Source organism: Procambarus clarkii, chromosome 70 (genome assembly GCF_040958095.1).
Source record: "Procambarus clarkii isolate CNS0578487 chromosome 70, FALCON_Pclarkii_2.0, whole genome shotgun sequence".
NCBI lineage: Eukaryota > Metazoa > Arthropoda > Malacostraca > Decapoda > Cambaridae > Procambarus > Procambarus clarkii.
Window position 1 is genome coordinate 25,846,047 of NC_091219.1, and position 72,089 is coordinate 25,918,135.

General features: G+C 42.6%; 2 protein-coding genes across 2 annotated transcripts; both read left to right on the forward strand.

Annotated features, from left to right (window-relative positions):
• Window positions 1-13,477: 13,477 nt before the first annotated feature.
• LOC138356010 (uncharacterized) lies at window positions 13,478-14,134 on the forward strand. Its single transcript, XM_069311559.1, has one exon. It carries the CDS (start codon window positions 13,478-13,480, stop codon window positions 14,132-14,134), a length of 657 nt encoding a protein of 218 aa, XP_069167660.1.
• Window positions 14,135-17,054: 2,920 nt separating this feature from the next.
• On the forward strand, window positions 17,055-46,915 carry LOC123744873 (protein-associating with the carboxyl-terminal domain of ezrin). The gene is made up of 11 exons (XM_045725077.2): window positions 17,055-17,239; window positions 19,476-19,592; window positions 20,410-20,598; window positions 24,007-24,098; window positions 26,957-27,126; window positions 28,575-28,761; window positions 31,694-31,833; window positions 33,186-33,355; window positions 33,806-33,955; window positions 34,414-34,546; window positions 34,675-46,915. The coding sequence occupies exons 1-11, from the start codon at window positions 17,183-17,185 to the stop codon at window positions 35,733-35,735; spliced, it is 2,466 nt and encodes an 821-aa protein (XP_045581033.1). The 5' UTR covers window positions 17,055-17,182; the 3' UTR covers window positions 35,736-46,915.
• Window positions 46,916-72,089: the final 25,174 nt, after the last annotated feature.

A 72,089-nucleotide genomic window follows, 5' to 3' on the forward strand; every position in this document is an offset into this window, starting at 1 on the left:
ACACACACACACAATGTGTGTGTGGATGACCGTGTACAGGGACCACTTGCGTGCACGTGGGTGCGCCCCCGCCCCCCCACTTTAATCCACGGTCGTGTCCCCCAGTGCCAGAAGCTCCCAGTTATTGGCGTCGCTGGCCTTGCTAAGCCTATTGATTAGAGCTCCAAATCTGCTGTGATATTGGTGTTCTATTGCCAGGAATGTGTCGAAGGAAACTCCGCCTCGGTGGCACTAACATATCACGGCCTTCATCTCCTGGCACAGTGCCACAACCTATCTACACTTAAAAGTGTTTTTTTTTTCATTCTCAAGGCCACTTGCGGGATCGAAACCTTTGGACCATGATTCAGAAGCATTAACAAGATCCACGTTAACACGATCCACGATAACATTAACCACGTGCAAGATCTGAAGTTCTTTTTCTCCATCATGGCGGCTTTTATTTGCATTCATTAAATTGATTCCGAGCTTCTTAACTCAGAATGCAAGGTTATTGCTGATATAAACAACCTCGTAGTGCCTCGGAGCTCGTAAACTGTTTATTAAACAAACACAGCTGCAATGAATGAGGAAAGATGTAGAGGTTTCGCAAGTGAATGCATAAATGTTTAATGAATAGTGGCCAAAGCCTCGACCCCTACGACCTACTTACTCTCAGTTCTCTTGTACTCTTCCCATTAAGGCGAAGATACCTTTCACAATGCCCTTAACCCTTTCACTGCTAAGGACATCATTAACGGTTATTAAGGAACTCTGGACCACGTACACAACATGGCTCATGATTCTGCAATTTGAAGTCAATCCTTCCATGCAGGTTTTAACGGGATGATGAAGCCTTCACGGAAGCCTTCACCTCCGACCAGAGGGCTTCTTGTACCGTCTAGTACGGTGTACCTGGCATGGCTGAGTCGTAGTTGTTGTTGTTGTTAAAGATGCGCTACCTAGAACAAAAAGTTCCAAGTAGCACGGGCTATGGTGAGCCCGTAGTGAATCTTAGTGACGGGATTAACTTAAGGTCCTTGCGGGATTCTTGCTTAAGTTAGCACATGTCAGTAGGACAAGCACACGACGAAAGTACGACGTCGCTACAACGTTTGAACAAGTGTTAACACCTTCTAACAATTGTAACAACCGATACAGCAAGTTGTAGCAACATTCTAATACGTCCTAAAAACGATATAACGAAATGTAACAACATTATTACAAGTTGTAACAATGGAATCATACGGACCGTTACGCAATGTGTTTGTAGCGCCACAAACACTCCCCTTTGCCAAAGATTACTTTTGGTAAAACAACGACACACACACACCAGGAAGCAGCCCGTGACAGCTGACCAACTCCCAGGTACCTATGAGTATCTTACGAGTTCCGAGGGTAGTTCGATAGGCCTGATGACGCCCACTACCATACCCCTGGTCCTCCTGTCCCCCCTCGACGCGGCTTCGCTGACTACTGCATATTTTGCACAACCGGCCTAAGCCCCATATTAGCGCGGGTAATGATCGGCTATAACTCAACCCCACGTCAAGGACAAGCAGCATTAAGCCGCTTGACTCCGGAGGATTAACTACTGTGCACCTGGGTCATCAGGGAGGATTAAGCCCTCTGTAACCCTCGGAGTGACTGGCGCCATTGAGGCACGGCATCTCTATAAGGGAGACGGTATATATATGTGTGATTTGACGTGTGTGTGTGTGTGTGTGTGTGTGTGTGTGTGTGTGCGTGTATTCACCTAGTTGTGTTTGCGGGGGTTGAGCTCTGGTTCTTTGGTCCCGCCTCTCAACCGTCAATCAACTGGTGTACAGGTTCCTGAGCCTACTGGGCTCTATCGCCTCTACATTTGAAACTGTGTATGGAGTCAGCCTCCACCACATCACTGCCTAATGCATTCCATCCGTTAACTACTCTGACACTGAAAAAGTTCCTTCTAACGTCCCTGTGGCTCATGTGGGTACTCAGTTTCCACCTGTGTCCCCTTGTTCGTGTACCACCAGTGTTGAATAGTTTTTTTTTTTTTTTTTTTTTTTTGTGTGTGTGTGTGTGTGTGTGTGTGTGTGTGTGTGTGTGTGTGTGTGTGTGTAATCACCTAAGTGTAGTTACAGAATGAGAACTACGCTCGTGGTGTCCCGTCTTCCCAGCACTCTTTGTCAAATAACGCTTTGAAACAACCGACGGTTTTGGCTTCCACCACCTCCTCACACAGGGCTACCAACCACAGAGAAACACACACACACACACACACACACACACACACACACACACACACACACACACACACACACACACACACACACATTTCCAGTCCACCGGACACCCCATGACCTACAATATACATCAAACGGACGTGTAAATCTTGCATTCGGAATAGTTTGTGAAGCAGATACACATAAGACCGGTTCCAACACCTGAGGCAATAAGTCAGGTGTGAAGAGTACCACTGGAAGCATCTTTAATAGTACATCGCATTTTGACGTATTTTGGCCGTAAAATACGTCATTCATTAAAATAAGTAAAATTCTTATTTTGGCCTAATATTTTCGTCTTAGTGGCCTTATATTTTGGCGTTAGGGGGCCTTATATTTTCGCGTTAACAGCCAAAAAATAATGTTTTAAAAATCCTAGCAACTCGCAAAATTGCCGTGATGTCCCCGTTTTTCTATCCGTGGGTCCTCGGTAAGGTTAGGTTAGGGCAATTTAATACATCAGTTTAGTGACGTTGACAACGCTCGTCGAGGACAGGCTGACAGACAGGTGGAGGGGGGGGGGGGGGGTACTGTATTACTTTCATTGTTGTATTAAAATTAAAATACAATAGGTGTTTTAGAGCAGCTGCATATATTGGCCTTTCAGATACAAGGATAATGCCACTAATCGTCTTTTTATGTTCATTAAAAGCACACAGAAAATGGGATTTGTCATCATGGCGATGGTATATAAAAGTTCTGAGGCTTCGATAATTTCAAAAATGCATTTGCACTATTCAGCGCGATTCATTTCCTGATTAAATAAAACCAAATTTTTTTTTCTTCTCTGAATTGGGTCATTATGTGAGCTCTTTGTGTTTGAAAAATATATTAACTTCTTTTTAGTTTTTGATTTGGAATTTTAAGTGGGAATTAGCGGTCGGCCAATATTGTGACCTGACTGTTAGGGGGTACTGTGATCTACCTGACTGTTAGTGGGGGGGGCCTCCAGCACTGTGATCTCTCTAGCTATGACAACGGGGAGTCTTCTATGGCAGGGACGCTCCGTCCCCTCCAGACGCCATAACTGTGGAAACAGTGGACATACACAGTCAAGGGATTTTCCATTGAAACTGACGTGTGTCAGAGCTTATGAAACGGTATGGCAATGTTTGGCGGGCTGTTGTGTTTAGTGTGTGTGCGTGTGTGTGTAATATTTGGCGTGCTTGTTTGCGTGCGTCTTAAGGCATGTATGTGTGTGTGTGTTTACGCGTGTTTGAGCATGTGATACACTTCAATACGAGGCAGAAGCCAGCGGGAGGGGGGGACTGACCTGTGTGTGTGTGTGTGTGTGTGTGTGTGTGTGTGTGTGTGTGTGTGTGTGTGTGTGTGTGTGTGTGTGTGACCGTGACGATGCTCCTTGACCTCTTCCTCGTGTTGACTCTGATTGTTACCTCTGCTGAATGGCCCTGTGTGTCACCCACTGAGTGTTTGTTGTACACGGCAGTCATGTGTGTGTGTGTGTGTGTGTGTGTGTGTGTGTGTGTGTGTGTGTGTGTCCTAAGGCATCTGGTCACAAGCCCCGTCTTTCGACCTTCCTTCAGTGCAGTCACTTTTTCTTGAGAAAAAGGTCGTTCCAGAGTTAAGGGGACTGAGCTATGAAGAAAGACCTGAGGGAACTGAACTTTTTCTTGAGAAAAAGTGACTCTTTTTTTTTTCTTTTCTTGGCTTCGACAACTTGCTCATCTAGTCCGTTCCACTTATTTACGATTCTCATTGACTGAAAAAGCTATTTTTCACATCCCTGTTACTTATCTGTGTTTCCAGTTTCCAATTATGTCCTCTTGTGCTACTGTTCCTTAATTTGAACGATACTTCTATCTATTTTGTCAATTGCTTAGTATGTTGTACGTCGTTATCATGTCTGCCTGTCCCTTCTTTCCTCAAGTGCAGTTAGGTCTTAGTCTTTCTTCATAGCTCAATCCCCTTAACTCTGGAACGACCTTTTGTTACATATTTTTGGACCTTTTCTAGTTTTGTTTCGTGCTTCTTTAGGTATGGGTTCCATGCCGGGGCAGCATACTTAACAACAGGTCACTAAAAAAAATGTATAGAGAGCTCTGAAGGAATCCTTGTCCAAGTTGGTGAAGGATAACCGGAGGTTTGCTAGTATGGCGTCTGCTGCTTTCGTTATCCTGCTGCTATGTGCCTCTGGTGATAGATCCTCAGTTAAATGAACAAATCCACAAGGGCCGTGACGAGGATTCGAACCTGCGTCCGGGAGCATCCCAAACACTGCCTTAATCGACTTAATCCCCAGTTATTTACACCCCACTTTTCACTCCAATTTTCCAGCAATGTTGTCTTTGAACCTATCCTAAAGCCTACACGGATGTTTTATAAAGTACAAGTAAAGTATGAAGTAAAGTACAACATGTGCCTAACTGTGTTAAATAAAACAAAAATCGTAATTCCTAGGCATCGTAACTCAAACCCACCGTAACTACTATGCATCGTAACTCCTACGGATCATAACTCTGACGCATCGTAACTCTTCTACCTTCATTTCCGACCTATAACTGAAATTCCCTCTTCCAAAATTCTGTCTCCACCTTCCATATCTCCGTTTCTCAGTCACTTCACAAGCTCCTCGACAATATAATCCTCCGTCGCCAATGTTGTCATCGAGAAAACTTAATCGAATCTTGAAAACTTAAAATTATGTTTATACAATCCCTCTCACTTCGCCTCCAGCGTAAAAGTTCCCATAAGTGTGAGACAGACATACTGACGGAATGACAAGTTGTGTGTGTGTCGCTTTGGGTGTATTTTGGGTGTGTGGCTTTTGGGTGTTGGGCGTGTGGTGGTGGTGGTTTAGTGGGTGTTGATCGAGTAATGTGGGTGTGTGCCCCTATTTTACTGCACCTGTAATAGTGTGAACAAGTTATGATACCTGGTTGATACCTGGTTGATGGGGTTCTGGGAGTTGTTCTACTCCCCAAGCCCGGCCCGAGGCCAGACTTGACTTGTGAGACTTTGGTCCACCAGGCTGTTGCTTGGAGCGGCCCGCAGGCCCACATACTGTGGGTATGTATGTTTATTCTAGCGTAATTAAAGGAGGATTTGGGTTGCTTCGGGTAGTTCTATAGTCCCATCATACTCATTCTAGAGTGAGAGTGAGAGTTGATAGAGTATGTTGATAGATCAGAGATTCTTTAAGATTTGAGAGAGAGATTTGAAATATAAATTAACTTCAATAGAGCGTGCAGGTTTTCTTTTATTAGCGCTGTAGTGAGGATGTTGTAGTATCTATATATAATTATTCGTTTTGCTGGGGACAGGTAGCTTGTGTGTGTATGTTTATACGTTAGACCTTTGTCGAGTTCCCCCCAAAGTCAAACTTAGGTGAACAGGTTCATTAGGTGAGAGGAAATGCGTCCAACCATTTCTGTCCCGTCTGAGACAATCTCTCTCTCTCTCTCTCTCTCTCTCTCTCTCTCTCTCTCTCTCTCTCTCTCTCTCTCTCTCTCTCTCTCTAGCATAAACCCAATCCTTCTTCAGAAGTATTTCTGAGTGTCCCCTGTGCACATTATCAGATAAGGACTTCTGCTGCAAGTTTAGAAGGTGGCGGATAAGGACATGGCCTAAAAGAAGTTGTCGGAGGAGGAGGAGGAGCAACAGAAGGAAGACGAGAGAGAGAGTGGGAAGAGAAGAGGCAGGAGGAGGAGGAAGAAGTCAAAGAACACTGAAATAAAACAAAAGACAATTAGGGGGAATAATTCTGATAAAGATGAGAAGGAGGATTAAGAAGAAGAAGGTTTCAGATGTGATTGTCTTTCCGACTAATATATATGACTCAAATGCCTTAGTCACATGTCCAATGCCATTCCACCAGTTGTGGGAAGGGGTAAGGGAAGGGAACCGTCAGAGGAAGCCCCAAGTCATTACGACTATATAGCACTGGGAAGGGGGTCTGGATAAGGATTTGGGATGGGACGGGGGGGAAATGAATGGTGCTCAACCACATGTGGACAGTCGGGGATTGAACGCCGACCTGCATGAAGCGAAACAGTCGCTCTATCGTCCACCTTAAGGATAGGGGTAAGCCTTGTACGACTATGTAGCACTATAGGAAGCGATATAGCGCTATAGGAAGCGATATCATGTCAAGGGTATAAGACTGGATGGAGGGGAAAAAGGAATGTTGCCCAACCACTTGGACCCAAGCTGCGAAACAGACTTTTGCATCAGACATGTGGCTCAGATATACGAGTCACATATGTGAATCAGACATGAACCTCATACATATTACATCATAAGTCTCAAGTCTTCTTCCTCATCTATCTCAGTATATTCTTAATTATTTTCTTTCTCTTATTACAGACGCTCTATCTGAAAATACAATTTCCAGAATTTATTTTAGAAAGCAAATACACGGAAACAAAAAGTAATAGCATAAATTCAATTATTTCTAAAAGTAAAAAAAATGAACCGAAGAAAATAATCACGAAATAGCAACCCAAACAGAAAACGGAGAAAACGCCGAGAATAATTCATATATATATATTTGACGAAACCGCGAATACAAGTCAAGAACTCAAGACAGGACGATAAACAAGACGTCAGGCGATGCACGAACGCTTCACCACCACCACCGCATTAATAATCAAGAGAGTTAAACAATGCGAACAAACTCTCCCTGTCTGAGAGTTGGTTGACAAAGGAGGGAGGGGAAACTCCTTTAAACTTCCCCGAGCGAGCAGACACAAGGATGAATGTTGGCCAAAGTTGATTGGAAGGCTTCGTCAGGTGCGACGCGGTGGGCAGAATAAGTGTTCAATAAAGTATTCTACACTGGAGCCTCCCAGTCCATTTGTTTCGTGGTGGAAAAAAAAGATTTGTGTGCTCAAAGGATTGTGTTGTGCCGCTGGAGGGGTATTGTGTTTCCGTATTGCTGATGGGCTCTCTTTTGTTTTTCCTGTTAATAGGGAATGTTTGTTTTCCCTGGCGGTATTAACAATGAGATGCGCGAATCTTTTAAGTGTGTGTATTTAGTATTTATGTCTGCTGAGTCGAGCTATTAGCTCTTGGATCCCGCCTTTCCAAACAATCTGTTTTTTTTTCTATTATGTCTACTACATATATTTCTCTTACACACGCGCACACGCGCACACATCCCTAGGAAGCAGCCGTCAAACTCACCCAGAGACCTATTTACTGCTAGGTGAACAGGGGCGCCAGGGTAAAAGAAACTCGGCCTATTTTGTGTGTGTGTGTGGGTGTGTACTCACCTAGTTGTGTTTGCGGGGGTTGAGCTCTGGCTCTTTGGTCCCGCCTCTCAACCGTCAATCAACAGGTGTACAGGTTCCTGAGCCTATTGGGCTCTATCATATCTACATTTGAAACTGTGTGTGTGTGTGTGTGTGTGTGTGTGTGTGTGTGTGTGTGTGTGTGTTGCAGGAGACAGTATAGCTATTGTCACCAGGTATAGTTACAAGGATCACCGCCTCTTGTCACCCGCCATGTTTGGTCACCCCGTCATACCTCCAACTAACAGCACCATCGCCTGCGGACATATATGTAAATATCCGCTGCTGCTCCTCACTAATACACAACCCATTGAGGGTCGTGCGAGAGCGCTCCATGTATGTGTTGCCCCGTCACGATGTGCAGTAAAGCGCCTCGATGGTCGCACGGAACTTTAAGGATACAGTTCCCAAGGGACCAGTTATTGCTGAGGCATAAGGAGCAGACGAAGAGGTGTGAGAGAGGGACTATATGCAGCAGAGACTACAAGTAAAAGGAGTTTAATTACAGCAGAACACTGATAGACTGTGGTAAATGGGGAGGTGTGAGGGGGGGTTGTTTGACAAGTTGCCGGCTTTCTGTCTCCTTCCAGGTCACTAGAGAGATAGTGACCTCGAAGGAGACTTTCAGGTAAATACCAGGAAACCTGAAGGCTTGAACGTTATTCAGTAGACGTCTGCAAGTCTCGCCTTGGCTCTGTGAGAGAGACAATTCTCCAAAACAGATTTGTGAGTGAATATAATTGCAACCATAAACACCGGAGGCACACATTGGCCGGGTAACATCAGCAGCATGTGGGACGCTGGCAAACATTTAGAACGGCATTTAAAAATGTAAATCAACTCTTTTTTTTCAAGAGAATCTATACATCCCATGATCGATACTTAGAATTTGCAGCACCGGTCTGGAACCTGCTCCTTGTGAACCATAAACCCAACGAAGTCAAGTTAATGGAACTACATCTCACAAGCAGGCGATGAGTCACAATAACGTGGCTGGAGTATGTTGACCAGACCATACACTAGAAGGTGAAGGGACGACGACGTTTCGGTCCGTCCTGGACCATTCTCAAGTCGTCCTGGATCATTCTCAAGTCATCCTGGACCATTCTCAAGTCATCCTGGACCATTCTCAAGTCGTCCTGGACCATTCTCAAGTCGTCCTGGACCATTCTCAAGTCATCCTGGACCATTCTCAAGTCGTCCTGGACCATTCTCAAGTCGTCCTGGACCATTCTCAAGTCGTCCTGGATCATTCTCAAGTCATCCTGGACCATTCTCAAGTCATCCTGGACCATTCTCAAGTCGTCCTGGACCATTCTCAAGTCGTCCTGGACCATTCTCAAGTCATCCTGGACCATTCTCAAGTCGTCCTGGACCATTCTCAAGTCGTCCTGGACCATTCTCAAGTCGTCCTGGACCATTCTCAAGTCGTCCTGGACCATTCTCAAGTCATCCTGGACCATTCTCAAGTCGTCCTGGACCATTCTCAAGTCATCCTGGACCATTCTCAAGTCGTCCTGGACCATTCTCAAGTCGTCCTGGACCATTCTCAAGTCGTCCTGGACCATTCTCAAGTCGTCCTGGACCATTCTCAAGTCGATACATCTCACAACTTAAGAGGAGAGTATAGGGGAAATAGACAAGTTTCACATAGACAGCATCTTTAAATCTAGATGAAAGTAAGCCACAGTTGGAAGCTGGAAAGTCAAATGAATTAAAGAAATGTAAGAAAATACTGTTTCCCTGTACTGGTAGTCAGCTAGGGAAAGGCAGGGAAAGATGATACGTTCCCTTTCATCTGATGCCGCTGTTCACCCCCTAGCTAGCTAGTATTAAATACTGTACGTAACCCAGGAGTTATAGGCTCTTGTTGAAGGTTAATCACTTCCTAGGGAAGGTCAGTAGGCCTAGGGGGGACTTCGACAACTCTTTGGTGTGCCCCATCTGGCCTATTGAAAAATAATTTGCTTTATCTGGGACAGGAAGCCTGTGAATATATATATCTATATAGTTCAGACTTGTAGCGAGGTCCCTCAAGGTCGAACCCCACAGGATATAACCCCACAACAGTTGGCTAACTCTCGGACATCTGTTTACTGCTAGGTGAACAGAGGCATCAGGTGAAAAGAACCGTGTCTGATTCAGGTATCAAGCCCCAGATTCTCAGTTGTGAGTCGAGAATGTAGCTACTGTGCTACAGAGACCTCACCTTAATAACAAGCACATATCTACAAACCAGACATGACAAGGCTGATCTCAGTACTAAACAGTTTGGAAGTTAATCCACACCACTACTTAAAAAGGTCAAATGTAACCCATACAAGGGGCACGGGCCTCAAGCTCAATGAGCCACGATGTAGGACAGATCGGGAGATACTTTTTTAATCAGGGTTATGAGTCCATGGAACCTCCTACCCGCCAGAGGCGTAAATACCAAAACATTACTTCAGTTTAAAATCCAGATAGAAAACATCCTCAGGAGCAATTATCTGCTTTTGACAAGCCGCCGGCTTCTGGTTCCCATCGAGGCCACGTGGGAAATAGTAGAGCGCAGATAAACTCAGGTAAAAGCTATGGACACACTCGGTCTCGTAGTGCAGTTGGTTTCGTTCTCGACTCATAATTTGTAATGCTGGGTTCGATTCCAGGGTAGGACAAATTGTTAGAATCGTTTTTCCTTTTACCTAATACCTCTATTCATCTTGCAGTAAGTAGGTACCCACAAATAAGTCATCTATTGTACTCACCTAACTGTGCTTGCGGGGGTTGAGCTCTGGCTCTTTGGTCCCGCCTCTAAACTGTCAATTAACTGATGTACAGATTTCTGAGCCTACTGGGCTCTGTCTGCGGGCTGACAGCTGAATGTGGGCCTGCATCCTTGGTATGAGCAATAGTCTGACTTTGAGGGGGAAGGGGGGGGAAGGGTACCTCGATACAGGTACCCTTCAAGTACCGATACAGGCTAACGTGTATATATATATATAAACAGGCTTCCTGCCCTGACGAAACGAATTATTCTATAAACATAGTCTCCGTGGTGCAGTGGTAAGACAATCGCCCGGCGCTTCGCAAGCTCTTTAGCCTGGGATCGTATTCTGGCCGGGAAGGATTGACTGGGTGCCAATCCTTAACTGTAGCCTCTGTTCACATAATTCTTGTGCGCAGAAATGACCAGGAGTTCAAATTCTTCGCTATTAGCACATTGATGACATTTTAATTAAGTTTACACTAAAGAGACGCATTTTCTCTGCCTCAGCAATGTACGTTTTCTATTAATAAGATTATGGGGGTCCCTTATATTTGTGTCCTCTTCTAAACATAATACTGTACATTGATATACAGTAGATAACATAATACATTGATATATAGTAGATAACAATACATTGATATATAGTAGATAACCTAATACATTGATATGCAATAGATAACATAATACATTGATATACATTAGAGCAGTAGATACGCAGGCCTAGAAAATAGGCCTGATATTTCTATGATATATATATATATATATATATATATATATATATATATATATATATATATATATATATATATATATATATATATATATATATATATTTCTATGATATAATGTATACTAAAATATTCATAAAAATATAGTGGTCTATTTATAGATGCAGAAGTTGCGTTTAAAAAAAAAAACTAATATCCAAAGCGTTTCGGTCATATCATTAAAAAAATTAGTTAAAATATTTACAATCCTAATGGGTAAACACAATACTAAACGAGAAGTGAACTAACATACGGATTATTCAAGAAATTTAACAAATGATAAACAATATAACGGTAAACCATAATATAAGATTTATAATTTTAGTCACGCTTGTAAAGTATTTAACATTAACAATAACAGCAAAAACACAAAGTTGACATTTTGAATGAGGAAATGTAAGCGAATCTTGCTACATGATGTTAATTAGATAGTTCCTAATTTATCTTTTAAACTGGTTGAGAGAAGGACAGTTTTTAATCTGATTGGGAAGTCATTCCACAATTTGGGACCCAAATTCCCCCTATCAACATTGGTGTTCCTCAGGGCAGCATACTTGGCCCTCTCCTCTTTCTCATCTACATTAATGACTTTCCAAATGCCTCCCAACACCTCAAACCAGTTCTATTTGCTGACGACACAACCTTCATTTACATATTTGCTGACGACACAACCTTCATTTACACATTTGCTGACGACACAACCTTCATTTACACATTTGCTGACGACACAACCTTCATTTACACATTTGCTGACGACACAACCTTCATTTACACCTTTGCTGACGACACAACCTTCATTTACACATTTGCTGACGACACAACCTTCATTTACATATTTGCTGACGACACAACCTTCATTTACACATTTGCTGACGACACAACCTTCATTTACACATTTGCTGACGACACAACCTTCATTTACACATTTGCTGACGACACAACCTTCATTTACACAACACAGCAAACCAGACATGACGGGGCTGATCTCATTGAAACTTAAAATACTGAACAACATGGTGGGTATATTCACCAAACAATTTCTTCAAAAGATCAGATGTAACACAAGCAATGGTTACAAGGATAAGCCACATTGGACAGAAAATAGGAGGGAGAGGGAGGGAATTTTCAGAGGAAAATGTCAATTAAGCCATTACGACTATATAGCACTTCGAAGGGGTCAGGATAAGGATTTGGGATGGGACGAGGGGGAAGGAATGGTGCCCAACCACTTGTGGACGGTCGGGGATTGAACGCCGACCTGCAAGAAGCGAGACCGTCGCTCTACTGTCCAGCCCAAGTGGTTGGGACATTCTGTAACCTGGAACTTCTGAAATATTGCTGAATTTCAAAATCCAGCTCGATATTTTGGACAAATGGAGGGACATTTGACGAATTGCCGGCTTGGAGTTTGTCACTCTTCTAATTGATGATTTATGTTGAGTAAATTGGGGTCGAATATAATTTGTTGCTAGGTGAACAGAGGCGTCAGATGTAAGGAAACGTCATTATTTGACTATTTCCTGATTTCTTAGACATGCAGTTATATATTAATGGTTTAGGTCTGTAAGGTATAACATACATTTTAACGCAGGCTAAACTGATTAGCAATACTGTAGTGTTTCTTGGTTGATGATGTCACGCAAAAATTTATTTATTTATTTATTTATGCATATACAAGAAGGTACATTGGGAATGTGAGGATACATAATATGGTAATTACAGTCTTGTAAAGCCACTAGTACGCGCAGCGTTTCGGCCAGAGTATTGTGCTTGTATGTTCACTACTGAGGTGTTGCTCCTGTGTAAATCAGAAGCTAGGTCACGCAGTGTCAGTATACTGCCCGACTAACTCACTGTCATCTTCACTGTCAGAATCATCTTCACTGCTATAGCTACCAACCATATCATAATTCTCCTCCTCGTTTAACAGCCAATTTAACTACTGAAATCATTGCCAGCGTCATTTAAAAATGATCTTCGTGGCTAAAACTGTCATAATCCCCATTTCAAAACACATCTTCACAGCCTAATGAGATAGTTCTGATTCTGTCTTATGATCGGCTTTATAACTGCCAGAAATCTAACCTTACTATAAATCAGACCTTTACTAGATTTGCTAGTTAACTGTTATATTTAATTTTGCTCAGATTTGCTCATTTTAATTTCAAGTGAAATTTAGAGCCCTAACAAAACGTGATGGCTGGAGTAGGGTGCTCGATGAAGGATGCCCAATGGGCAAGTCTTACCGGGTTCGCCATAGCCTTGAACGCTCTGATAATTATGTAATACGTTGGCTGGGCCTTGAGGCTGTATGCGGTGCCTAGAATTCCCGCCAGATCTGGCGTTTATAGTTCATGGTTTATCTTCATCGTCATTCTCCTGGCGGGGGCGGGAGGCATTTTATATTTGGTCGATGCTACCCAGACACGCACCAGTCTTGTCACGTGTGAACCGTGGGCTGGCTGGATGCCGTGGACGACCTACACTATCTCGGTCTTTTTCCTCCTGAGATTATGTCTAGTATGGCTCTCCACCTACCGAATAGCGGTTCTACCCTGCCTGGTGGATGTGTGGCTCTTCACCCAAGGCACCTTCACGCTCTTCATGGGTAGGGGAGTCTCAACCCACGCGTTTGCCTTCCTCGCCCTCCTCAGGTTCGTGTACTGGGAATGGAAGAATTTTACGAGGCCTCTGAGTGCGCTGAAGGTGTTACTGTGCTTTGCGGTGTTTACGGTGGTGGTGTCGGCGGCGCTGCAGACGGCTGAGGAATGGAACACAACCCTAGGCTTGCACCTGAACGCCCACGGGGAGCTCACGCCCATGCGTAGCTTATTCGAATATACTTATATGACGATGGTCACCGCCTCCACCATAGGTTACGGCGAAATGACGCCCACCACCACCCCTGGACGCATCCTGGTGGTGTGCTCCCAAATGGTGTTTTTGATGGTGTTCGCAACGCAGTCGGCGGTAGTGGCCAATTGGGTGAGGAACTCTATCAAGAACTGGCTGAGACTGCCGCCCCAGACTAGTCAACCCAGGAGAGTCATACTCATCAACCAAGGCAACACAACACATAACGAGTTGTCCGCGATACTCAAGATGACTTACGGTGACAGATAGTGTCAGCTGCTGCTGCTAGCTGACACGACTCGCAATCCCTAGCCAAGAACTCTGTACAATGACGAGATGCAAGCGGTCCCCAGTTCAGACATGGAAAAGGACTTAAAATATCTATTTAATAAACCCTCGGCTGGGGACTCTGTAATAGTTATGAGTGATCGTGAGGTAGCCAGTCACTTGGACGAGGACAAGGCCATCTTTGCGCTGGTCTGCCGGGTCAAGGAAGCTGTGCCGCACGTGAGGCTGGTAGTCGGGTTATTGCTGGAGGAGAGCATGGAGGCCGTTAAGAGCATGGCAAGCTGGGGGCCCGAGGACACTGTCGTCTGCCTCGAAGAGCTCTGTGTCGGCCTCCTGGTGCAGGAAACTGTGGCTCCCGGCTCCGCCACCATATTGGCCAATATGGCCGCTCCCCGAAACGTCAGGTAAAGCTTCTTGGAAGACACTAACAAGAGCACCCTCCAGCCGACGGAGTACCTCCGTCATATGTATCTGGAGGGTGAGAGATTTACGCTGGCCGATGTAGAAGGGTAGAAGATGTCCCTGGGGTTCATTAATGAGGCCATAAACCTCTACTTTGCGTAGGGAAACCTCCTGCTTGGGTGGTTCTCTCCCAACGGCAGGAGCGCTGGCCTCTTCCAGTTGAAAGGTGGAACTCGAAATGTTATTTTGACCAGTGGAGCCCCAGAACAGATTACGCAAGTAACAAAACCAATCAAACAACCCTCAGAACAGATCAAACAACCTTCAGAACAGATCAAACAACCCTCAGAACAGATCAAACAACCCTCAGAACAGATCAAACAAAGCTCAGAGCCGACCACAGAATATATCACACAAACCACTGAAAAGACATCAGAACGAACCACAAAACAGTCGGAGAACCCCAAGACACAGGATGACACTGTCACAAGGACTGAACACCAACTTTTTACGGAATTCACGATGGTAGATAGTCGTCCTAACATGATGGTAGGTACTCTCCCCAGCGCGATGCTCAGTAGTCTCCCCAGCACGACATTAAGTAGTCTCCTCAGCATGGGGTTTTCTTTTGATGACGTACTTTATACAGGAATCAACAAGGAGTTGAAGGTTTATGTGTGGAATGGTTTAAACCAATGGTTCTCTCCGCGTGACCACACCTTCATCAGTCTCTTTTCCGATATTGGACAGGTTCCCTGCATTAAAATGACCGACTCCATAGACGTTTCTAACCACAAGTCTCTGGAAGTTGCTCTTCAGCGCTACCCCAACGTTTTTCTGGTGCTCCCGAAGGACTGGAAGTCAGCTTCCATAGCGTTGATAACACCGCGGTCAGGACCAACAGCTGTCCTCGAAGTCTATCAAGCCAAGAGCCACATAACACCTATAATGCCACGGATGCGGCTTGTGACAAGTGTACCACTTCTGAAGGAGGCGGTGATCGGTCATCCTTACTCTGCTCCGAACTGTATCAATTCCTCCATCTTTGTCTCCGCCATCATAATGGCAGCTTTTGCCAACACCGGTTACAACATGTGGAGGCGGCTGGTGAAGGCGAAGGTGGCGTCGGTGAAGATGACCGGGAAGGTCAGGTACGGGGAAATATTTCAAAGGCTTTTGCTTGCTGAGAAATTGTTGCCGGTGGGAGTGGTGGTTAGTGTTGAGAGAAAGCGCTGGCCCATAACTAACCCTCCTCCCTACCACCAGTTGAATGAGGGAGATAGGGTTATTGCCTTCCGCCTCACTTGATCTCTTTCATCCCCTCCCTCTGTCAACAAGTGTAATTTTTAGTGCTTTCACTTGAAAATGACCTGATTAACCACTAGGAGTGCACGGTCGAGCTAAGGCAAGAAGCCACAGTGATGGTTTCGCTTCTTGCATTAGTACTGTTGCCTAACAATTTCCTTGCTTCGTTTCTTGCAAGTTGACGTTCAATCCTTCATTCCGTCCATCCTTATCTTCATCCCTTCCAAATGCTATATAGTCGTAATGGCTTAGTGCTGAGGTATTGATAATTACTTTCTGATAAATACGGCTGAGGTTAGCACGGCTGAAACGCTGAGGTTAGCACTGCCGTAGTGCTGTAAGGACATGACGGCTGAGTGGACAGCGCTCGGGATTCGTAGTCCCAGAGGTACGGGGGATCGAGACCCGGCGGAGGCGAAGACAAATGGGCAGAGTTTCTTTCATCCTAATGCATCTGTTCACCTAGCAGTAAATAGATACCTGGTGGTTAGACAGCTGCTACGGGCTGTTTCCTTATTGTGTGTGTGTGTGTGTGTGTGTGGGAAAAAACCCAGTTGATTGACAGATGAGAGGCGGGCCCAAAGAGCCAGAGCTCAACCTCCGCAGGCACAACTAGGTGAGTACAGCTGTAGCGCTGAGGTTAGCACGGCTGTAGCACTGAGGTTAGCACGACTGTAGCACTGAGGTTAACATGACTGTAGCACTGAGGTTAGCACGGCTGTAGCACTGAGGTTAGGACGGCTGTAGCACTGAGGTTAGCACGACTGTAGCACTAAGGTTAAATTAACACGACTGTAGCCCTGAGGTTAGCACGACTGTAGTGCTGAGGTTAGCACAACTGTAGCACTGAGGTTAACATGACTGTAGCACTGAGGTTAACATGACTGTAGCACTGAGGTTAGCACGGCTGTAGCACTGAGGTTAGCACGGCTGTAGCACTGAGGTTAGCACGACTGTAGCACTAAGGTTAAATTAACACGACTGTAGCCCTGAGGTTAGCACGACTGTAGTGCTGAGGTTAGCACGACTGTAGTGCTGAGGTTAGCACGACTGTAGTGCTGAGGTTAGCATGACTGTAGCGCTGAGGTTAGCACAACTGTAGCACTGAGGTTAGCACGACTATATCGCCGAGGTTAGCCCGGGCATAGCGGTGAGGGTAGCGAGCAGCGCTAAGGTTAGCGGAGGTGGGAGCCGCTGAGCACCTATCCCTGCCGTAAGCGAGGTCGGAGCTGGAGGTAAACACCTTCCCCCTCAGACGTCAACCAGCCACCGACTCCCACCACCAGTTTTTGTTTCACCACAAGTGGCTGGCGCCCCGCAGCTATGGGGAATGTGGACAGCACTCTGGGACAGCTGGAGGTGGACCGGGATAAAGGCGAGGTGTGTGTATATACACCTAGAGCGCATGTAATCAATATAATGAAGTAACAGTGAAGGCAGTTTCTGACTTTTTTTTTAATAGTCCTTCCAGCAGTGAAGGGCTGTTAAGGGTCAGAAACCTATTAACCCTATTCTGTGGTGCAACACGGCTCTTGGATACTGTATATATATATATATATATATATATATATATGTATATAATACAATTTTTTCTATTAAGGCTATTTTCTACCATGTTCCCCCTTTTTTTATCTTTTATTATTTTTTTTTCATTCAACACAATTTATACTTAAAGCTCAATTACTATTAAGTTTTAGTTTAAGTATTTTTTTCCCCACCTCTCCTTGCCCGAAACGCTTTGCGTACTAGTGGCTTTAGGTACTGTATGTACTACCTCTATCTTTAAATCTTACAGAATGTTTGTACTGTAACGCATATCCTAATTTTTGTGAGGACATCACAAAAAGTGACACCCTCGCATTTTGTAGGGCCGATGTTCGATCCCCAATCGCTCTATTGTCCAGCACAACCACTTGAGCTCAACAGTTGAGTAACGGGCTTGCTTTATGCTGGCCGGCGCTCAATTCCCAACAATTCAAGTTGTTGGGTACCATTCCTCCCACCGTCCCATCCCAAAATTCTTATCCTGATCCCATTCAAGGACTATATAGTTGTAATGGCTTGACGCTTTCTCCTGATAGTTTCCATTCTCTTCTCCCAGGTGAATGGGCATTTTTTCACCACATTTCTCTATCCTGGCCTCATATCTTTTCTGTGTGCTGTGTAATCATACTGGCTAAGCACTTCCTCACAATTGTCTTACCTTGCAAGTTGATTTCCTTTTTAGTTACAGTATTGTATATTTAAGCGGTGCTAAGCCTCTTCTTAATCTTCTGAATCTTAAAAAACAATAACTCTTCTTGCTGAGGGCCACGAGCCCCCCCTGTTGTGATTTCTTGTCTGATTTATGCTAATAATAGCGTTCTCTATTTCCATAATAACTGTGAACCATATATAGTAATTAGAATGGGTACCTGGTATTGCTTGTGATGAAGACCACATCTTCACTATACCCCATCTTCACTGTAACAATGCTCACTGCACACAATCATCACTGCCATCGTCACTATGCACACTCCTCAACACTTGTAACGAATTACACTACACGACCATCCTCATCACTGACCATTTACACTACACAAGATCACCCCCATCAATATGACCACCTTCACTACACACAATCATCCTCATCATTGAAATTTCTAATAAATGGTTGATATGTCTTGTTTTGAGACCAGTGTTAGGTGTTTGGAGACATTTTATTTATTTTTATTTTACCTATTTTATTTTTTATTTGAAGGTACAATAGGTTTGAGAACCTCCTTTAATTGGTGCCTTTTTTTTTTTTTTTTTTTTTTTTTTTTTTTTTTCGTCTTTTAATTCATTCTGTCTTGCAATAAAGGTTTGTATGACTATATAGCACTCGGAAGAGTTAGGAAACAAGGATAGGTGGTTGGATGGAAGGGAAAGGGAACTATCGGTGGAATGCACTAAGCCAGGGGATACAGGTTGAAACTTAGTACCCTAATGAACCACAGACATACTAGAATTTTTTGTGTTCGAGCAATTAATAAATGGAATGCACTAAGAAGTGATGTGGTGGAGGCAGACTCCATACACAGTTTCAACTGTAGATATGATAGACCCTAGTAGGCTCAGGAACGTGTACACCAGTTGATTAACAGTTGAGAGATGGGACCAAAGAGCCAAAGCTCATGCCCTGCAAGCACAACAAGGCAAGTACTATATAGCACATAGGAGGTCAGGATACGTATTAGGGATGGACGGGGGAAAAAAATGGTAATCAACCACTTGGATGGTCGGGGATTGAACACCGACTTGCATGACACAAGACTGTCGCTCTACTGTCCACCCCAAGTGGTTGGGAGGGAAGGAATGTGCCCCAACCACTTGGACTGGTCAGTATAGTGACAGTCTTGCTTCTTGCAGGTCAGTGTTTGGTCCCGACGGTTCAAATGATTGGTCATCTTCCCTTCCCTTTCATCCAATCTCCATTGAAATAATGGCAGTGTTCAACATCAAAATTCTGTGCACTGTACTGTATAAGTTTCAAGCATTACTCTTCATAATTCTTGCTGTATTCTTCATTGCCTATTTGTTTAGTTTGATTTTTGTTTTAAGTTTTAATTGTTATAATATATAAGAATATCCACAGGTGTATGAAGACTGGATGATGGCCCCTGGGGATTTGGATGGTGTCCCAGTAACGGTTTTCTCCGCCGCTCATCCTCCCTCTTCACGCAAACGACCCTATATTGAAAGGGCTCTACAGGTATAACCAAACAGAAAAGATTGCAGTTTTAATTAAAACCTAGGACACTTAATTGTTCTCTTAACCCTTGGGCTGTGGCTTTGGAGAAGTAGTTGGGTCGATATCCATAATCAACAATCGACTTGAGAATGGTCCAGGACGGACCAAAACGTCGTCATCCCTTCACCTTCTAGTGTGTGGTTTGGTCAACAAGTAGTTGGGGTCCTTTTCCTTCCTCCCATCCCATCCCAAATCCTTATCCTGATCCACTCCAAGTGCTATATAGTCGTAACGGTGCTTTTCCCGGATAATTTCCTTCCCTTCCACTATCCTCTGTGCTTAAAATACCTTCAAGCAATATTTGACTGCAAAGATACATTTTTTTTAACATCATGGTTATCAGTTTGTGACCAAAAATTTGTTACACACTGTTTATGTAATGCACTCGCAGCATGTTCATCTATAAACTCCAGCAAAGAGAACCTACACTTAGCTACGTTTTCCCCCACCTTTCCTTCTTTTTCACTTGCGCACACACACACACACATTCATCCTATGCACACACATGGTACACAGTTGAGGGACCCTAGTTTAATCCTTGAACAAGACAGAAGCAATTGGGAAGAGTTTCTTTCACCTAATGCACATGTTCACTTAACAATAAATGGATACAAGGGAGTTGGCTAAACCCAATGATTTGGTAGCATCCTGATCCAGCACATCTTTGTAAACTGTATAGTACATGAAACACCCTGAAATAATGTTAAAGCTATAAGATTTGCAGTACCGTACTGTATATACTTTTATGTTCTACAGAATTTTAAATGTTGTTTTATAGGCAAGCAAAGTGTACCGACATCCAGGGCTATTAAAATATCTGGATGGCGGTATGATTGGTGGGGAGATAGTTGTGGTGACGGAGAGAGCCAGACCACTGCAGCACTACGATCTGGAACACTTCTCACCACTTCACATATCCGCAGGACTTTTGTCCATTGTTGACACACTAGTCTTTCTCCATGACAGGGTAAGATGAAGCTTTGTGTTTGATATGTTACTGTAGCATGTAGATGTCTGGTGGTTATGGAATGTCCTGTGTATAATAAGACTATAAATATCCTTTAATATATAAAAGTTTATGTACACTAATGTATTTGTCACTCATTTCAGTATACTGTACTAGTAGATTATATATATATATAATATATATATATATAATATATATATATAATATATATATATAATGTGTGTATGTGTGTGTACATATATATGAGAGAGAGAGGGACGGGAGAGACGAGAGGGACAGGAGGGACGAGAGAGAGAGAGAATGCAGTGGTACCTCTGCTTACAAATTTAATCCATTCCTAGAGACGGTTCGTAAACCAAAGTTAATTTTCCCATAAGAAATAAAGTACGTAAATTGAATTAATCTGTTCCACACTCCCAAAAATATTAATGTCGAAGTAAATTTTATACCCAATTCACACAAATCTTTAGAACTAAAGTATGTAAAAGTTATTGCTTACCTTTATTGATGACTCTTGAAAGCATATGGAAGACAGTGAGGAGGAGAGGTGCTAGTGTTTGGAAGGGGAGTCCCCATCCATTATAACTTCAGGCAGTGATGACTTCTCTGGAGTATTCTTCCTTACGATTTGCAGGATTACCACTAGGAGGTTTTTGCAGGAGGTTGTGACTCGGCTTGCTTGTCTTGCTAAGAATCTGTCTAAAGATACTTGTTTTTCCCTACATTTTAACGAGGAAGAGACATCCTCTACTGCCTCTACTCGCAACTATTTTCTTAGGTTGAACCTTGCTACTGACTTTCTTGGGACCCATGGCGAGATATATAATAATTACTTTTATGTTCAAATACCCAAAAATCTGAAGAACACTGAAATTCTTTACAAAGAATTCAGGCCCGATTGTCACTAGGCAGAAGGCACTGGTAAACTGAGACGCGGTCGCCGTGTCACCACGCGCTAGGTCAGCCATACGTGTATCAACAAACTACGTTACCCAAGGGGGAAAGTTCGTAACCTGATTCAGATTTCATGAAGAAATTGGGCTCGTAACCCGAAAATTTTGTAAAAAGGGGCATTCGTAAGCCATGGTGTTACTACAGGGTACAGTGGAACCTCGATTAACGAGTGGCTCTATTAACGAGTTTTTCCAGTAACGAGCAAGCCACTCGCAGCAAATTTGTCTCTATTGACGAGCTTGCCTCTATTAACGAGCAAAACCACATGGTGCTTCCTGCATCTCGCGGGTTCTCGCAAATTCTCGGACGCCTCCGACGCTAGTGTTGTTGTTGTATCGCACACGACAAGCATCCCTCTGGATTTATTTGAGCTTTTCTTTGGGTTTTTAGTGGTTTTGCGACTACAATTTGTAACACGATATCTCCAAAGAAGCTGCTTGCTAAAGATAGTGTTGTCAAGAGGAAGAAAGACACAATTACTGTGGATTTAAAGAAGGAAATTATAGCAAAGCATGAGTGTGGTGTCTGTGTGATTGATCTCACAAGGGAGTATGGCAGGTCCTTATCATTAATTTACACCATTAGTAAGGGAATGAGGAGGTAAGGGAGGATGCTGCCTCTTCCACTGAGATGAGGGAAGTGTTTGGAATGTTTGAAAAGGTGAATGCATTCTTGGAAAAGCTGCCCTGATAAAGCAGTGACAACCCGGTGTGTGAAAATGTTTAATTAATTTATCACTTTGTGATAACACTTTATGAAAGTGTTATCACTTTCGCAGGTATATGTCGCTTGAACGTGACACATTTTTTTCTCTTGAATGCACCCAAACACTGCGCTCAAGCGTCATTTGAGCAAATATTTCTATAAAATCCAATTCTTATACGATCGACTTGGGGATTGTATACATGTTTGCCATGAAATTTCTGTTTTCTTTAATAACCACATTGCCTATTTGAGAAAACGGCATTGTATTGTATCTTCGTGGTAAGACTATTATATTGTTGACACAACGAGTATAATCAACGTAGTTTTTTATTTGGTGCTGGTCTAACGCATCCTTGTGTGACATTTGAAATGAAATTTGAGTGAAATTCCCAAGAAGAGAGAGTCCGCCTGACTCAGAGGTGGATTCTCCTTCCACACCATAACCCCTCTCCTCCTTCCCACCTCCCCATTGTCTCCCTCAAGCCAGCAACTACTCTTCATAAGGTAAAGTAAATATTAAAACACTACAACAAAACATTTATATTTACATAAAAAAAAGTCATACAAGTATGGATGTTTTTGGGAGTGGAACTGATTAAATTTATTTCCTTTATTTTAAATGGGGAAATTTGTTTCTTAAGACGAGTTTTCCAGGTAACGAGCTCGGTGCCAGAACGAATTAAACTCGTTAATAGAGGTTCCACTGTACTGTATTTGCAAAAATGAATTTTCTTATGTCTTCGGCAGCTTTGTTTAGTTAGTTAAAATCTATTGCCTATTGTTCCTGAAGTTCCGTCTAACGAATTCTTCCCTATCAATTTTGTTGATTCCCATTACTATTTTTTATGTAGTGATCATATCACCTCTTTTTCTCGTATCTTCTAGTTTTGGCATATTTAAGGCCTCTAACCCCTCATAGCTCATCTTTCAGTTCCAGGAACTATTTAGTTGCAAGTCCTAGCACCTTGTCCAGTTTGTTGTGCTTCTTAAGATATGGGCACCATTCAACCGCAATTATACCAAGTAATAATTACAGTACTGCAAAGAAACAGTGCTTGCTTATACATGCTCCTATGTAATGAGGATGACAGAGTGAATGTAAGAGTGATTTTTTTTTTTTCCTTTTTAAATGTGTTATCCTTTTTACTGTTCTGTCTGCTCTTGATAATCTGAATTATATATGGGTGACCGATTCCCATTCGAGCTTGCCAGACATTTGAGTTAGCCAAAATTTTTACTTGAAATGTCAAAAATGTAAAACATTATAATTTATTCTGGGTTTTGTTAGGTAGAAATCTCTGTAATCTGACGTTTTATTAGAGTTGGCCTGTCAAAATCTCAAACTTGAATTTATTTGGATTATCTGAAGATTTTGGTTTACAGAATTCGGGCTTTCAGTAAGTATTCACCATTTTTCCTTAGGCTGATCCCTCCTCGGCCCAAATAAAATTAACAAGCAGAATAACAGACCAATGAGTAATTGCTATGGCGATGGTCTCGTTCTTGCATGTCGGCATTTGATTCCCCAGTGGTCCAAGAAGTTGGGCACCATTTCTGCACTGTCTCATATCCCAGTTCCAATCCTGTCCTCGTACCTCTCCTTCAAGTGCCGTATAGTCATATTGGCTCGGCAATTTCAACTCTTAATTATCTTGCCACATACTATAATGTGATTAGACTTTTTCATTCACATTAGACCTGAATGTTTTGTCAATTCTCATTTAAGTGTTATGTCTTCCATTTTTTTAGGCAGGTGTAAGCCACAACAATGTAAGCACAGCCAGTATTTTTGTCACCCCTGATGGAGCATGGAAACTTTGGGGCCTCGAGTACTCGTGCAGGTATGGTGACTTATAAGACATTTTGTAGATTTAAGTTAAAGAATGAGAATTTTGTGTTAATATGCTCAGTTTAATAGTTGGTCTCAGATGTCGGTAGAATTTGTTCCCGATGGAAACAATGGGTATAAATTGGATAAGTTTAGATTTAAGAAAGACCCGCAGGGGGGGGGGACCTAATGTGGATGGACATTTCTCCTAATTGATATTTTTCTTCTGGCAATACCACTTGGAGGTCTCCCTATTTGGAATCTTGGCAAAAAGGGTTTTCTTATTACAGTGTATTTGCATTTTTCTTTTTCTTTTTTCAGTTAATCATTTGTTTGTGATAAAAATACCAGCCTTTTTTTCCTCTTAGTCACTCTTTCATTTTAAGCTTTCGCTCGTCTTGAGCACTTGAAGAGTGTTTTCTTCTATATAGTTGTACTGGAATCATCCTCCTTTCTATCCCAAATGCTGTCTCTCACATCCCATCCAAGTGATATACAGTATAGTTGTAATCGCTTAGTGCTCTCCCCTTATAATTTTATTCCTTTTTTTTAACATGGCTTATCTTTTTTATATATCTTCATTTGTACTTTTGTGTAAATGTGCTTGTGAAGGGTAATCCTCATTCTCCCTGTACAGTGGAACCTCAGTTCAACGAACCTTGATTCGGCGAATCTCCAGATGGAACACGCACACACTTTCCAAACTGAATTTACTCACCCGATTACATGAACAAGAGTTCGCTGAAGCGAGAGATGTGCAGATTTGCCTAGGATGTTGGGACAGAGTTCAAAGACGGGTGGAAAAGTTTCCTATCGTAGGTTAAAATTTAAGATTCCCATAGTGAAATCCACGCCCGTAGAATATGGGATATATAAAGGTATGAATGACAAGTCTCTTAATAGGGCTGCAATCACCATTTTCATGATTTTCATAGATGGATGTAAGATTAGAAGAAAGAACTGGAGGCCTTGGGAAAGCCATTGAGCATATTTAAAACAAAATACTATTGCTCTAATTTATATCCAGTTGCAGATTTTCATTCAGGAAAACCTCTGCAACTAGTCTCTTTCTTTTGAAAATGAGATTTCAAGGCTAGGGTATGGGAAATATGCTAGATGTGGATAAATTTCTTTTTACAGATATGTTTTCTTGGCAGCAGTCCTTCATGACACAGGTTAAAATTTAAATTTTACTCTGTGAAATCAGCCCATAGAGGTTGGAAAATATTAAGGTATGAATGGTAACTTGATGTGATTCCAATCATGCTTTTGATGATTTTTGTAGATGGATGTAACATCAAAAGAAAGAGTTGGGGGCCTTGGGAAAGCCATTGAGCATATTTAAAACCAAATTTTATAGTTCTTTTCATTTTGAGATGTCTCGGGGTTTTGTTCACAAATATGGGTCTCCTAGGCGCATCTTTGGTTACAATGTATCCCTCGCTGCAACGAACTGGGATTGGTCCCATGTAGTTCATTAAATCGAGGTTGAGCTGTGCTCTTGTATCTCTGTGCAAGCAGATGGCACGTAGAAACGTAGACACGGTAGACATACTACCGAGTCTTGTATCAAGATGACTGCTGGTGCTTGTAACTGCTGGATCTTCATAGTCTCTGTGGCACTTTGCCTTCGGGCACCACTGAACAGCACAGTTGAGTGTTTCTCTGAGCTGCTTGCTTGTTTCTCCTCCATGTAAATACATGAACCTAACATAAGAGCTCACAAATATGGCTTGAGTTATGGCTTGGCTTAATTATGGCTTAATATGGCTTGGAAAAGCATCTTTCTATGTCATATGGGGGACTCTGAAGCAGTCGAATAAGTTTCTAACCTCCTATATCTTGTGCTCCGAGTTTATTCCTAGTATCAGGTAGAGTACTGTAATATGGGAGCTGGATTAGGTTCGTACCCCTATTGGTGGGCTAAGTTCTGCCTCCTGGTCTCAATTGGTTGGGGATGACAAGGCAGTTCACTTGATAGGGCAGTTTGGTGGTTATTGTAATAGCAAGAGAATTTACCTGAATTTACCCGAGGGCCACTAACACTAGTGGCCTCGATGAGGACAGGACGCCGCCGGCTTGTCAAAGGTACCCCCCCTCCATTAACCCTAATGATTTTTCCAGTTGGATTTTAGAATGTAAGAGTTTTGGCATCTGGGAGGGGCTTCAATTTTGTATTAATTGGCCTCGTTACTATTGTTCTGTGCCGGATTGATTACCTTTACTAGTGACTCCTTCAGCACATTATGACCCTCCAGAGATTTAAAAAAATTCTTCAATGCTGTCAACTTGCCTGATAAGAACCCACTTTATCCTTAGAAATGGTATATCTTGTGTGATAGGCCTAACCATTTGGGCAGGACGGTAGAGCGAGTCGCGCATCATTCCTAGTCCCTGTGGCAGTCCCTGGTACAGTGGTAAAGCGCTTGCCCAGCACTTCGTGAGCACTTTGGCCTGGGTTTGTATCCTGGTCGGGAAGGATTGACTGGACGGCAATCTTTAACTGTAGCCTCTGTTCACCCAGCAGTGAATGGGTACCTGGTTGTTAAGATTTGGTGGGTCGTATTCCAGGGAAAATTAGGATTAAGAACCTGCCCAAAATGCTATGAGTGCTAGTGGCTTTACAAGAATGTAAGAACTTGTATTAAAAAAAAAAATAATGTAGGTCAGGTTACAATCTTTGACTGTCCGAGTGGTTGGGCACCAATCCTTTCCTTCATCCTATTCCTTCCAAGTGCCATATAGTCGCAATGGCTTGGAACTTTCTCCTAATAAGTTCCTTCCCTTCTTATGTGATTAAAGAAACAAATGATACGTTTCAAAAAGAATCTTTTCATGTTTACTCAAAGGTCCATTTTTTTTTTTCCCCAGTTTTGGAGAGCTGACGCGTGATCATATTGAACACATAAGCAGCTACTGCCATGAGAAATCTATCCCACCTGATGATAAGACTCGAATCTCTCCAGCTTATCAACATGCTAGAGACTCTTATGCCTTCGCTCGACTCGTTGAGGACATCTTAACTCCTGAAACTGTGTCGGGTAAGTGCCGATGTGCTGCTGTCGTACAGAAATGGTCGTTCTTCATTATTTGTTCACCTAGAACTTGTGTGTTAGTATAGAACCTATTAAAAAGAGAGGGTCAGATAATTTTGAGTATAATTTTAAAGGAAAAACTCTAACTTTTAATTGATAGTTTTTTTAATAAGTAGCTTAGGGTCTGTATTTTGGAACATTTAAATTAGATACCAATGTAACCATTTTTTTCAGACAGTAATAACTGCATTGTGTTAAATAGTTGGCTGATGTTAGTGATCAACCACTCAAGGAAAACTAAATTCCATTTCCTTAAGTGTGGCATAAAAAATCAAACTTTTCAAACATATTAGTTTTACATGTGAAAATATGGAACGTGCTTTATAAATATCATTATTATTATTACTGTGTTTCATACTGTCATGGGGGGGACAGGCATCATTTGGAGAAAAATAGAGAAAGAAGGAACATTGTATAAGTTAAAAGGACCTGGATCAAAAATTTCCAATTTGGGTTCCACGGAACACTTTGATTCTGTGAGCCCATGCTCAGAGTTCTGTGAGAATTTGCAAGAGTTTGCAAGATGTGTGTGTGTAGATTGGTCAAACTTGCACATAATAATAGCTAGGAACTGTCCATCTTATTTATTTTTAGCTTTGTAAAAGATATCTTTGATGGTATTTTAATATTCATCTCTTGTAATTAAGTATTAGGTGACCTAACTTTGGATTATATTCCTAAGAATCTGACGGTAGATTACTGTATAGTTGAAAACCTGAAAATGGATTGTAGTCATGAACACTTGACAGTGAACTGTAGTCATTGAGGACCTGACACTGAATTGTAATCATGGAGAATTGGCACTGGATTATAATGCAACACGGTTAAAGATATTACAATTGAAGATGGTTATACGATAATATACATAAAATATACTTGTTTACATTTGCACAAGCTGGGGTTAGCAAGTAATTATTATAAGAATGCACCAAGCTATGAAGACTTGTGCACCTAGTTCCTGTGGGAAGTGGAATATAGCCTGAGAGAGTGAAGGTAATGCCTCATTTTATAGGCGAGTGTTATGTAGTGTATTTGTGTAGATTCTGGTGGCCCAACGCAATATTTTACAGGAAGCACATACACACAGTTGGTATAAACAACAAATCCACAAGGGCCGTGACGAGGATTCGAACCTGCGTCCCGGAGCATCTCGGACACTGCCTTAATCAACTGAGCTACAACAGGGTTAAAAAGAGTTTCAACTTTTTTTTTTTTTTTTTTTTTTAACCCTGTTGTAGCTCAGTCGATCCTCGTCACGGCCCTTGTGGATTTGTTCATTTGATGCATCACGTTAGTGTGATCTGTGTGTAACAGTTGGTATATTTCGAGTACAATTTGTCCTTTAAGTGTGTGGGTTCTGTAAAAGTAATATAATGATGCTTTGACATTGCCAGAAGTAGCAGGAGCTGGGGATTTTCTGTCACTTGTGCAGAAGAGCGGTCTCAACAAAGATTGGATGCAAAGACCCCGCTTGGCTTTGATTGCTGCCCATCACATCTTCAGCCATGAGTTTTTGAAATTACACGATGATCTGAATAACGTCCTACTGTTAAGTGACCAGGAGAGAGAGGAGTTTCTCAAGTAAGTTTTTGTAGAAGTACTAGTTTCCACTCTTAATATTAAGAGTTAATATTAATTAATAATATTAATTACATTAATAATTAATATTAATTAAAACACACTTAATATTAATTAATAAGAGCATTTTTTCAGATCTATAGTTTATTTGAATAAAATATTTTACTTTATTTCTTAATTTGTTTGAATGAAATACTTGACTGTGTATCTTAATTTCATGTTTCTAGTTTGAAGTTTGGTCAACTATTTTAGTGTCTGAATGCTTTTGAAAACTATTTGCTATGATAAACATCTGGAAAATCCTTTTATAGGCATTTACTGTATCATTTTATGAACAGATGTTTACAAAATGTAAACATTTGCTGTTGAATGAGTTAACGCATTTTGTGTTTTTTTTTTTTCATGGAAAACATCAGTGAAAATTTCACTCCTTACATTGCCCAAGAATTGTAACTGCATTAGGAACTATTTTTGAATAGTTTTGGTAAGATTAGATAAAGTTTTATTTTGGATTTATACTATATAATAGTATTAGTAATTTAGTAATATTAAGTTTAATTAGTTATAATAATTAAATAATTCATTGTGTTGGGAGACAGGCAGCCAGATTGTATTCATATATGTTAGGTTTATATCGTGGGTTCCCCGTCCCCTCAAAAGTCGAATTACTGACCCCGCCCAGGATGCAACCCCACAACACGTTGACTAACTTCCGAGTTCCTACTTACTGCTAGGTGAACAGACGCATTAGGTCTGTCTTCACTCGCTTACCCCTTCAGAGCAGGAGAGATTGCTGAAATAGAGGGAATACAGAGAACATATACGGCACGCATAGACGCAATAAAGCACCTAAATTATTGGGATCGTCTCAAAGCCCTCCAAATGTACTCACTAGAAAGAAGACGAGAGAGATATCAAATAATATACACCTGGAAGATACTGGAGGGCCAAGTACCATATCTACACAGTAAAATAACAACGTACTGGAGTGAACGATATGGAAGAAAATGCAGAATAGAACCAGTGAAGAGCAGAGGTTTCCATAGGCACAATCAGAGAACACTGTATAAACGTCAGAGGTCCGCGGTTGTTCAACGTCTTCCCAGCAAGCATAAGAAATATTGCCGGAACAACCGTGGACATTTTCAAGAGGAAACTAGATTTATTCCTCCAAGGAGTGCCGGACCAACCGGGCTGTGGTGGGTATGTGGGCCTGCGGGCCGCTCCAAGCAACAGCCTAGTGGACCAAACTCTCACAAGTCAAGCCTGGCCTCGGGCCGGGCTTGGGGAGTAGAAGAACTCCCAGAACCCCATCAACCAGGTATCAACCAGGTGATAGGAAATGCGTCCAGCCATTTCTGTCCCGCCTGGGATTAAATACAAGGTTAAAGATCATCAGTGTACCAAGGAATGGTTATAAAAAGTCATAATTTAAAACTCCAAATACTGTACATGAAATCGGCCTGAATTCTGCTCGGAAATAACGCTCAAGAGTCATATTTCCGATAAGCATCGTACAGTATTTTGAAAACTGCAGGGGTATTTGGGCAAACTCTGACCAATCACCATTTTCACTAATTTGCATAATTTCAGTATAAAAAGTCGTAATTTAAAACTTCAAATTCGTGCAAAAATACACTTTTTAGCTCTTCTTAGAATCATTCGGTCACCCAGAAAAGTATACAAATGAAGCCTAATTATTTATCTGTGATAGAGTATAAATGATTGTATCAAGGACAAAATATATAATTTTGAATGCAAGTTGTATAAATAGCTTGCATTGATGCCCTTTCCGGACAAGACCCTCCCCATTTTCATTGTGCACCTTTTACATAATTTATACCAATAAGTATATGGCAGGTGAAATTTTGGCACTTTATGAATAGCAGGAGATATCTGAGAGAGTGAATTTAGCTGGTCAGAGTGAGACAGACAAAATTCTAAGTTGCCTTTATTGGCTGAGCCACACACTTGAGCTCACTGCTTGCAAAGGTTGTCATTGGAGATTGCAGTACAGTTTTGACATTCTGTCCTGAACCTTATTAGCAACATCGGATTCAAAGGAGGTAATCCTATTAGCAAACAGCCAATCACTGTGGATAGTCAAGAAGTTGAAAGGAGAGCAGAAAAAGCCCAGTTAGATCTGATTAGCTGATTTATTGAGCAAAATGTATATGGTTTAATTATATACGTTTAATTGTATTCCTGTACCGTATATGTCAAAGTATATTTTCGCCAGAAAATAATTTATTTTGGCAGCTGATTGGGCCTAGGTTTTTTTTTTTGTGTGTGTGTGTGTGTGTGTGTGTAGATATAGTAGTACAAGAGTTCTTACATTCTTATACAGCCACTAGTACGCATAGTGTTTTCGGGTAAGTCCTTAATTTCATGTTCCCTGGAATACGACCCACAATCGTTTAACAACTAGGTACCCATTTTACTGTTGGGTGAACAGAGGTGAACTTAGGCTACAGTTAAGGATTGATGCCCAGTAAATCCTCCCTGGCTAGGGTACGAACCCGGGGCAAAGCGCTCACGAAACGCCAGGCAAGTGTCTTGCCACTACACCACAGGGACTGCAGTTTAAGGTGGGGACTGCAGTAGATACCGGAAGGTGCTGCCATGACAAATTATTATTATTATTATATAAATTTCTAGCATACAAGATAATTTGCAAGGATTCTTGGTGGTAAAAAATTATTGAAAGTGATTTTCAAGTGGTTTTGTATAGAAAATGTATGATTTTGTGCTTGTAAATAAATATATTTCAGTTGGTGGTGGGCAACAAACTTCCTGCCAGCAAATACAGGAATTAGCAGCCATATAATTGTAAAATATTAAGGCTAATGCCTGTAAATATGAACTTTAGATTTTAAGATTGGCCTGGAATATGTAACAAGCCATATTCCTTAGTTATTTTTCATCCTTCTTCTAGGACTGTTGCAGACAGCTTATGTCGGTATCCTGAAGAATTAGTATCGGGCACTTTAGCTAAAGCTCTGCTAAGTCGTCCACTGTTGTTGCATCCATTAGCAGCTACCCATCTCATGCCCAGAGTTCTCATTCCGAAGAATGGTTAGTACAGTATATATTGTGTGTGTTGTGCGTTTTGTATTATTTTGGAACTTCATTTGCAAAATGGGTGAATATAATTTTATTTGTTAAGCTCTTTAGGGAATGTGATTGATTTGATTATATAATTTTTTCTGGTGTAGTATTTAGGGCTTCAGTGGGGTAGTTTTAATTTTTTTAATTTTAATCACTATTCTACAATAATCTTAGAGGTGGCAGCAGAATAACAGCCACTTAAAATAAGATTGTTACTACACTCTTATAGTATACAGATCTGGTCACAATCTGTATGCTATGGCATTACACAGATTTGGAGTTCTGCTAGTAAGAAATTTTATATTTAATTTTTAAATGTGCAGGCATAACTTACTTTACTCAAGTGACTAAAGCTTTTATTTTAAATAAAGAGGAAAAACTGAAAATAAGATTTTTGATTGTCAGATGGAAGTAACGGAAAATTGCAGGTGAAATGTGTTAAGGCACGTTTCTTCTGCGGGGATAAGTGTGGGGGGCCATCGGTGGCACGGCAGCCTGCTACCACCTCTTGCTTACCACATACGGCTAACACTTTTCTTTCTTTTCATTCTTTACATATAATCAACCTCATTTACACTATTTTCTCTTTAATAGAGTATGAAAAAATACCCAAAACTTAATTTTAACTTCAGTCTTGCAAATATATGCTATCTCAATTTTAATAAAGTGAGATTGGAAAATTGTAAATAACACAGCTTACTTTTATATGCGACCTCTGTCGTATATGACTGAGATCATATATCCTCTAGTGTTAAGGAGTGTGTTTTGGTGGTGTCAGCTGTTAATCTGCTTAAATGTAGAAAAAAAGATTGCTTAGTCACTCAACTTTGATGCATTATAATATGACACTCCCGTGATGCACTGGCAAAAAATGATTTTTCTTGTACTGTATTGTTAAAATGCAGTCTCTGATCATTGGAAACTAAAACAAAATATTGTATGTGACATACTTTAGCTATGGTGGAGCTGAGTGGGTGAGAAATTATGGGCGCAGAGTGAGTAGACACCCAGACAAGCTCGTCCCCTCCACCCTGTGGGGCAGCAGTTGTCGCAAATACAATTTTTCACAGTTATTTCAATATCTTTCATTCATTTCTTCTTTGTTTTTTGCTATAATATTCAAGTGTCATTTGTTGAATTTGTATAGTTAAATATGTGGAACATCACGGCACTAAAAAATATGGGGCTCATATATGGTGACATATAAGTGCGAAATGGAAATTAGTTATACATTGCATACTTTTCCTATGATGATGCAGTTGTAAAATTATTGAAGATGTTTTCTGTATACAACATACACTTACTACAGTATTATGCAGGTAATGGGGCAGAGAATGGGTTGTTCAGTGATGCGGTATTCCAGCGGGACATAGTACCACAGCTGATCCGCCTCTTCGGTGTACACGATGCAACTGTTCGAAGCATCCTGCTGATGTACCTGCCTCACTATGTTTTGTTAATTCCAAAGGATGTTCTTGCCAGGGATGTGGTGAGTTGTACAAGAGGTTAATACCTCATTAATTTTGTAAGTTTTTCAAGGACTATCTTAATTTTCCAAATCTCCTAAATGTTCTCTGTCCCTGTTGCAGTTTTTTTTCATCATTTTTCTGATTTTTGCCTTTACCTTGATATGAAAATATTTCTTGCCTATAGAAAATATTAAGGAGATTACTAGCAGGAGCATTGCAATAAAGTTAGACTGCTCTGGACTCCCAGTTAGTAAGAGGCTAATTGGTTTAACAGTCTGTGCTATGCAGATGCCATGTCATTAAATTGTCATGGGCACGCTTAACCTTGTAGTCTTTAGGTTTCTAGCTTACTGCACTGTGGGAAAAAAGCTGTACTGAAATGAGATTAACTAAGAAAATGACATTCATTTGGTTAACATTAAAAAACAATTTGGAGGGCATTGTAATGTAACTTTGTGCCATAAACACAGCTGCCAGAATTGTTGCTTGGTATTCGTGACTCGAGTGACAGTCTGGTGATGGCAACACTGCATGCCCTTGCTGAACTTGTGCCTATTCTTGGGGCCAACACAGTCATTGGAGAAAATCGACAGAATCTCTTCACAACTGCAAAGCCAAAGGTTAGTATCTGAATTTTGAGCTGATTTAACATTTGATGTCTCTGGAATCATTACACTGAGGTTCAAAGACCCTTCCGAACTACAATAAATAATACTTTCTACCTTTTACTATGAAACACGTCATACATCCTCATCCTGTGGAACAAGTAAATATAGAAATTGCTGTATGTGGGTGTAAGAGAGGGCATTATGAAACTTGAGTTCTGGGAGCAAAAATCAGTAAATTTTACCATTTACCATTCTTGCTTGACTCTTATAAACAGTCATTTATTAGCTTTTTTTATTGTCTTACCTTTAATGAGTAATTTTGAGTAAAAGCATTTATGAGTAAAAGTTCATTTTATTAGAAAACAAATATACAAAATATGCACTGTACATGATCAAAGGAATGTAGAACCCAATTTGTTAAAATCTGAGATGCCACAATTTTAAATGTAAAAATACAAATATTTTTGCAGGCAGCAGCAAGCTTACCATCGAGTAAAAGTGTGTCATCTCCTCAAATAATTTCGACAGAAGCTAGGAGTAGCAGCAGCAGCAGCCAAGTTAATAAAACTTGCCTCGCTTCACCCATTTCATCTCATTCTGATGGCAAGTTACTAGTATTGATATAAATTATTTCATTCATGTATTTTATCTTAAGCTTCTTAGATGTTTTTATTTAAGTACTTTTGATAGCTACATATTATGCAAATTAATTTGCTGATATTTTTTAACAGAGCCTCCCCTCCCACCACCACGGTCCATATCTTTGCCGCCAGAACCAGTTGGTACTGAAGTCAAATCAGATGCTAACTCTTTGGACAACCTCTCTATTGACAGCATAGTTCTGACACAGATTCCAGAGAGAAGTTCACCAGATGGAGGTGAAGACAGTGGTAACCTTGCCAGCATGGCCATGGGACCTCCAGGACCAGCAAGTAGCGATGCAGATGCTTGGTCATCTGACTGGGAGGAGATGCAGGATGCTCTAGTGGAGGACTTCTCTAGTGTCTTGCTTTCTATCAATCAAGATAAAGATGAATTGATGAAAAGGAACAGAATGGATTTAGTGACTGAGGGGAGTACAACATCTGTTCTGGATTTTACAAATGCAAATAAGGTGGAAATGAATTCACACTTGGAAAGTGCATCTTCGGTAAGTGATATTAAGAAGACCATTAATGTAGGCACATGCTCAGCTCCTGGGAAACCAAGCTCAGGAATGAAACTCGACAGTTTAAAGAATAAAGAAATCTCACATAATGTACAACCAAAGAGAACTCAAAATCTTGGGGAGGAATTTGATGTGTTAGCTATTAAAGTTAATAAAAAGCATGATGCTGAATTAGACTTTTTTGCAGATCTTGCACCTAAGTTTGACACAAAGAAATTTGACCTGGAGACCTTGTTAATAGAAGCTAACTGCAAGGTGAAGGGAATTCAAAAAGTTCGTCTGCCATCTGTTTCCGAGACATTAGCGGGGCTAGATACAAGTGTGGCTGGTGATGGTTGGGTGGAAGAAGGTGAATGGGGAGAGCAGATTAATTTATTTGATGCATCTCCATTAAGCACGAACAGTAATTCACCATGCAAGACTTCTCATGCACACCCAGAAATGAAGTCCTTGCTAATGTCTGCAAATGATCATTCGTTATTGAATAGTAATAATACTACAAACCCAGAGATTTCACTGCCTTCCTCAGTAATCTTGCCAATGTCTCGGTCAAGTAATAATGGTCAGGCAAGTACTAGTCAAGTGAAGGATACTTGGGATGATGGCTGGGGTGATGATTTTTAAACTGGTATTTAAAGAAATATATGTATATAAAGTATATAATGAATGTATATATATGAAACCCTTAAAACTTAGTTGATTTTATTAAAAATATATTATTTTAATATTGATTGTATATGCAGATACTGCACTACCAGTAATGGAGGCAAGTGCGAAAGCTTTTTCTAGTATTTAGTTCTCGAACATGTTTTACCTCCAAGTCTCAAAGTGGCTTTTGGTGCGTTACACCACACTGTACCTTGATGATGTTTATTTTAACGTTCTGTAATATTTTCTTTTTCTGTCCTATGCAATTTACCATATTCTTTGAAAAGTATTTCAGCAATAATTAAATTTTTTAATTCGCTTAGTAATGAAAACGATTATCAATTGTCTTAAAGTTGACTTTTAAATCATATCGGTATGTATAATTTAAACTATGTACCAGGCATAACTATTGTGGCTCAGAATTTCAAGATAGAAACAGGTACAGTAGATGTTTCGTCTTTCTCGTATCACAAAAATAGTTGACACCATACACCAACCCATCCTCCTGTTTAGATAGTACTTTTGTAACTATGTTGACCAGCGTACATACACACAGAAATCACAATTGTGTGATGCTTCAAATGAACAATCATTTGATTGAGCCTTAATCGACTGAGTCGTAGCTCAGTCTATTAAGGCAGTGTCTGGGATGCTCTCGGACGCAGGTTCGAATCCTCGTCACAGCCCTCGTGGATTTGTTCAGCGTACATATATTGACGTAATGGACACTTCGTAGAATTTGCTACTATTCACTTTATAAGAATCTAAAAGAAATAGAGCTAAAATCTGAGCTTAAGTACCTAAGCCAATAAGTATTGGGCTTCAGATAGTGTGTATTAGGCCTAGGATGGTTAGGTTATATTAGGATTTATTAGTAACATAAATACCAAACCTTTCCCCGGTTAATCCAAATTCAATTGTACCAAATTCTACTTTCCAGCTGTTCATTTAATCTATATATGTACCATGGTCCATATTGTTACCATAAATACTACCTAAACAGGAGGATGGGCTGCAATATGCATGGGAAAAGATTAGTTCTTTACATTTCGTCCTTACCTATTTCCAACGTGATGGTGTTATGTTTCGAGGCTTAATTTATAACTTAAGGTAATATGACACTTTCACTGCAGTACGTAGCTATATTCAAATGTTGAAAGTGTTCAACATTTGAACACAAATACCCACATTGTGATATGCGAGTTTTGCCAAATGCATAGAAAAAGATAGCTTAAATTGTGTCAAGAGAATTCAGAGTGTGACGGTCAGCCAAGAAAGATCAAGCCCAAGTGCAGTGAAAAGCTCTGTACCCCAGGGCACAGTCCTTGCACCACTGTTATTTCTCTCTTATCTCGGACGTAGACAAAAATACTAGTCACTGGTTCGTCATCCTTTGCAGATGATACAAAAATCGGCATGAAAATTGCCACTGTAGAAGACACTGAAAAACTACAGGCAGATATAAATAAAGTCGTTGATTGAGCAACTAAAAATGACATGTTTAACGGTGATAAGTTCCAGGTACAGTGGAACCTTTCACCAAAGTGTGGTGGAAACGAGGAGCTTAAATGAAACGTAGGGTACAGGATACAATCAGACCTACTCATAGAAGGAAAGCAACATGTAAAAGACCTGGGAAATTTTGATGTCTGATGACCTGACATTTAGTGAACATAGTGGCACCCAGGAAAATGATAGATGGATTATGAGAACTTACAAATCCAGGAACCCCACAGCAGAACTAACACTATTTAAATCACTGGTGCTGTTCCATCTTGAGTATTGCTCAGTACTCGCTTTCCCTTTCAGAGCAGAAGAGATCTCTGAATTAGAGGGAATACAGAGAGCATGTATGGCACACATTGGAACTATAACACATCTGAATTATTGGGACTGTCTCAAAACTCTCAAAATGTACTCTTTGGAAAGGAGATGAGAAAGGTATCTAATACTGGATTTACGTGGAAGATACTTGAAGGCCAGATTCCAAATTTGCATAGTAGAATAACGACATACTGGAAAGATATGGAAGGAAATGCAGAATAGAACCAGTGAGAAGTAGAGGTGCCATAGGCACAATCGGAGAGCACTGTCTTAACATCAGGGGTCCACGGCTGTTCAACACCCTACCAGCAAGCATTAGAAATATTGCTGGAATGAAGGTGGATGTATTCAAGAGGCACTTGGACAGGTTCTTGCAAGAAGTGCCAGACAAACCAGTCTGTAGTTGATATGTGGGCCTGCATGCTGCTCCAAGCAACAGCCTGTTGGACCAAGATATCACAAGTCGAGCTTGGCTTCAGGCCGGGCTTGGGGAGTAGAAGAACTCCCGGAACCCTCTCCAGGCATGCTCCAGGTAAATTTCCAGAGAAGTTCATTTGAACATTTGTCCTTCAAAATAGGAATTTGGGCATGTTAGCCACAGCTGTTTAGCGGTGATAGAGGAAAACAATGCCCAGTGTGTTAGACCTAACTACGTATTTAAGACCTGGTCTCCATTATGAGTGCTGTTATAATTAATAGTAAATATGAAAAGATAATTTTTTATTAATAAATGCAAACAAATTAAAACCAATTAATAATAGGAATTTTTTTTTTTTTATAAATTATATTAAATTTCTTGGTGAGTATGATTATCTCTTGTATTTATGATAATACATTGGGAAAATTAAAACCCTTTCATAAAGTCACTGTGGTCTCCATGGCGCAGTGGTAAAGCACTCGCCCGGCACTTCGCAAGTGCTTTGGCCTGGCTTCGTATCCTTTCTGGGGAGGATTGACTGGGTGCCAATCCTTAACTGTAGCCTCTGTTCATCCAGCAGTAAATGGGTACCTGGTTGTTAAACGATTCCGCGGGTCGTATTCCTGTGAAAACTAGGGTTAAATTAAGGACCTGCCCAAAACGCTGTGCGCGCTAGTGGCTTTACAAGAATTTAATAACTTGTATACAGTACATATATAAAAAATGGAAAAAACCCAATATAATATGGAGATTTGAAAAGTGTGTATACCAGTGTATAGTATATATTTAAGCACGTCTCCAAAATCCAGATAATATCCACATGGACCCAATTCAGACTTTTGAAATCAAGATTTCTGGATTTGTTTTAAATACAGTATGCTCAATGGCTTTCCAAAGGCATAAACTATTTTTCAAAAACATGATCAGAGCCTTATTAAAGGCATTAGTATTAATGTCCTTATTCCCCCCCCCCCCCCCCCCCCCTTCACTTTATGGGTAAATTTAATTGAGCAAAGTATCAATTTAATCCCATCATGTGCTGAACTGCCACCATGAGATCCTATCCGTTAAGAAATTTCTCCATTGCCAGATTTTCTTGGGATCCAGCCACTTAAAGCTTAATTTTTAAAAACTAGGACCATGACACTAAATGAACCCGACCCATCGACTTTGTGACACAAGATTTTCTCTGAAATATCTTGGAAACTTGTTGTAATCAATAATTAAGGAAATGAGGTTTCATACCCATTTTCAGGATAATAATTCTGGCTCTGCCACTGACCAGGACTCTCGTCTCTACTCTATAATGAAAAAAAAAATATATATATATATATATATAAACTAATACATTTATAAAAAATTATGATCTGCAGGAAATTGTTGCCTAATGATCCAGATTATACAGGGAATTGGAACTTTTTTTTTTTTTTTTTTTTTTTGTCTAAAGTGGGCCTACTTGGTCTATTGTTTAGAGGGTTATGTTTCAGGGAGGTGCTACTGTGTATAATAATTCGTACATATGTATGTATGTACGTACATACATACATACATATGTAAGGAGGAAGGAAGCAGGAATATATATATATATATAAGGTAGGGATGAAGCAGAAAGCATACATATGCATACTTACTGCTTCCTCCCTACCCTCATTCCCATAGCAGTCCCTCGCAGCTGCCTATTCCCCACCCCTCCAGTCGCGTCTAGACAGGATTAATTTGGTACGGGCTCTTCCTACCAACTAGTAACCCGGGAGGCTGAGTTTCTCGGGTGACTAACGTTACACTATATTGTATACTGTGACTGGTTGTGACTGTGAATTTATAACTGGTTGTGATGGAATGCCTATGGTCAGGGATTGCTGTATAGTCAATCCTCCCTGGCCAGGATATGAACATTGACCAAATAGCTTGAGAAACACAAGTGTGCTACCACTGCACCACGGGGACTAAGATTGGTTGTGATTGTGCCTGTGACTGGTTGTGACTGTGAATGCCTGACTTGTTGTGACTGTTTTTGACTACCTGCTACATAAGAGGCAGTGAAATCTGCGAAGGGAAAAATGTAATCATGTGTAAATCGTCATTAAGGAAACATGCCCCTCATCCTCCCCAGACATTATCTTTTTTCTTCCCCGTACCCTGAAACCACTGACCCTAACACTGGGGTCGGTGCTGTGCCTCGAGCCACTGCTTTACAGGATTACCGTATTGTGTTATGGCCTAATGTCTGTCTATGTAGTATTCGGCAAAATCTCCAGTTATCCGAATTGCTTTTTGGATATGACGAATTTTGCCAAAAATTTATCCGCCATCGATAATCCCCAAATAACCCTAATACAGTACTCAGATCAGCGGGGTTCTGATAAGTGAGCTCATACAAAATAAATATATATATAGTTTATGTAATATACATTACATACATATACACACACAAATAAATTGGTTGGAAAGGCTGGGTCCAAGAGCTAATGGCTCGATTCTGCAGACACAAATAGTAAATACAGATGGGGGCCTCGGGGCTAAGTGGATAGCAGTTAGGAGTTGTAGTCCTAATAGCCTGGGCTCGATTCCTGGCAGCAGCGGAAACAATTGGGCAGCCTCTCTTTCACCCTGATGCACCTGTTCACTTAGCAGTAAATAGGTACCTGGGAGTTAGGCAGCTGCTACAGGTTGCTTCCTAAGGGTGTTGTAAAAGAGAGACCCTTTTGTGTGTGTGTGTGTGTGTATTCACCTAGTTGTGCTTACGGGGGTTGAGCTATGCTCTTTCGGCCCGTCAATCAACTGTTACTAACTACAATTTTTTTTTCTCCACACCACACACACCCCAGTAAGCAGCAGTGACAGCTTACTCCCAGGTACCTATTTACTGCTAGGTAACAGGGGCATCAGGGTGAAAGAAACTCTGCCCATTGTTTCTCGCCAGCGCCTGGAATCGAACCCGGGACCACAGGAACACGCGTCCAGCGTGCTCTCCACTCAGCCACCGGCCCCATGTGAGGGTGAGTGTGTGTGTGTGTGTGTGTGTACTCACCTATTTGTACTCAAATATTTGTGCTTGCTGGGGTTGAGCTTTGGCTCTTTGGTCCCGCCTCTCAACTGTCAATCAACGGGTGTACAGATTCCTGAGCCTACTGGGCTCTATCATATCTACATTTAAAACTGTGTATGGAGTCAGCCTCCACCACATCACTGCCTAATGCATTCCACCTGTTAACTACTCTGACACTGAAAAGTTCTTTTCTAACGTCCCTGTGGCTCATTTGGGTGCTCAGTTTCCACCTGTGCCCCCTTGTTTGCATACCATCAGTGTTGAATACTTTCTCCTTGTCTACCCTGTCAATTCCCCTGAGGATTTTGTAGGTAGTGATCATGTCTCCCCTTACTCTTCTGTCTTCCAGTGTCGTAAGGTGCATTTCCCGTACCCTTTTCTCATAACTCAAGCCTCTTAGTTCTGGGACTAGTCTAGTGGCATACCTCTGAACTTTTTCCAGCTTCGTCTTGTGCTTGACAAGGTACAGGCTCCATGCTGGGGCCGCATACTCCAGGATTGGCCTTACATATGTAGTATACCAGATTCTGAATGATTCCTTACACAGGTTCCTGAAGGCTGTACTCACCTAGTTGTGCTTGCGGGGGTTGAGCTCTGGCTCTTTGGTCCCACCTCTCAACCGTCAATCAACAGGTGTACAGATTCCTGAGCCTATTGGGCTCTATCATATCTACACTTGAAACTGTGTATGGAGTCAGCCTCCACCACCTCACTTCCTAATGCATTCCATTTGTCAACCACTCAGAGTGTGTGTGTGTGTGTGTGTGAGTGAGAGAGAGAAAAAAAAATATATATGTAATAGATATAATAGAGGAAAATAAATGGGTTAGAAGGACTGGTCCAAGAACTAATTGCTCGATTCTGCAGGCACAAATAGTAAATACACGCAAACACTCACCATATTATATAAACTGTATATTACATACAGTAAATATAGTACAACAAATATCCACAATGTTTTTCATCTTTTTCATTATATATGGCAAAATGCACATTTAGTCTTAGAAATACAGTACTTTATAACAAAAGTAGAGAAATTAAACCTCCCATCCCCTCCCCCCAAATCCTCCTCCCTACTGAACAAAAAAAAACTGCGTAATACTGTTCATTTGTCGTTAAGTAAGACAAGTCATTTGTTTTTAACTGATATATTAAAATTTTGTTGTTCCTTAGATCATCACCAATAACCTGCTATTGCAATACTTGGACAATGTTTTCTAATAGAAAATTCAAACTTAAAACATCAAAAGAGCAGGTCATTTCTTATTCAAGAAGCAATAAAAAAAATTGTAGCTACAGTACTGTACATACAAATGCAAGGAAAGTAGGGGGCCAAATTGAAGTGCTGTTGAGAAATGACTAATGGTGTGCAACACTGGTGAAATATCCCCCAGAATCCAAATTCTGCTTTATCTTTTAAAGATATTGGGGAAACTTATGAATGAAGACCACACTAGAAGGAGAAGGGACGACGACAAATTGACTTGAGAATGGTCCAGGGCGGGCCGAAACGTCGTCGTCCCTTCTCCTTCTAGTGTGTGGTCTGGTCAACATTGTTCAGCCACGTTATTGTGACTCATCGCCTGCTTATGAATGAACAGTTAATGTTAATACCTCTGCTACATTCCTATTCAAAGTTGTTTCAAACGGCGGATTACTCTAAACTGATTGTTAAGTTTGTCTTGTCATATATTCAATTTTGTTTTTGAGTATAAAAGGAAAGGTTGTATTTATCAAGTTAGGCAATTCTCAAAATTGTATTGTATGTTGGACAAAGGTAAATTATTTTCATGTGGTTTTGATAAATACTTTCTTTTCATGTAGTTAATAGTTTTCTGAAGTAGTGGTATAGTACTATACTGTACTTAGAAAAATAATATGTCAACATATTTGCAGATTACTCTAATAGATCTTTGCACAAAGAGTTGGTTATGTGTGGAAGAATTATGTTCCATGCCGAAACTAGATTTAAATGTGTCACTATAGTTTGTTTATATTTAAATGCACTTTTATCTTAGCTGGTTTTTATATGTCTATGCACTTCAAGAGCTGTTGTTTATATTTCTATGCACTTATATAAAAGCTGTGTAGGTCAGTGTTTATGATGTAATATTAAGAATTTTCACCTTGTAAATTTCTTCAATATACTGTAATGGTATTGGTTAGATTACTGAAGAGTGTCAGTTTGAAGTGGTGTAACATTTTGTTTAAAAAAATTTGTGTGATTTGCTATGTTAATAACTTTCTCCTTGAGTACTGAACTGTACATTAAAGGAGCTTAAGCGCAAAAATCAATGTTGACCATACCCTAGGTTTCCGTGTAGTGTTTAAATAGTTGGTTGACATCTTGTGTTCTTTGATATGGAAGTGATCATCCTTTTCTGTGGTCAGTGTTACAGCATGTGTCTTACACTATTTGTAGAGATGTTAGTAACAATTGCTGAGCATGATAGGAGTTCGTTCATGTTTGTCTTTGGTGTTTTAGTACTAGTCATAATTTTATTGAATGTAAGAGATCTGAATTAGTCTTCAGATGTTTTGTCTGCTGTATCCTTAGGATTTGATGACGATGAGGTTATCAGTGGCCGACTTTAAATATTTAGGGAACTTCTACATTGGTCTTTTTGTTAGTTGGCATTTATAGGCACATCATTTTTCTGCTTATTTGGCAACCTTTAGGCTTTTGAAGGGAATATGTGTTAGAGGAGCTGACCACTCATTGTGGTGCTCATAAAGTGCTAATCTAGCTAATTTAATGTTAGTTTTTTGTTGAGGATCTTGTAGCAGAGGAGCCTGCAGGTTAAGACTTGAAATGTTGTGTGGCTACAACATGGGCTAATTACATGGCTGTTTCTAAAAGTAGACAAAGATGGATTTTTGTTTACATAGAGAAATTAAACAATAACATTACCAAACATGTGCAATGACATGTGTTAACGGACATGTTAGAAAACTTGGGCTGGACAGAAGAGTGACAGTCTCGCGTCATGCAGGTCGGCGTTCAATCCCCGACCGTCCAAGTGGTTGGGCACCATTCCTTCCCCCAACTCCCATCCCCTCCCAAATCCTTATCCTGACCCCTTCCATGTGCTATATAATCGTAATAGCTTGACGCTTTCCCTTGATAGTTCCCTTCCCTTGACATGCCAATAGAGGTAATTTGTCAAATTATAAATAAAGGTTAGTTGAGTTTTGCTCTATATAATTTTTTTTTTTTTTAAGGAGAGAAATCGCATAGATTAAAAGTTGACAGTACAGTATCTAGAAAACTGAACAATATGGAGGTGTATTGTTGACTAACATTTAGATGGAGTGAAATGAATTCAATTCAGAATTATATTAATAATTGACTGTGTATCTAAAATTAGGTTAGTGCATAAAATACAGATGTTGTAAGTCATACGTTTTCACATGACAGAAGTAATATTAAATATGGGTTTTCCAGAGTTAGGGACAGGAAGCCCCTTTAGGCTTATCGAGTTCCCCCCAAGGCTACTAAGACTGACCTCCAAGATGCATCCCACAACAGTTGCCTAACTATCCTGGTATCTATTTACTTCTAGGTGAACAGTGGCATCAGGTAAAAGGAAACGCTTCCTAAATGTCCATCCGGCTGCGGGAGTCAAACCTGGAACCGTTCAGTTGGGATTCAACTATGAGCATACAATAAATTATTCCATCACATTAACGTTTAACAAAAAGTTAGTGCACTTATAATATTTATGCACAATACAGTTTGATAAAATTTACACATTAATGTATATTAAACTAAATTAAAGTCACAAACCCACTTACAAAACTAATGACATTACAGGAGCCTGTCAATCATGACTTAACCGTCATCTTCATGGATATAGGATGAGCAAGGAGTGTTTACAAGATTATCATGAACAGTAAGGTTGTGATATTTAATGTAGGTTTTGCACAGCACATCCCCACTGGATTAAGCAGGAGGTGCCTAGGGTGAGCAGGTGCTTACCAGTGAAAGGAGTAGGTACTTAGGGTAGACAGGTGCAGATGTTAATGATAGTGGTAAGGGAAAGGAACTATTAGGAGAAAGTGCCAAGCCATTACTACTATATAGCCCTTAGAAAGGGGGTCAGGATAAGAATTTGGGTTGGGGGCGGGGGGAGGGAAGGAATTGTGCCCAACCACTGGGACGGTCGGGGATTGAATGCCGACCTGCACAAAGCGAGACAGTTGCTCGATTGCTTAGCCCAAGTGGTTGGGCCCCATGTCTGGCCCCACTTGTGGCACACACGTGTAAGTGTGTGCTTTGGGAAAGAATTAATTTATTAAACTGAGGCTATACTTTCAGTATTAGTTACTTTAATTTGTATTTTTGGTTCCTGAATACAGTATATTAATTTAATTCAATTTAAGAAATATTGTAAGATATAAATCAGTGTGATTTTTTCTTGAAATTCAAAACTTGCCAGGGAAGAATTGCTGAAAAGGCTTGAACAGTGCCAGGTTAATTATTTGTTAAATTTAGGTTGCATTTCAGAGACCTCCAAAATTCAATTTCCTTTTCAGTGTTAACTTGTCAAAACAGCTACAGTACCCGAACATTTTTACTAAATAAGCCTACTACTTTTCACTCTCCCACACAGTATATAATACTGGAATCTGAAATAAGTGCTGAATGCTTTGTAGGTGCCATGATGTAAAAAAAAAATGTACGAGGGATTTACTGTTATTTAACACATTATTAGATGTGAAATATTAAGTAGATTTATCATAAAAGACAGAAGAGAGGAGAGGAGAGATTGAGCTGTTTTTGAGAGTATATCTTGGTATATACTAACTACAATACAGTTTCAAAAGTTTGCAGAGCATTTCTATTGTGCTAGAGTACTATAATATGATGTATTGTGCAACAATACTGTGACTTTACTCTTTCCACCATAACAATAAGTGGGGAAATGTCTTGCGCTAGGTTACTCTTATTGGCTTCACATGATTTATGTTGTGGGCACTTAATGAAGCAGATATGTGCACCTTACTTCCAGAGCTGCTTTGTTGTTTGAGATTCAGCTACTCGGAACAAAAATTCCAAGTAGCACGAGCTATGGAGAGCCCGTAGTGGACTTACCCGGCACAGTCGCGGAGCTACTTTGTTCTGCTAACAGTTGTGCACCTTTTTGTAGAATGTCCTGCTTTCAGGATCATAAATTTTGCTTCCCCAGTGCTCATTCGAGTCAGATGTCCTCTTGATAAAATCTTTGATGAATCTGATTCGTTTGACATTGCTTGGCATCTCTCTCTCTCTTCTTTCGTGTTGGCACCCGGATTAATTTTAAGAACTTTTGAATATTTTGCGGCATATGGTACTATATAGTCTTCTGGGTTTGGTGTTTTCTTTTGATAATTAAGTCCTTGATTACTAAAGTACTGAACTGTATTATGAAATGTAAATTTAAAGTCTGGACATCACAAACTCTGCTTTTATTTTCTGTCACCGAAATTGTGAATTGTAATTCAAATTTTTTTTTTTTTTTTAATGTATACATTCAATTTGTTAGAGGTTGGCTTAGGTCTCGGTTCTTTAGCATTGATCTGAATTTCTAAATACTGTACAGATCAATTAATTATTTTTCTGACTGTGTGCATCAGCTAGATTAATATTCTAGTGGGCTGGAGTTAGTTCCCTCAGTCCCACATTGCCACAAAATGTCAAAATCAAAATAGTACAAACATTTTTTCCATTTTTATTAGTTAACTTGCTGCTGCTTTATTTATGCTCGCATAAAATAAAGTAAAAAAAAAAGTCTGTGATTGTGACATTTGTTACTATGTTATTATTGTGTTGCTCTCTCAACATTATTATTCTTAATAATTTGTAATAAAAGTTTGTTTCAAACAGGAGTTGATGATTTGGCACCTACACTATTTGTATTGAGGCAGAGATGGAAGTTAAGTGGTTCAGAAATGTTAAGCAAACAAGGTGTGGATAAGATCACTCAAAATGCAGCTGGAAAAAAAATCCTCAGGAACAATGGTGGGGGGAGATCTTCAACAAGCTGCCAGCTTCCTGTCCCCACCACTGGAGATGGTGGCCCTCAGGTAAATTCAGGAAAGTAGGTATATTGCTGATATAGCACAAATGCAGATGAAAGTATACTATAATTATACATAACAATTTGCCCGTAAGTAACAATTTGCCCGTAAGTGCTCTATCTACAATTAAAGTTTTATTCATCATTGAGTTTCTTTTCATTGTTGTGAGCACATTGTGCTTTTTACTAGTAGGCATGCATCAGTCTCAGGAGACTATGGAGTTGTGCTCTGGTTGTCGTTCTGGAGTGGCCTCTCCAGGGCGCAAAGCCAGGGTAGATTGATACGGGGGAGAAGCTGTTACCCATGCAGCAGGTCTCCCCTCTCCATGGCGCCGAAAGTCTCCAATGGAAAGGCAAACGCCAATACGACTGGTTCCAGCACCATCGCCGGAACTCTCAGAACGAGGTTGAAGGCAACATCGAACTGCCCCAGGGGCTCTAGCTCCAGAGTTTACCTCGAAGTTGGTAAAAGAAGGCACAGGGACTCCAAACCCGGAGTTTTGGAGACTCCAGCAAGGGCAAGAACGACCCCAGCCTCCTGAAGCAGAGCTTAGGCCACACGAGCCCCAGGCAGTGGACGTCCGGTCCCGCACCTATCCTGTAGAGTCTTGGTTCTAACAGTGTTCCTGGAAGTGGAATAGGTAGAAGACAAGATGGCAGGTGGGCTGCAGGCTTTCATGCTCCCCATGCAGGCTCCTACAGTCGCCTTGCGGCTGATTGGACAGCGCTCTGGGATTGTAGTCCTAAAGGCCCAGGTTCGATTCCCGGCAGAGGCAGAAAGAAATGGATAGGGTTTCTTTCACTCTGGTGCCTCTGTTCACCTAGCAGTAAATAGGAATCTGTGAGTTAGAAAGCTGCTACAAGCTGCTTCCTGGGGATGTGTGTGTGTGTGTGTGTGTGCATGCATGCATGCTTAAGAGAAATATATGTAGTAGACATGATAGAGGAAAAATAGATTGATTAGAGAGGCAGGATCCAAGAGCTAAAAAGCTCGATTCTGCAGACAAGTAGTAAATATTTGCATGGCTGCAAGAGTCCACTCCACTCCCCCCCCCCCCCCCCCCCCCCACACACACACACGAAACTCTGAAAACACTCACTCACTCACTCACCTGAACAAGCTGGAGGAATGGTCTAGAAAATAGCTGCTGAAGTTCAACTAGTAATGAAATTAGACGAAGGGAGCAGGAGGCCAAACACAAGGTACTAATCTGGCAGGTGAAATCCTTCAAACATCAAGTAGAGAGAAAAATCTAAGGGTTGATATCACATTGAATGTCTCAGAAGCCCACATCAAAAGGATATCATCAGCGGTGTATGCTAGATTGGCCAACATAAGAACTGCCTTTATAAACTTCTGTAAGGAATCATTCAGAACCTTGTACATCACATGTCAGACCAATCGTGGAGTATGCAACTCCAGCCATAAGTCCATATATAGCTAAAAAGAAACCATCTAGGTGGTTGGGCACCATTCCTTCCCCTTGTCCCATCCCAAATCTTTATCCTGACCCCTTCCCAGTGCTATAAAGTTGTAATGGCTTGGTGCTTTCCCCTGACAATTAACTAGCTAAACAGAAGACAAAGTTTAAGTAGATTCAGAGGTATACCACCACTAGTCCCAGAGCTGAGAGGTATGAGTAACGAGAAAAGCTACGGGAATAAAACCTCACGTTCCTGGAAGACAAAAAGGATTAGGGGAGACATGATCACCACCTTCAAAATTCTTAGAAGAATTGAAAGGGTGGACAAAGACAAACCTATTTAGCATGGGTGGAACACGAACAAAGGGACACAGGTGAAAACTTCATACTTAGATGGTCCACAGAGACACTAGAAAGATTTTTTTCAGTGTCCGGGTAGTTAACAAAATGGAATGCATTTGACAGGTATGTGTTGTTGTTGTTGTTGTTATAGTTTCAGCTACTCGGAACAAGTTCCAAGTAGCACGGGCTATGGTGAGCCCGTAGTGGACTTACCTGGCACAGGAGTGGTGCTGTGTGAGTGTGTGCAGGTATGTGGTGGAGATAAATTCCATGCAGTTTTAAATGTAGATATGATAGAGCCCAATAGGCTCAGGAACCTATATCCCAGTTGAGAGGCGGGACAAAAGAGCCGAAGCTCAACCCCGGCAAGCACAGCTAGGCGAGTACTGCAAGTCAGTCATGCCAGTGCTAATCTTATCGGAACTTTTAAAATACTGAAAATTTAGGATATTGATCCAGGTCACTTCTTTAAAGGTTAACTCCTGAGTACCTACTTACCGCTAGGTGAACGGAAATGTGCCAAACCATTTCTCTCCCTCTCGGGATGTAGCAGCAGCAGCAGCAGCAGCAGGAATCGATGAGCCCAACAACGGCAGGAGTCTGTGAACCCAGCAGCAGCAAGTGAGCTACGAACCCACGAGCGGAAAGAGGAAAGTGACTGGAGAACCAGTGCACCCAGGAAAGTAAATGAACCCTCTGTAGACATCATCCTAGAGTACAGAAACGGATGATCCATGGAACCAGTGAACCCCAACACCGCTCGGGCCAGTGAACTCGGCGACAACAGGAGGCAACAGGAGCCAGGCACTAAGCTGGTGAGTGAATCCCTCGGGGCGAGTGCCATCACGTGTTACCAACAGGTGGTCGCGGCCCCGTAGTGGGTCACGTCTCCTTTCTTGGAGTCCAACCAGCGACGATGGACTCGGGGCGGCTGCATCAGATTATATGTTATGATTTTGTATGTAAATGAGCGCAACACGTGTGGTGACCTACGGAGCCTTGGTGGTGTTACTCTTGCAGGGAAATATTGTGTGGGACGTTTACTGGAGCAGCTCTTTATTTCTGTATGAGCATCTTCAGTTTTGATTTCTGCTAATTTCTTATGATCGTATATTGCTGGTATTTCTCTCTTTTTTTCCCCTCTCTCTCCTGCCTATTCCCCTCTCACATCAATGTTGTCCTTCCGCCTCAAACTTTTCTACACCCAATCCCTAATCATTTCCTTTCACTTTCCCATCCTTCATCTTTTGTTCTTGCATCTTTACGCTCTCTTCTCATCTCTCATTTTCTTTGCCTTCCATTCTTTCTCTCTCCGGCTTCTCTACAAACTTTCTAACTCTCTTTCCCAGCACCCTTCTCCTTTCTGTGTCTCCATCTCTCCTTTTGACCTCTACGTACCTTACCTCCCATTCTCTTCATCTCCCTTCCTGACCCTCTTTGTTCACTTCCTCTCCACATGTCTATTTCTCCCCCCCCCCCCCTCCCTCCCTCCGCTCCCCTTCATGTGGTGGGGACTCATTTCCGTGTTAATTAGCGGGCCAACTCCCCAGGGAAATTTTGGCACTTCTGAGAGGAGGGGGAAGTGGGTGAGGGGGGGGAGAAACCGAGGGCAAAAAAGGAGAAATAATGAGAGGGTGAGAGACAGACATAGATAGAGATAGATGGAGACGTAAGACCCACATCACACACAATTATACAAGTTTATAACAGAGGACCATGGTACCTTAAGTACCTTGGAGAACACTAAGGTCCGGTAATCCTGCTTCGAGGACTCCACCTTCAAGGACTCCTCCACCAGGACACCCCTTCCACGTCCTGGAGGAAGGGTTAAGTACTCTCCAGATCGATAACCAGAGCGCAACTCCATACCTTACCTTGAGGTGCTTCCGGGGCTTAGCGTCCCCGCGGCCCGGTCGTCGACCTGGCGTCGACGACCATTCTCACAATCGACTTGAGAATAGTCCAGGACGGACCGAAACGTCGTCGTCCCTTCATTTTCTAGTGTGTGGATTGGTCAACAACTCCATAATCTCCTGAGACTGATGGCTGCCTACTACTACTACTACTACTACTTAGAAGAACGTGTGAGGAGCGTGGTAGGGAGAGGCCAACAGAGGAAGGAGAAATAATTTAGGGGTACGATAAGTATGAAGAGAGAGCGTTGAGCTAGTAGCACTGGGAAGGATATGGGGCTAGACTAAGAGCTGCGATGTGTATAGACGGAGGGATGGGACGGTGCTCATCACTTGCACTATCGGGGGATCGAATCCTATCCCTGCAAGAAGCGAATCTGTCCATGTACCAACCGGGCCAAGTAGACGAGGGAAGTAAGAAAAACAAAGTAGGTAAAAACTAATTACCATAAAAACGAGGAACTAAGTAGAACAATCTAATTTATAAGCTGTAGAAATTGACGAGAAGATGAATAATAAACACACACAAAAAGTCACTGTCGTGTTTGGCAATTTGCAGATTTAAAGACGTCATCTACTGAGGGTTCCCAAGATGGACGCCTGGCGGGCGAGGCGCTGTAAAATTCACATCCTCCATAAACAAGTATCGAGCTGGTGAAGATCACGAAGAAGCCCAAGTTGTTGACTGCCAGGAGCCCGAGTGAAGAGAACAGGTGAGGGGGGAAGAAGATTTTATCGGGGGAAAGCGCCAAGTCATTGCGACTATATAGCACTTAATTGGAAACTGGGGTCAGGATAAGGGTTTTGGGGTGGGACGGGGATGTGGGAACGGAAATGTCTAACCACTTGGACGGTCGGGGATTGAACGCCGACCTGCATGAAGCGAGACTGTCGCTCTGCTGTCCAGGCCAAGTGATTGGACCGGGAAGTGGAAGAATGGAAGGGAATTATCAGGGAAGAGGGCCAAGCCATTACGACTATTTAGCACTTGGAAGGTGTCAGCATAAGGCCTACGGGCTATTCATGCCCGTGCTACCGCTTGGGTGGCTTAATCTTCATCAATCAATCAATCAGTATAAGGATTTGGGATGGGACGGTGGCAAGGAATCGTGCCTAACCACTTGAACGGTCGGGGATTGAACGCCGACCTACATGAAGCGAGAACGTCGCTCTACCGTCCAGCCCAATTGATTGGGCATCATTCCTCCTCCCTGTACCATCCCAAAGCGGGAAGTGGCTGACTGTGAGGGAACCAGAGCAGGGGGAAGAGGGAAGGGAGGGGGGGGGAGGTGTGAGTGGGGCAGGGAAAGGGGGGGGGGAGTGGCTTTACATAGATCGCAGCCATTCGTCTGCAAATGAAAACATTAATTTCAAATCCCTGTCATCACTCCTGTTGTTAAGTCCAGTGCCTCTAACTGTACCTCTGTACCTTCATCTGTACCTGTCCTGCCATGTTTAAATTTATAGCTTTTTTTTAATTGCAATTGAAATTGAAAATGGCGGTGAGGGATTGCACCGTATAAAATTACATTCGTTACGCCTAACTACTGCTGGCGGGTCAGCCGTTTTTTAACGGCCTCGTGAAATGAGATAACATTAATTGTTGTTTGCCTGTTTCTTTCCATTGTTGTCAAAGTAAGTGTTGTTGACGGAAAATAAGGGTAGTTTTAAAGGTGTTTGTAATGGTGTATAGTAAATGTGTGTATAGGGAGAGCTTCAGCTCTCGGGCCTCGTCCTTCACACACCCTCCCACCCACCCGTGTTCCAATAGCACTTTCACCCACCAATAGCCAGATTACTCTTAGGTACACGTTGTCCAATCACTTGGACTGGTCGGTACAAGGGTCGACTTGTATGCTTCGTGCAGGCCGGCGTTCGCTTCCCGACGGTCCAGGGTGGTTGGCGGCCCATCCTATCGCAGACCCATGGGATAGGAGGTCCTGTCCCAGGCCTCATATCCATTCCAAGTGCTATATGGTCGTACTGACTTATGGTGTCTTCTCCTGGTAATGAGCTCGACACTTTGATGCACCAGACCTTCCGGTAGTGTACACCAGGACAACTTTCTTCTTATACCTCATTACCTCTCTCGAGAAGTAGTGAGAGGGAGAGAGAAAGGAGGTAAGAGCCAGTGAGAGGGAGGAGGTAGAAAGAGGGAAAAAGGATGTGACTGTAAACAAATATATAGCTCAACACAATGTACACACAACTGCTTGTGTGTACATTGTGTCGTACACACAAGGTACAAGGTCATTGTGGTCAGCAAGCGAGGTCAGCAAGGTGGTGGTTGGTAAAAAGAAATAATGGAGACACGAAAAGCGACGGGGTGGAGAGGGACTTGTTGGCTGTGAAGGGCTGGCGTGGGTGGCTGTGAAGGGCTGGCGTGGGTGGCTGTGGGGGGCTGTGGAGGGCTGGCGTGGGTGGCTGTGGGGGGCTGTGGAGGGCTGGCGTGGGGGGGGGGGGGGGGTGCTGTAGAGGGTTGGCGTTGGGGGATAGCCAAGCGGGATAGAGGTCTGTTGAAGCGGAGGAACTGGTGGTGGCCAGGGAGGGGAGCAGTATAGACCGGCTGGTGTATATGTATCATTACTCCAGCCTGGGCGTGGAAGGCGTCCTGGAGGAGGAAACCTGGACGCTGGAGTTAGCGAAGCTGGATTCCAGGGTCTTGGAGTCCTCGAAGCTGGATTTCACGACCTTGGCGTCCTCGAAGCTGGATTTCACGACCTTGGAATCCTCGAAGCTGGATTCCAGGGTCTTGGAGTCCTCGAAGCTGGATTTCACGACCTTGGCGTCCTCGAAGCTGGATTCCAGGGCCTTGGCGTCCTCGAAGCTGGATTCCAGGGCCTTGGAGTCCTCCCAGACGCTGGAGGCGAAGGTCGAAGTGAGGTCCTCTACCAGGAAATCACGAGGATCGCCGTGGTTGGAGTGGCCGCAATGGACGCAGTGGGGCGGTTTTCTGCACCAGTTGGTCACGCCCTCTTGTATGGCCAAGCCGAAGCAAACGGCTCCAGCGACCGCTCCGAGCACGGTTGGGCAGAGAAGCATCAGGAGGCAACCCGTAACCACCTGCTGACAGTAGTGGTTGGGTACGGGCTCGGGCGCAGTGCAACACCGCCGGTCACACCTGAAGTTACGCGGGCGGCAGTGAAAGCACTGGAACCTACATGGGCACGGCTCCAAATAACAACTGTGGCGCTCACTGGGCATTGGTGCTTGTGTTAAAGTTAAGTAAAAACTTTTTATTTGTTTTAAAAGTTAAGGTGCGTGTAATGTTAGTTAGCACATTCGTCCGTAGACAATGGCAGTTGAGACAGGCCTTGATTGCGTTGTGGAGTCACGCTCTAGTGTGACTTTACGTGAATAAATCTATGTATCTATCTATCTATTTATCTATCTATCTATCTCGGTCACCAGTCGGCTTTCTCCCATGACCCCAATTGTTGCTGAGTGAAAAGAGGCAAACAGTTATGAATTGGTTAAAACCTTCTGGGAGTTTGTGACGGGGCGAGTATATGTATCATGTATGTGGTGTCATATGTGCGTGTTGTGTGTGTGTATATGTACTAGGCCAACTAGTGAATATTCCCAGGATGCAGCCTACCGTAGCTGTCTGTATTCTCAGGTATCTGTTTACTGTCAGGTGAAGAAATATATAAAGGGGAAAGGAAACGCTGTCAAGTTGTTTCTGCTCCTGAAGGGATTCGAACCTGGGAGTTTCGGCTGTTAATCGAAGTCGTTCACCACTTTACCATGAAGGTCTCCCCTCCATCCCCCCTCCCCCTCCCCCCCCCCTCTCTCTCTCTCTCTCTCTCTCTCTCTCTCTCTCTCTCTCTCTCTCTCTCTCTCTCTCTCTCTCTCTCTCTCTCTCTCTCTCTCTCTCTCTCTCTCTCTCTCTCTCTCTCACACATATAACATAATAGGGTTCAAAGGGATTAGTATTGTTGATCCCGAATGAATATTATAAGCTAAAAGCTCTTATCCAACATCAGCTCATTTTAAAGTTAAGCCCAGCGTGTGTATTTAGCATATTCGTTTTTCAGCAAGTCTCTATAATAGCGGGCAACGATGATAGTAGATTATAGGGAGAAGCTGCGGGTCAGAGCCTTCACATGCTCGGCTGGCTTATTTCATGACGTCAGCTGAATACCTGGTTGATGGGGTTCTGGGAATTCTTCTACTCCCCAAGCCCGGCCCGAGGCCAGGCTTGACTTGTGAGAGTGAATGGTGATTATATTATTCAGTTTCAGCGATCATTCACGCGAACCAGAAGAGTCAGCAATATAGTGAATGAGGCAAAAAAATAAATGAGTCGAGACGCCATGGATAAGGTGAGAGACGATGAATTAGATGAGAGATGATGAATGAAGGACAGGTCAGAGGCGTCCAGTTCACATAATAGTGAAATTATATGAACGCCTTTTGTTATTATTCTCAAAAGGAGGAGGAGGAGAAAGACAAATGGAGGAAGGGTAAGAAGCAAATATTATAAACGGAAGAGAGAACAATAACAAGGGTAATGATAATAAAATATGACTAAATAATGATTGTGTGGTGAAGAGTGATCGCGGAAAGCCATCATTCACATCTGCCCTTCCTACACACACACACACACACACACACACACACACACACACACACACACACACACACACACACACACTCACTCACTCACTCACTCACTCACTCACTCACTCACTCACTCACACGCCCAGGAGAGCTACATAAAATATTACTGACACACACAAATGGCCAATTAGAAGCTCTATATATTTCTATACATTTCCACTCAGGAACTCCCCCCCCCCCACACCACGCCTCAGCCACCTCTCACAACCTCACCTCCCAGACATGCCCGTCCCCTCCTCCCCCATCCCTTCCCTATTCCCCCAAACGTCCCTTCCTCTACCCCAGTCCTCCCTTCAAGTCTCTAAACCCTTCACTTCTCCCGCCCATCCTTCACCCACGTCGCGGGTACGACTAAACAACCAGACATACCAACTTTTTCATATTGTGCAGCTCGCGCGCTAACTACCCCAGAGGGACCACAGATTGTGGGGACGGGGGGCGATTGTGAGGAGTGGGGAGGAGAGGGATGGTGAGTGGGAGTAGGAGGAGGAGGAATTGGGTGATTGTAAGTAATGGAGAGGCGGAGGAGGCTGTGGGAGGTGGGTGTGCTGTGAGGAGGCTGTGGGAGGTGTGTGCTGTGGGGAGACTGTGGGAGGTGTGTGTGTGCTGTGAGGAGGCTGTGGGAGGTGTGTGTGTGCTGTGAGGAGGCTGTGGGAGGTGTGTGTGTGCTGTGAGGAGGCTGTGGGAGGTGTGTGTGTGCTGTGAGGAGACTGTGGGAGGTGTGTGCTGTGAGGAGACTGTGGAAGGTGTGTGTGTGCTGTGGGGAGACTGTGGGAGGTGTGTGTGTGCTGTGAGGAGACTGTGGGAGGTGTGTGTGTGTGCTGTGAGGAGGCTGTGGGAGGTGTGTGTGTGTGCTGTGAGGAGACTGTGGGAGGTGTGTGTGTGCTGTGAGGAGACTGTGGGAGGTGGGTGTGTGTGCTGTGGGTGCGTGTTGAGTAGGATTCTTATAGACTTGTTGCCACGGTGATGTAAATACAATATTCTGCCAATACCATCCCACAACCTTCCAACAACTTTCTGCAACATTGCAGTAAGCCTGAGCAGGCTTTCAACATACACAAACCTCGAGCCATAAAGATGAACAGCTAATAGGCGCCGGTGGTCCGGTCTGGACTGATGAATGCTACAGTGTGCCGGCACGGAAGGGTGGGCAGGCTGCATATTTATGGACTGCCAGTAAACCTTCGATACAGTTCCCCGCCAGAGACTATAGTGCGCTCGTTGGAGAACCAGAACTGAAGTAAACTGTGAACCGACAAGGGGGAATACTCGATTTGGTGTACGTATACTGACCGAGCAGCAAATATATTTTACCAAATATCTATATAGTTTTGTCCAGGACTAATACAAAGGAAAGCGGTGAGGAAGATTTATAGGGGCATGAAGTAGATAGACACGTGAGGTAGAGGTGTGAGGTAGACAAGAGGTACCATTACCTACCAATACTACCAGTAGGTAACCCCGAGTGACCCCGGGGTTACCTACTGGTCTGGGTAATAGGGTGGGGGGGGGGAGGGGGTAGTCCCAATTTCCCGGGCTATGCCCCAGTTGGGAAATACACGAACAGCTGATGGATGTAAACACACACATATGGTCCCACGTGCGCGCAGCGAGCGCCTTCAGCCTCGTCAGCCAAGCAATGACCTGAAGAACAAGGGGGGCGTTAAGGACCAATTAGCTACATATTCATCTCCTTGGCAAACACCTCAGATAAGAGGTATTCCTGCAGAGAAATACCCCGTGCCCCCCCCCCCCCCAACACAGTCAAAGCACACACACACACAGCAGCAGCTATTTCAAAAGCAAACAAGAGAAGCACTTATAAACTGCAGGTTTTGGGACGTCAATACCAGACGACGGCCAGTGATGGTGTTTATTCTGCCCCGGGTGTTTGTCTTCTATCTTTCCGGTGTTGAGTTGCAGGTGTTGGGGGGTGTTGGGGAGGGTGCTGGGATGGTAATACTTAGCTATTAGGGCTTATCTATCAGTGAGGGCTAACTCTTCATGCCCCGCCAACAAGCGTTGTTGTACTTGCTGCGTTGATGTATTGATGGTTAGTTGATGGTAATTGTTCCTTCAGATCTGCCCTCTCTCTCTCTCTCTCTCTCAGTAGCGTGTGTGTGTGTGTGTGTGTCAGCTGAGGGCTTGGTAGAGAGGGGAAGGGGAGGGGGGGTGGTGGTGAGAGGAGGTCCTAGAATATTTGTAACATTTACTAACCACCATTTTTTTTATGTTTGGGTCGCTAAAGTCACCGTGAGAAATTTAGGGGCACTCTTGTCTACCTCCTTCCCACTTTTCACATTTCCTGCCTCCCATCCCTCTCTCTTCCTCTCCTCCTTCCCACTCTCTCTCCCTCACATCTGCCTCCAATCCCTCTCTCTTCCTCTCCTCCTTCCCACTCTCTCTCACATCTCCTGCCTCCAGGCCATCTTCCCTCTCCTCTCCCTCCTGGTAGCCCCCCCCCCTCCCTCTCCCCTCCAACTCGGACAAATATTCCAACTTTGAGAAAGGTCCAAAATGGACCCCTCTGTCACGGCCACTATAACAAAGGCTCGCTAAAACATATATATTATTATTTCCCAACTTTTGAACTGCCAGCATCGTTGCAAAAATGTTGGTTTAGCATTAATTAATAACAAATTGAAAAATTGTATTTTTTTTTTATTCCACGTTGCTCCAAATTGAATTATGTATTTTTGTCCAGCCGACGCAGTTTCCGTTTCCTGGTTTGTGTAAATGTTATATTTTAATGATATCTTAATGATATCTATCTTATCTCGTATAATGATATACGAGTCGAGGACTAGGGAAGATCTTAGGTGTTGAAGATCTTAAGATATTATGGGATGGGTGGTCAAGGTTAAGAGGTCGTGGTGAATTAAGAGACCTGGACCCAGATTCACGAAGTAGTTACGCTAAGCACCTACGAACGTGTACATCTTTTCTCAATCTTTGACGCCTTTAGTTACGTTTATTAAACAGTTTACAAGCATGAAAATTTCCCAATCAACTGTTGTTATTGTTATAAAACAGCCTCCTGGTGCTTCGGAGCTCATTAACTGTTTAATAATTGTAAACAAAGCCGCCAAAGATTGTGAAAAGATGTACAGGTTCGTAAGTGTTTGCGTAACTTCTTCGTGAATCTTGCCCCAGTACTCTTGGTATTGAAGACAGATTAAAAGGTAGGATATGAGGTCAGGATATGAGGTCAGTTAGGATATGAGGTCAGCTAGGATATGAGGTCAGTTAGGATATGAGGTTAGCTAGGATATGAGGTCAGCTAGGATATGAGGTCAGCTAGGATATGAGGTTAGCTAGGATATGAGGTCAGCTAGGATATGAGGTGAGCTAGGATATGAGGTCAGCTAGGATATGAGGTCAGGTAGGATATGAGGTGAGCTAGGATATGAGGTCAGCTAGGATATGAGGTCAGGTAGGATATGAGGTCAGCTAGGATATGAGGTCAGCTAGGATATGAGGTGAGCTAGGATATGAGGTCAGCTAGGATATGAGGTCAGCTAGGATATGAGGTCAGCTAGGATATGAGGTCAGCTAGGATATGAGGTCAGTTAGGATATGAGGTCAGTTAGGATATGAGGTTAGCTAGGATATGAGGTTAGCTAGGATATGAGGTCAGCTAGGATATGAGGTCAGCTAGGATATGAGGTCAGCTAGGATATGAGGTCAGCTAGGATATGAGGTTCAAGTACGTGTATTAAGACTATAAAATACACATCCACATGGATAAGAGTAACTTAGGCTATTTCTATCCTCCTAAGGATATGAAGTCAGGCTAAGAGCTGGGATACGAGGTCAGACTAATATCAGGAATATGCAGGAATGGTACCCAACCGCATGGACCATCGGGGGATATCGAACGCTGGCACTGCCAGAAGCGAGGTCGCCCACCACACCCAGGAACCAACGAAGATCAAGGGTGTTAGTTACTCATTCACTTATATCTTTGTTTTATCTTTATTTAATACAATACAATATAAATCATATATATACATAAATTTTACAAGGCAATACTACCTTACATATTCGCTTTTATCAACCGAACATCTTTAGAACAAACGTTCATCGAAGCAACAATGTGAAGCGGTGTTCTTGATTTACGCACTAACACTAGTGGCCTCGACGAGGACAGGAAGCCGGCGGCTTGTCAATGGTCCCCCCCCCCCATCATATGCCTTGAAGATCTTTTCCAGTTAGTGTTTAAAATTTAAGAGAGTTTTGGCATTTACGCCTTCGGCGAGTAGGCGGTTCCATGGGTTTATAACCCTGTGGGATAAAACCAAAAAGCCACGGCCCCGCTCCTGTGCCAGGTAAGTCCACTACGGGCTCACCATAGCCCGTGCTACTAGCCCCGCTCCTGTGCCAGGTAAGTCCACTACGGGCTCACCATAGCCCGTGCTACTTGCCCCGCTCCTGTGCCAGGTAAGTCCACAACGGGCTCACCATAGCCCGTGCTACTTGCCCCGCTCCTGTGCCAGGTAAGTCCACTACGGGCTCACCATAGCCCGTGCTACTTGCCCCGCTCCTGTGCCAGGTAAGTCCACTACGGGCTCACCATAGCCCGTGCTACTTGCCCCGCTCCTGTGCCAGGTAAGTCCACTACGGGCTCACCATAGCCCGTGCTACTTGGGACTTTTTGTTACCAGTAGCTAATCTTAAACAGCAACAACAACCAAAAAGCATCGCCTGTTCTTAGTCCTACATTGTGGCTGGTTGAGCTTGAAACCGTTATCTTCTTCTTGAGGTTATCTTGAGATGATTTCGGGGCTTTTTAGTGTCGCCCGGTCCTCGACCAGGCCTCCACCCCCAGGAAGCAGCCCGTGACAGCTGACTAACACCCAGGTACCTATTTTACTGCTAGGTAACAGGGGCATAGGGTGAAAGAAACTCTGCCCATTGTTTCTCGCCGGCGCCTGGGATCGCTAGGATTATGGCTAATCCTAGCCATAATCACTGAGTGTAACCCTAGTCTTTATATTTATATGTATATTTCTACATATATACATACATACGCATAAAATATTCTATGAGAAATTCTCAAACATTTGCCAGCACTTGGAGACGGAGTTCACTAGGCTAAGTACTTTGAAAAAATATTTTTCGAAGACAAAGATGACAGCTTCGATAAAACCCGCGAAGACCGAAGAAATCTACGGGACGTTTATTATCTGGGGGAAGAAATTGGGAGTAAATTCCCGAGTGGCTGATGGAAAACAAGGAAATAAACTAAGAGTGAAACAGTCGGCCGGAGGAGGAGGAGGCGCTGCGGGTGGTGGGTGTGTACTCGCCTAGTTGTGCTTGCGGCGGTTGAGCTCTGGCTCGTTGGTCAGACTCGTGTGTGTGTGTGTGTGTGTGTGTGTGTGTGTGTGTGTGTGTGTGTGTGTGTGTGTGTGTGTGTGTGTGTGTGTGTGTGTGTGTAAATTCACTTGCTAAATCTGCAGGAAATCACCATTAATTGGCAGCAGGGATATATATATGTACACATATTTTGGGAGCAGCAGCACACTCACCACTAAGCCAATCTGATTTTTTAATTGGCTCTCGCAAATGGAATAAAAACTAATAATATATTTAGTAAAAAAGAAGATGTAATTTTCGTAGATAGACATTGGGGATAAAGGGAGGGAGAGAGAGAGAGAGAGAGAGAGAGAGAGAGAGAGAGAGAGAGAGAGAGAGAGAGAGAGAGAGAGAGAGAGAGAGAGAGACAGAGAGAGAGAGAGAATTAAACAGTACTCTCAGTAACGTTTGAGCAAAGCTTCGTGTTTTATCAGTGTTCTAGCTGTCCCATCTCTCCCTCCCTCCCAACTCTCTCCCTCCCTCCCTCTCTCCCTCCCAACTCTCTCCCTCCTTCCCTCTTTCCCTCCCTCCCTCCCTGTCTCCCTCAGCCCCGCTAATAATTCGTCACGCCTCTCTCTCCCAGCTTCTATTCATATAAACACGAACACATTCAGACATAGAGGGAAGTAGCCATGTGTAGATTATATGTATATATGTGTTCACACCTTTATGTATACGCGAGCAAGGGGAGGCGCAGACAGTGTGCTGGTGTGCACTAACAACACACATGTCTCTATATAAGTTTTTAACTCACGGTTTTTCCCAAGACATGATTTTACGTTTTGCACCCAAGAGCCCAATTACTGCTCAGGGCAAACAGCGAAGGAAAGGGGTTCTGGCGCCATGGTAAGTATGGCGATAAGGGAAAAATGGTATGTTATAGTTTTAATTAAACACATTCCAAAAATGGTCTGAAAAGAATTGTTATGATGATAAGAACTCTAGTGTAATGACTTCAAAATAATTACACAGTAATTAGAAGGCTCATTGGTATATCAGAAAATGACCAATGGCCCTCAAGTGTAATGCCAGACACACATTAGCAGCGTTCGCCAAACTGGCTACCATCCTGAGGGTCGTTAGGAACCAATAAGCATCGTAAAAGTTATAAATAACCTACGTGAGACCTAGTCTTGAATATGCTGCGCCAGCATGAAGTCCACATCTGAAAAATCCCATGTCAGGACATCTTTCATGTCTGATCTTAAGTGATTAGATGCAGGGGTAGAAGACGTCTGCTCAATCCGCAATAAGAAACGAGAGAATAAGGTCATTGTAATAAAGTATTAATATGACGTCCTATCCTAAATGCACATCTAGGTGAGTACACACACACACACACACACACACACACACACACACACACACACACACACACACACACACACACACACACACACACACACCAAGCACTGCACCAGGGAACAAGAGCACTCTCACATACCCGACACACACACACACACACCCGGCTCTGTGCACGCATATATATCTGCACTAAACGGGAACACGGAGATGAAAACACAGCTTCCATTGGTGTAGTCACAAGATGAGAGCACTCACCCAAGATTAAAATGAATAACAGTGTCTAATTCAACGCTGTGTATATTCATTCCCTTGAAAAATTAGCAAAGATGAGCTGTTGTAGGATAAAAATCTCATAGCTGATAGCATTCATAGCTGGTAGCATTCATAGCTGATAGCATTCATAGCTGATAGCATTCATAGCTGGTAGTATTCATAGCTGATAGCATTCATAGCTGATAGCATTCATAGCTGATAGCATTCATAGCTGGTAGTATTCATAGCTGATAGCATTCATAGCTGATAGCATTCATAGCATTCATAGCTGGTAGTATTCATAGCTGGTAGCATTCATAGCTGGTAGCATTCATAGCTGATAGCATTCATAGCTGATAGCATTCATAGCTGGTAGTATTCATAGCTGATAGCATTCATAGCTGATAGCATTCATAGCTGGTAGTATTCATAGCTGATAGCATTCATAGCTGGTAGCATTCATAGCTGATAGCATTCATAGCTGATAGCATTCATAGCTGGTAGTATTCATAGCTGATAGCATTCATAGCTGATAGCATTCATAGCTGGTAGTATTCATAGCTGATAGCATTCATAGCTGATAGCATTCATAGCTGGTAGTATTCATAGCTGGTAGTATTCATAGCTGATAGCATTCATAGCTGATAGCATTCATAGCTGGTAGTATTCATAGCTGATAGCATTCATAGCTGATAGCATTCATAGCTGGTAGTATTCATAGCTGATAGCATTCATAGCTGGTAGCATTCATAGCTGATAGCATTCATAGCTGATAGCATTCATAGCTGGTAGTATTCATAGCTGATAGCATTCATAGCTGATAGCATTCATAGCTGGTAGTATTCATAGCTGATAGCATTCATAGCTGATAGCATTCATAGCTGGTAGTATTCATAGCTGATAGCATTCATAGCTGATAGCATTCATAGCTGGTAGTATTCATAGCTGATAGCATTCATAGCTGATAGCATTCATAGCTGGTAGTATTCATAGAGCAGCATCATACATATCCAACTGAACTTTCATTGGATAAAAAAAAACTAAAAAAGAATGACTTGGTTTGGTCAAAAGAACAACTTGTGTCACATCTGTTAATGTTGTTAATGAAGTTAATAACTAATGTTAATGATGTTAACAACTGAACTATGTTGTGGTACAGTTGACTAGAGCTGATAATTGACTTTATTATTATTATTATTATTATTATTATTATTATTATTATTATTACTCCAGCTTCAAATATTTTGCAGCCGGGAATATTCCCTGCAACACCTTCACCAAATTTTTCCCTACCGCTGTAAAGTTCCCTTAACTTGCGGATTTCCCTCTTAACACCCTAATTTCCTTGCCATCCGCCCGTTCCAAATTTCCCTAATTTGTCGGATAATTTCTCCTTGCACAATTGAGGCGGGGAAATATAAATATATATATATTTTTTGTTTTTCTCTACAGTCAGTGTCTCAAGCGATGGTATATTGTAACTATCTTTCACAGTTAAAATAAATAAAAATAAATAATTGTGTATTTATTAATGCACACTGAAGGGAACTTGAAAAGGAATGCGTGTGTATTATGATATCATATATAATCTATCTTTTAAAATAACATTATGTTTATATATCGAGTGAAAATACCCTGACCATTCTGGATAGGTCAGTGGGACTGACCTATCCAGAGAGGATAGGACACTGGGACGGGGAGGGACTAGGAAGGTCAGGTCAGTGGGAGGGAAGATGGAAGTTAGGTCAGTGGAAGGGAAAGCAACAGGGGGAAGAGGTCTGAAGAAATATTGCAATTCTACCAAATTTCAACGTAATTAATTTCTCCCTCCACAGAGAGCAGATTAATTTTAACCCCCATTGTCTGTGTGTCTCTCTCTCTCTCTCTCTCTCTCTCTCTCTCTCTCTCTCTCTCTCTCTCTCTCTCTCTCTCTCTCTCTCTCTCTCTCTGTATTTCAATCTTTCTCCGAGCCTCGTGTTTCCCTTTGACCTCTCACCTCTTACTGGTCTCCACTTCCTTCCCCTCACCTCCGCTCATTATCTTCTCCCCCTCACTCTTATCTCACTCCTCTTTTACTTACTCTTTTCAGACTCTCCTCTTAATCATTCATTATCCCCCCCCTTCTTCCTCTTCTCCACTGTTCTGTAAGGTAAGTGCTCTGTACACTTACCTAACAGTACTCACCTGCCAGTGACTACGAGAGTGAGCTCTAGCTCCCTAGGCCTGGTATCTTTATAACTTAACTATTACCAGTTGTAAAGTTCTTATCTTGTTAGTAGTAAAGTTGTTAGAAACAGTTACCATACAAGCTGTGCCTTTACAACTTAACTATTTTGATGCTTAAATTCTTTGTCGAAACGTTTAGTGCATTCCATTAAACACATATGGCAAAATCTTACTGAAGCGACCATACGAGTCATAAATACTCATACTCTGCCCAAGTAAAACAGAAACAAGCAACATTTAGTGGGCCAGTCAGAGGCTTAGTGCCCGCGCAGGAATATCCCTGCAAACAAAAAAAAAAGTGCATTCCACTTCCTGATTGTCCGTACATGGTATGAGTATTTCTTGACATTCCTTCGGCTTATTGGCGTTTCCAGCTTTCAACTAGGTATCAACCAGGTACCTGTATCTTCATGTCCTTTATCCCTATTTGAAAAGGTTATAATTGGCCACCTTATCTGTTTCCCCCTCAGTATCGGGTATGTTGCGATCATATTCCCCATTAGCCAATCCGGGCTACGACACTTCTCCCCCCCTGTAGCACACAGTACGCCACTAAACGATACCTGTGTTCTTCCTGAATCTCTTAGTGGTGTACGTTGTACGTACATTTGTACAACGTGGTGAGGTCGGTGTTTTCTATGAAGCTTTTCAAGGTAAACTAAAATATTCACAACCAATTAGTATGTCACATATGCACTTATTAAATAAGCCAATATTGACTATAAGCAAGTGCGAGAACGGGTTGAGTGGTGACCCCCAACACATAGCTCCTTTACCTCTCAACACCCGTGTTCCTTTCCCACAACCCTTTCCCCCATCCCACTATATCCCCCTCGTCCTCGGGCCCCATCCCACCTCCGTCCCCTCTCAACCATCCCATCGACCCCATTTGCAGACAATGGACCAGTCATGAGTAGCCGAGAGCAAGAAAAGGCGAGGCGTGGAAAGGAAGCGAAAGGGAAGGAAAGAGACAATACATCAAAGCAGGGAGGGAAAAAGAAGGAGGGGGGAGGGGAGGGAAGAGAGAGAGAGGGAGAGTCAGGGAATATGACGGAGAATGAGGGAGGTTGAGGGAGAGCGCTTAGGCATCAGAACAAGGGAGGTGAGAGTTCTCAGAGTGTCAGAAGAGAGAGATGAAACAAAATAAATAATAAAAGAAGGTAAGAAGCAGAAATGTAAAAAAAAAAACAATATAGTCTAGATATACCATCTTTCTCATTCGCCAGGATGAGGTATATGAAGAATATATGTGGGAATATAACCCAAGAATATAACCCAGCGTATGTGACGAATGGTGAACTGGGATAGGATGGACAACGGCTCCTGGGCGGGCGTCGCCATTGCAGACAGAAGGTCTAGACAAAGGCGAAAAAGAGAGAGAGAGAGAGAGTGAGAGAGAGAGAGAGAGAGAGTGAGAGAGTGAGAGAGAGAGAGAGAGAGAGAGAGAGAGAGAGAGAGAGAGAGAGAGAGAGAGAGAGAGAGAGAGTGAGTGAGTCAGGCAGAAGGGTGAGACCAATAATTGATTACAATGGTTTAAATATCAAATAAATCTTGGGAAACAGGATTCAGGACTTATGGTGTTCAGATAATAATATTTACAGAGTTGAGAGCACCTCGGTACAATGGCTGACTTATATATATGTGGGGTGATGGATAGTAATGGATTCATAGGATAGTGTGGATAGATGTGTAAATGATGGATAGATTGGGAAACGGGGGGGGGGGTGAGATGGGAGAGGAGGTAGAACAGTGACGGAAGGAGTATCGTCGGTGATGTAGAATGGAACGGAAGAGGAGTAAATGATTAAGAGAACGGTGTTATAGAGATGGGTTGACTGGTTTAGGAGGAGAAGACCATGGGATGGTAGTGGGAGAGATATGGGGTGGGGGTCGTGGGGGCCAGTATGAAGGGGTCAGAAACAATGGGGTTTTGCCCTAGGCACCTCCCACCAGGGTGTGGGATGGGGGGGGGGAGAGGCTTCCACTCCAGTTTTTCACAATATTCCTTTTTTTTTATTCAACTCAAAAATAATGTCCCTAGTTATCCTAGTTATCTTACAAAGTTATTGTAATTCTGAGACTATTTTGTTCCTAAACAGAGTGAAGCATTTGGACTTAGAAATCGGACTCATGGCTCTCCACTCTCCCTCGCGGGCAAAGCCAACCAGGAACCGAGTGAACACAATATCCAACAGCAACGCCGAGGTCAACGTCATCAACGTTGATGTCGTTGATTCGACGTCAAGCCGACGCCATTCCAGGTTACTGCGCTCCACTGGGGGAAGTGACCGCCATGCTGAAATTAAATCAGCTTTGATCTGTGATCCCCAAAGGTGCGAGGAAGCAGCCTGGCCACACAGGCAGCCATTGCTCACGCCACAGACCAAAAGGCTCTGATTTAACAGGATTTTATAAATGCTTTAAAATCTAGTAAGAATTCATAATCATTTTCCCCCTCTCACGGCCTGACATCTTGCACGGTGAAGGGGCGCGATGTGTACACGGGGAGATGTTGCTTCAAACGTTGATATGACAGAGCCTGAAGATCTTTGGAACTTGTGCGCCGGTCGACAGGAGAATTGGGACGCAAGAGATGAAGCCCAACCCTCGCAAGCACAACTTAGCGAGCTGAAATAGGTGAGTATACCCACTTCACGCCGAGTGTGTATGACAGGTGTGTGTGAGGCTGGCCTGGGGGTGTAGGAGGGGTGGGGGTAAGGAAAGGGGGAACTGAGAAAGAAGGTTCCTTATTAAGAGAGAAGAAATGGGGAGTGGGTGGGTCATAGGGGGATTGGAAGTAGGGGGTACGTCCGGAGAGGTGGGAGCGGCCGAGAGGGGTGATGGGGAGGGTGTAAGGGGGTATGAGGGGGGGGGGGGATAGTCCACATGAGAGTGGGAGAGAAGGAGGGCTGCAACAGCTGGTCAGGGCAGTAAAGCTTTTATAATTTTACGAAAAATACCCATTTAACATGCAAGAAAAAAAAAAAAAAAAAATATATATATATATATATATATATATATATATATATATATATATATATATATATATATATATATATATATATATATATATATATATGTGTGTGTGTATATATGTATAATGTGTGTGTAACAGGGATTAAAAACGTGTCACTAATGCCCACATTTAGCTCTCATCATACCACAGTAAGTATACATTAGATCGTTAGATGTTTAAGTTTTTCAGCCGTTCAGTTATTGCTGAACGGATGAACACCTTTGCTTGTTTCCTCACCACATTGCGGGTTCACCATAGCCCGTGCTGCGTGAAACTTTTGGTTCGGAGTAGCTGACTTTAAAGCCAACCTGCTTCCTCACTGTATAGCTCACAGCCCAACCTGTCCTCCTACAAAGAACGTCGCTTTTCGCTCGTATGCGTTACATAAGACCAACAATTGTCGTACTAGAAAAATGGAAGCGGCTGGCGAAAGTGACGTACTGTCCCGTTTTCTGTTTTAGGTCATCTGGTAGGTTATGATAAAGGCACTTTAAATTGATCATTTTCTTGACGTTGGGAAACCTTAGGAGGACGGGTTGCACAGCCAGGCAGGCCTATAGTACACGACTGGTCATAGCCATAGATTCATAGATGTGTGCCCCTGTTACCTAGCAGTAAAATAGGTACCTGGGTGTTAGTCAGCTGTCACGGGTTGCTTCCTGGGGGTGGAGGCCTGGTCGAGGACCGGGCCGCGGGGACACTAAAAAGCCCCGAAATCATCTCAAGATAACCTCAAGATAAGAAGATAGCCTAGCTCTGGCTCAGCAATATTCTCTGCAAGGCCCCCGACTTCAAGCATATCAAATTGTGTTTCACTCGCAAATATCACTATTTGTGTGACCTGTATATTTGTGTAACCTCATCTGTTGCAACACAACCAGTAGTTAACTAGCTTATCTGGTTGCGTGGTTTTTCATATTATTGCTTATTACAAAAGGGAATTTTTGCAGAAAAAGTTAGGATAGATTCAATTTAGGTTGGCTAGGGTAGGCTTGCCTTGACTAGACTAGACTAAATTAGGCTAGCTCAAGTTAGATTTACCTAGGTTATGTTAGGCTGTACTTAATTTACCTACAATTACATATTAAACAATTCCACAATTATCATATACAGTATTTCATTAAGTAAAGCCTCCAGATATTTCACTTATATAAATATATCAGGATTCGAGCAGTTGTTTTGTTCGAAGTCGAAGCCTTCTGTTATAGTTCCCTGGATATCATCAGTAGGTGTCAGTATGGTCAGGGAGGGCTTGTAGCGGGTCAGGGAGGGCTTGTAGCGGGTCAGGGAGGGCTTGTAGCGGGTCAGGGAGGGCTTAAGAGGGTAGAAATAGCCTAAGCTATTCTATCCCTTTGAGATGTATTTCTTTCTTGTCTCAATAAACATACTTGAGCTTGAACTTGAAGAGAGGGCTTGTAGCAGGCCAGGGAGAAGCTTTAACATGGGGATCCTACTAAAAAGATTGCTGTGTCTTTCTCATGTAGCGATTAGAGAAATGAGCCTTGAGGGTATCCGAAGGACTTTTGAATTCATATAGAATCTAACCCACTTCCTTTAACACCTAGAAGGAATGTTATACGCATCTACAAATTCTATGTATTCCCTCTATCCCCCATACATAAATATACAAGCTCATGGTCTACTTTAAATATTTACAATACATTCTAAATGCCCCTTAAAGAGCGTCTAGGAACGACAGAAGGATCTGAATATCCTCCCAATAATCTTATGAACGACAAAAGTGGAAAAATAATTCCTACTTAAATGTGTGCTACATTATACAGGACTTAAGGGTATAACAGTTAAGACACACAGAGGAAGAAAACAAAGGACATTCGAAGTGGCACTAGTGGATCGGCCAGAGGGCTTGTGAGGAAGGTCGCTGATCTCCTCCACCGGGCTGGGAGGGGTCCTGGGCTGGGAGGGCGGCGGCGGCTGCAGCCTCTCGTAAACACACATCGCACGCACCAATCTCTAAAGCACTCTGGTGAGCTCTGTGGGGATCGGTGAAGGCGCTTATGTTTAAGACGGTGCTAGGGCGGGTATTGGAAGGATATGTTGACACGGACAGACACACACACACACACACACACACACACACACACACACACACACACACACACACACACACACACACACACACACACACACACACACACACACACACACACACGCAAACACACACACCAATACGTTTTGTGGTGTGGTGCTGATGTCAGTAACTGTACCCAGAGGAGTAGTAACTTCCTTGTCGCTGTCTTATATTTTCACGCCAAAGTTACTGACAATATTTGCCCTCAGCGTTGCTAGGTAACGGGCTAAATACTTATTTACCTCGTTTACTCACTACCCTTCCAGTGGGTAAATTCGTTGAGTCAAGCGTCATATAACTGGACAGAAGCACAAGAAAAGACCCTTTCAGGTGTCAAACCACAGAATCTTACGTCATTCGACTGGATACAAGCTCAAATGAAGACCTTTTCAGTGGGTATCTACAAAACGAAATTTGGACATATCGTCTTTATCTAAAAGTTCAAAACAACAGGTTTGTTAAACATATGAACACTAGAAGCTGCAGCTGTGGTTTGTTGACAGGTCGACCGCCCACATGATGGAGAAAATTTATATTTTGAATGAACAGCATGTTAACATTTATGAATGCGTCTTTGGGATCGACCGCTGGATGGAATGAACTTGGTCTGAGAACAGGTTGCATCTTGTGGGTGCAAAGTATAGGAGATGATGACTATAATACCATCTAAGCACAGTAGCCTCCTGTAAAGTAATTAAGAGGAGAAAGCGCTACGCTAGCGTGACTTTATCTTATTGCAGTATTGACTATAGCACTTGGCACGTTCAAGAGTTTATAGAGTGCCTGGATTGTTTTGCAGTGATTGTAGTAGTTGTTACATGTTCGTTTTCTGGAGGTTATTCTAGAAGCGGTCAGACTAGAGCCTTGCTGAAGTGTAGCTATATGTCCGTGGTGAGGCTATGGAATATCCTTAGTTTTTCTAAGGCTATTTTTGCTTTGTTTAGTCTGGTCTTTACAAGAATTTTGATATCTATTTTTCTTGAGTTCCGGTATTCTCCTTGCATTAGGAGGATAATTGGCGCAGGATTTCGTATTGCAATGTGTGTATAATTTGGAATTATTTTCTCCACATTTTCTCTGATTGTTCTGGTTGACAGATTATTAAAGTTACATTGTCATCGTATGTGATGCATTCTCCATGTTGTATGAGGGGGGGGGGGGGCAGGTCAGCTGCGTATATGTGTATATTGCTGATTACTGCAAATGTTTCACTGATCCTCCCTTCCTCCCGCTCTCATCCTCTCAAATCCCATCCTTTCCTTCCCGGCCTCCCTTTGCCCACCTAACAATGACAACAAACCATCATCAAGGAGTTTCTCGCTTAAAGAATCCAACTCTCCTCAGTGGATAGCGCGCAGGACTCGTAATTCTGTGGCGCGGGTTCGATACCCGCACGAGGCAGAAACAAATGGGCAAAGTTTCTTTCACCCTGAATGCCCCTGTTACCTAGCAGTAAATAGGTACCTGGGTGTTAGTCAGCTGTCACGGGCTGCTTCTTGGGGGTGGAGGCCTGGTCGAGGACCGGGCCGCGGGGACACTAAAAAAGCCCCGAAATCATCTCAAGATAACCTCAAGATAGATCACATGTAGTGTTGGGAAAATGCTGCTTGAAGTATCCATTGGGTGTAGTGACGGGTGTCTGAGAGGGGGGGGGAGTTGTAAGAGGAAATTATTAGCTCTTGGACCCCGCCTTTCTAACCAATCTATTTTGCCTTTATTATATCTAATATATTTCTAACACACGCGCACACATCCCCAGGAAGCAGCCCGTAGCAGCTGTCTAAACTATTTACTGCTAGGTGTACAGGCACATGAGGTGAAAGAAACTCTGCCCATTCCGCTTCGGTCGGGAATCTAACCCGGGCCCTTAGGACTACGACCCCCGAGCGCTGTCCCCTCAGCCGCAAGGCCCCTCGCGGACTTTGACAGTTTTAGAGTCAAAACTCCAAGAGTGGTTCAGTTCCGACGCTTGAGAGATACGGCACCGACTTTGCTCGCTAAGCTTCACCTACAAACTCCTGTAGACTACATTCGTCCAAATATATATATATATTATTAGTATTTATTGTCACCACAATTGACGGAACAAAATAAACGTTTCATGGTAACTTGACTGTGTGTGTGTGTGTGTGTGTGTGTGTGTGTGTGTGTGTGTGTGTGTGTGTGTGTGTGTGTGTGTGTGCGCGTGCGTGCGTGTGTGGAGGCCAGAAAGGAAGGAGGAAGGATGAGGGGACGAATGATGGCTTTGAACCGAAACTCAAATTTTTGTTTAGTTCAAAGAGCAATACTTGTGATATATTCCAAGCACTTCTCCGATTTCCTCCAGAGCCATATCTTTCGGCGGCAACAATATGAGAGGATCCCCGAGACACGCTAGGCTCCTCGCGGGAACCAATAAGAGGAGCCCCAGACACGCTAGACTCCTCGCAGGA

Bases quoted from the DNA above. Each gene is read 5' to 3' on its own strand.
- LOC138356010 (XM_069311559.1), top strand. From the start codon at position 13,478: ATGCCGTGGACGACCTACACTATCTCGGTCTTTTTCCTCCTGAGATTA.
- LOC123744873 (XM_045725077.2), top strand. From the start codon at position 17,183: ATGGGGAATGTGGACAGCACTCTGGGACAGCTGGAGGTGGACCGGGAT. The intron at 27,127-28,574 runs GTAAGTGCCGAT...TGACATTGCCAG, and splicing joins AACTCCTGAAACTGTGTCGG to AAGTAGCAGGAGCTGGGGAT. The intron at 34,547-34,674 runs GCAAGTTACTAG...ATTTTTTAACAG, and splicing joins CATTTCATCTCATTCTGATG to AGCCTCCCCTCCCACCACCA.